Genomic DNA, 60,948 nt, shown 5'->3' on the forward strand with positions numbered 1-60,948 from the left:
TTGTGCATGACACAAGTCATTTTTCCAACAATTGTTTACAGACAGATTATTTCACATGTAATTAACTGTATCACAATTCCAGTGGGTCAGAAGTGTACATACACTAAGTTGACTGTGCCAAAAAACAGCATGGAACATTCCAGAAAATGATGTCATGGCTTTAGAAGCTTCTGATTGGCTAATTGACATCATTTGAGTCAATTGGAGGTGTACCTTTGGATGTATTTCAAGGCCTACCTTCAAACTCAGTACTTCTTTGCTTGACATGATGGGAAAATCAAAAGAAATCAGCCAGGACCTCAGAAAAACACTGTAGACCTCCACAAGTCTGGTTCATCCTTGGGAGCAATTTCCAAACACCTGAAGGTACCACGTTCATCTGTACAAACAATAGTATGCAAGTGTAAACACCATGGGACCACACAGCCGTCATACCGCTCAGGAAGAAGACGCGTTCTGTCTCCTAGAGATGAAAGTACTTTGGTGCGAAAAGTGCAAATCAATCCCAGAAAAACAACAAAGGACCTTGTGAAGATGCTGGAGGAAACAGGTACAAAAGTATCTATATCAACAGGAAAACGAGTCCTATATCGTCATAATCTGAAAGGCCGCTCAGCAAGGAAGAAGCCACTGCTCCAAAACCTCCATTAAAAAGCCAGACTACGGTTTGCAACTGCACATGGGGACAAAGATTGTACTTTTTTGGAGAAATGTCCTCTGGTCTGATGAAACAAAAATAGAACTGTTTGGCCATAATGACCATCGTTATGTTTGGAGGAAAAAGGGGGAGGCTTGCAAGCCGAAGAACACCATCCCAACCATGAATCACGGGGGTGGCAGCATCATGTTGTGGGGCTGCTTTGCTGCAGGAGGGACTGGTGCACTTCACAAAATATATGGCCTCATGAGGTAGGGAAATTATGTGTATATATTAAAGCAACATCTCAAGACATCAGTCAGGAAGTTAAAGCTTGGTCGCAAATGGGTCTTCCAAATTAACAATGACCCCAAGCATACTTCCAAAGTTATGGTTTAAGGACAACAAAGTCATAGTATTGGAGTGGCCATCACAAAGCCCTGACCTCAATCCTATAGAAAATGTGTGGGCAGAACTGAAAAAGCGTGTGTGAGCAAGGAGGCCTACAAACCTGACTAGGTTACACCAGCTCCGTCAGGAGGAATGGGCCAAAATTCACCCAACTTATTGTGGGAAGCTACCCAAAACGTTTGACCCAAGGTAAACAATTTAAAGGCAATGCTACCAAATACTAATTGAGTGTATGTAAACTTCTGACCCACTGGGAATGTGATGAAAGAAATTAAAGCTGAAATAAAACATTATTTCTACTATTATTCTGACGTTTTAACTGACCTAAGACAGGGAATTTTTAATCGTATTAAATGTCAGGAATTTTGAAAAACTGAGTTTAAATGTATTTGGCTAAGGTGTATGTAAACTTCCGACTTCAACTGTTGTATACTGGGAATAGGTTGGCATTTCAAGAGCAGACATTGTCATTCTATTTAAACTATGGCCAATATGTGCTATGCTGTGCAAAAGGGATGGAATGTTTGGTTGTGATGAGGTGAATCGATGGTGATGAGATGGATCGATGGTGATGAGATGGATCGATGGTGATGAGATGGATCGATGGTGATGAGGTGAATCGATGGTGATGAGATGGATCGATGGTGATGAGATGGATCGATGGTGATGAGATGGATCGATGGTGATGAGATGGATCGATGGAGATGAGATGGATCGATGGTGATGAGATGGATCGATGGAGATGAGATGGATCGATGGAGATGAGATGGATCGATGGTGATGAGATGGATCGATTGAGATGAGATGGATCGATGGTGATGAGATGGATCGATGGAGATGAGATGGATCGATGGAGATGAGATGGATCGATGAAGATGAGATGGATTGATGGTGATGAGATGGATCGATGGTGATGAGATGGATCGATGGAGATGAGATGGATCGATGTAGATGAGATGGATCGATGGTGATGAGATGGATCGATGGTGATGAGATGGATCGATGGAGTGTGGCTGCTTGCTGTGGCTGATCATTTTCCCCATCGGTGTCAGATTAGTGTCAGATCCGTGTCAGATCATGAGTGCTGCTAGGCCATGTATTCCCATGTGTTCTATTGGTAATGGGGAGGATTAGCCCTGTAGTTGCACTGGCTCTGAGAGAGACTCTGGTTTGGCATCCAGCCTGGTAATAGCAGAACATTTTCTCATGAAGAATTGTGCCTTATTATATTGGATCGTTACCAGATGGACCAAGATGGACCTAGCTCAGTTCAGTTCCGACGCCCACCTGCCCAGCACCCCGGCTGGGGTGAGAAGGTCACCATCTACCCCCTCACATCATATCAACCCCCTGGTTGAGTTCAGTAGGGCACACCGTAGAAAAATAATATATATGTTTTGAAATGGAAAAAGCCCAAGTAGTCCCTCCCTGATTTAGTCCCTGTTATTTCCGGTACCTAATGAAAATGACCCTGGTTCGTCAGGTATAGGTTCTGCAGGTGGACCTCAGAAAGGTGAGTCACATTTCCTGGGAAAGCATTTAATGCAGTTCAGTGTGAGACATCAGGCTACGACAGGATGTGGAATTCTGTCCAAGTCAACTATTACAAGATTACAAGACTGAGCCTGAAAAGTGCTTCCATAAGCATGTAATTATGAGATTGTGGGATAATTCATGGTCCTACAGAGAGCAATGGTTAAACAGAGAGAGAGAGGAGGTGGGGCCAGCAGTGCGGAGATTGAAACACTGGTAGGCTAGGATGTGATGACAGGGTATAAGTAACAAATTGCATGCTTCAAGATGAGAGAAAGACAGGGAGAGAGAAAGAGAAAGAGAGAGAGAGATAGGTTTACTGTCTGTCCACTAGGGTACAGGGAGATGGTGGTCCCATCCACCAAATTGAGAGGAGTTACCCAGGGGAGGGATTCAGGGGGAATGCTGATTTGGTTCAGAACACAGCTAACATATTACATATAACTAATCAAAACAGGAGTCCTTAGGGTGGTGAACCATTCCTGATACGCACAGGAAACTGTTGAGTGTGAAAAACCCAGCAGCGTTGCAGTTCTTGACACAAACCAGTGTGCCTTGCACCTGCTGCCATACCCCATTCAAAGGCATTCAATCTTTTGTCTTTCCCATTCACTCTCTGAATGGCACACATACGTAATCCATGTCTAAACTGTCTCAAGGCTGAACAATCCTTCCTTACCATGTCTCCTCTCCTTCAACTACAATGATTGAAGTGGCTCTAACAAATAAGGGATCATAGCTTTCACCTGGATTTACCTGGTCAGTCTGTCATGGAAAGAGCATGTGTTCTTAATGTTTTGTATACTCAGTGTATATCCTCACATCAGAATTCACTAACTACAAGGAAGAGAGCTTATCCATTCTAGAAGAGGAGATCCATGATTTCCGGACCCAGGGAAATGTTCTGATCTGTGTTGATCTTAATGGTAGGACTGGAGAAGAACCAGATACCTTTAGCACACAGGGAGACAAACACATAACTACAAACCTCAGCATTCCTCTGATCAAAACAACAACAGAAACGGGAACCAACTACTGCAGCTCTATCGAACGCTGGGTCTGTATGTAGTCAATGGAAGGCTACAAGGAGACTCTTTTGGGAGGTATGCATACATACAACTCACCTCTTGGCAGTAGTACTGTAGATGATGTCATCACAGACTTAGATCCAGTACTCACAGTCAGCCCACTAACACCACTATCAGACCATAGAAAAATTACAGCATATCTAAACAGGGAGAAGAGCACAGTAAATTACACAAGACCAATCAGTCCTATAGATAGACTAAGAATAGTATGGAGAAGTACCAGAAAGCAATTGGCAATCAAAAAATGTAATCCCTCCTAGACAACTTTCTGGCCCACACATATCATTAAAATAATGGCAGTGTAAATTTGGCTGTACAAAACAAACTTTTTTAAATTTATTTATTTTTTTACAAATTGGCATCCTTATCTTATGATGGCAAATCTATAACAAGAAAACGTAGGAATCTATCCAACCAAAAACATAGAAAACCAGACAACCAGGATATGCGCCTTCAGTATTGGGCAACCCTAAAAGAATCCAAACAGACTCTAGGAACAAAGAATGGACAACACAAGAGACACCATTTTAATGACATTGAGGATTCAAACAACTTCTGGGAAAATTGGAACTCCCTAAACAAACCCCACAAAGAAGAATGAATTGGCAATCCTAAAAAGTGACCTATATAACACTCACTTTAAAGAACTGGTGTATATAGAAATATTAAGATGAATTTGGAACCAAAATAAATATCTGAAAAACGGCAAATTCTTGAATTAGCCAATAAAGACAATGTCCTGAGCAAAATTCAAATTGGATTCCTACCAAATGATCAAACATCAGACCACATTTACACCCTACACACCCTAATTGATCAAACCTTTTTTAATCAAAACTAAAACAAAATCCTGTTTTTTGGATTTCCAAAATGCCTTCGATTCAATTTGACATGAAGGCATTTTTGTCAAATGTATTGAAAGTGGTGGAGATGGAAAACCATATGATGTCATCAAATGAATGTATACAAATACAAATGTGCAGTCAAAATTGGAAATAAACATCCACATTTATTTTCCCAAGGCTGTGGAGTGAAACAGGGGAACAATGTGAGCTCAAGTCTATTTAATATATACATGAATGGATTTTCAAAAACACTAGAACAATCAACATCTACCGGGCTCACTATTAACAACACAGAAATACAATGCCTCCTGTATGCAGACGACCTGGTACTGCTGTCCCCCCAAAAAAGAGGGGCTACAGCAACAATGACATCATCTGCAACAGTTCTGTTAGACCTGGGCCCTACCAATCAATAAAAAACTAACTTTATTCCAGAAACGATCTCTATGTCAGTGAAACCGAGATACATTTTTACTGGGCTCCACTGACACAGAACAAACACTTACACATATTTGGGACAAAAAAAATAAGCTCCACAGGGAACTCTAACCTGGCTGTGAATGAACTGAAAGACAAATCAAGGAGGCTTTCTATGCCATTAAAATATCTATCGAATTAGACATACATGATTAATATCCAAAAAAGAGCCACTAAGTTTTATAATAATTTAAAAACTCTTACCATTACAAAGCCCTCAACTGCCAAGAGGTAACCATAGAGAAGATTCCCCTCAGACAGCTGGTCCTAAGGCTCAATTCACTAACCACTACAAACCCAACAAACCCTCAGGACAACACTCAGAAAATATGGCCCAAGCAAAAATAAAAATATATCACCAATTGGAAAGACACAACACAAAATCGAAGTAAACTTCAATGCTATTTGGCTCTTAACAGACAGTACAAGGTGACAGGCTATCTGACTACTTTGACTGATACTGACTACTGTATGTACAGACTCATAATATAATCATAATCTTAAATACATACTTGGTGAAAAAACTAAATGCTGTGTTTTGGCAGCCACATTTGCGGCCTCCTGACAAAACCTGAGGGACAGCTAGAGACAAATACAGTGTGATTATTCATATTTGCCTATTATTACTAACAGTCTAGTATATTCCTGTCTTTGACCATGGTTGTTATATGTTTACTTTGACAATGTACGTGTTTTACTTTCCATGTCAAGAAAGTATATGAGAGAGAGACAGATGGGGATAGAGAGAGAGAGAGAGAGAGAGAGAGAGAGAGAGAGAGCGAGAGAGAGAGAGAGAGAGAGAGAGAGAGAGAGAGAGAGGTGATTGCAGATTGACTTTGCAAACACGAGTTGAAACGTGGCCCATGACCTGTGGATCACTTTCTGTTTCTTGTAAGGGCGTTTCTTACAGCGTGTTTGTGGTAGTTACGGTAATAAATAAAGCTAGGTGGTCTTACAGCATCACTGCTACTCAGGAGGAGAATATGTAATCAGGGATAATTACAGAGAGGAAGTTTTACAAGCCTTGTATTATTGTGTCAATGACGCAAGCTCCGTTCTGAGATTCACAGACATGATTTCCCTATGCGTCTCCCTCATGGAACGCACCACTCTGTACAACTCTGGTACTGTCAGGTTTAGAACCACTCTGTCCTAATACCAAAATGAGCTGTCATCCCCAAACTACAAATATCAAGCGTTCCCAATGCTCTTTGAGGAAAGCATAACTTCCCCATGGTACTTGCACCACAATTTTAATGACAGCTCATTTTGGTATTATGTTAACATGTAGCCGCTGACTGGAACAGACCCAATAGCCTGGAAGAGAGGGAATCCGGCAGAGAGTAGAGCTTGTATTAGACTCAATATAACATTTTATTACTGGCTAATACATCTGTTGTTACTGACGTCCTGTTTCCTGTGAAGTTATAGCTGTGGCCTTGTGCTCAAAGCATTTAATTACTAATGATTAAAGCACAATTTATTGACAAGTCAAAAACATATTATACTAATTATTAAAGAAAAGTCATTCTATATATTCAATCAGTGATCTAATCATAGTAGACACGATGTATTTCATTATCCAAGGCAAATCATTTGAGACACAATTTGTCCTGAAAGTGATTACATAGAATCTAGCAAATATATAAAAACATGAACTTATTTATATTTATAGAATCACTATTTATATACATACTCTGACTTTTTCTGTTAATCTAAACATTATGATGTGGACAACATATTCATCTGTTGAGAGAACTCCTCATCTTAGCTGTCAAATGCGGTTCTTGTGCGATTTGAACTAGTCTCATTCTATCATACAAAAACGCATACATACACAAACACATCCACAGTGGTCAATATTTGGCAAACCAGTTGCACTGTCTGAGGAATCATTCCATAGCCTTCTCAATATAGCTGCATTAAATACAGCAAATACATTGTTGCCTTCTAAACAAAACTAGTGTCTGTTGGTGTTGTTTCTGAAGTGGGGGCACAGAGAGACCTTCCAACCCCTCAGAGGTGTACAGAGCCCCCCTGACCAGCGGGCTCAGTTCAGTATTTTTTAGGCTGTTCTTCTGCCCAGTCCTCCTGCCCAGAACGTCCATTCTTCCCTTCCTTTCCCGTCCTCCTCTTGGGCCCCTGGAGTGTGGAGCCCTGGCCCTGGGCCTGCCTGACCTCCAGCTCTGACTTCCCATTCCCAGAGTCATTGTTCTGCCTGGAGTAGCGTTTACACTTGCAGGAGGTAACCACGGTGATCTTATAGGTCCTGGACCTTCCGTCCTGACACTGCAGGCTGATGCGCTGGGTCCGTGTCCGGTCGATGACGCAGCGCCACTCCTGGCCCTCCCTGCGGCTCCAGAACTTTCCGGTGTACCCGGGACCGGAGCCGATCCAGTTGGGCAGTAGGTGGGACGGAAGACACTCCCCAGCACAAACCAGCTCCTTGACCGGGTTCAGGCTGGTGCACTGACCATCTGAGATGTACTTGGTGGAACGCAGCTCTCTGCAGCCCACCTGGCTCTGTGCCTGACCCTGCTCTGTGATTGAGAGGGGAGGAGAGAGTGTTACATTCTGTCAGGTACATATTGCATGGCATTATCTATATGACATTGCAAATCGTTGAAATTGATTTAGTTTGGAGTTTGCGCTTTTGGATTATTCCATTTGCTGCTCATAAAGATTCGTTTTGACAGGAACTGCGGCATGATCAGGGGCATCTGAAAGACAGCATGAGTTGACAAGAGGTCCACCACAATTCCAAATTCTTGAACTTTCTCCCATTCAAACAGAAGTCTATGATTTATATTTAATTTTCATTTAGTCCCATTCATGTCTATATGGAAAATGTGCCTATATAAGGAATGAATTATTCCAAATGTCAGGATCGGTGAGTACAATGAATCTATATGAATCGTCGAATCAATACATTTGATATGCGCATAAAAATGCAATTCACCTTTTCGCGCAGCGCTGGTCAAACGCCTTCCTCCGTTGCGTGCTTGATTCATTGATACATTACTACTCGGTGTATCCTGGACCGTACTGATCAACTGAGCGTTTAACTTTTCCGTGGCGCTGTTCTTGGCAGCTTGACAGTTACTTATAAGAAGGCAGAAGAGCGCGAGCTGGAACACACTCGTGGTAAGAAGCATCCCTGCAACTCTCCGTTGGCACTCCGCAGGCAGATAGACACAGGTAGGTAGGTAGGTAGGTAGGTAGGTAGGTAGGTAGGTAGGTAGGTAGGTAGGTAGTAGGTAGTTGTGTCGTTATGATGTTACTTGTCGTTCAGTCGCTTATATACCTGCCCCTTGTCTTGGCACGACACCGCGCGCATGTAGTGCGTACATTTTATGAATCAACTAGGCGTTTTCACGCATAGCCTACGCCCACTGAAGCAAAGGGTAATGCGTTTTTTTTGTGAGTACTCCTCCAATGTAGAGCCTTCCTACCAGTCAGTCAACACAGACAAGTAATATATATTTCTGCCAATATAGTTTGATGAATGTTGCTTTCCCTTATGGATAGGACACTGTCACTGGATAAAACACGATCGAGACCTTTATAACGGCTTGTTATAGACAGTTCATTTTGGTTTGTTGACCAGTTAACTGTGTAAATAATTGATTCATGATTACATTATTGTAAATTATAAGTAGACAATAAAAGAGTTTTCCAAAAAGTTTGTATGTGCCACATGCCAGAGGTATATCCTCTGATAGTCTATTTCATGATGATTTGTAAGTTCAAGTTCATATTTTATTCCATGTCTGAACGGATTGATTTGGTTTAGCAAGGGAGGTCAGCTGGAGACTCTGCAGTCACGCCAGCTGAGTGCTTAGCTCTGGTCCAGGGCGATAGTGAGTGATCCCAGAGTGAACTCACTAATGCCCTGGACCAGAGCTATTGAACACTGTAGATCTCATGTTGTGTTCTCGGATCCAGTGATCTCTCCATCTCTGCAGGACAGGTGCTTCAGGTGATCTCACCAACACGATGTATGATGCATTACCCAAATTAGAGAACAATAGAAAGGTTCCAATCTCCTCCTTCATCCCTCCATCTATCCCTTCATCCCTCCATCTATCCATCTATCCCTTCATCTATCCCTTCATCCCTCCATCTATCCCTTCATCCCTTCATCTATCCCTTCATCCCTCTATCTATCCCTTCATCTACCCCTTCATCCCTCCATCTATCCCTTCATCTACCCCTTCATCCCTCCATCTATCCCTTCATCCCTCCATCTATCCCTTCATCCCTCCATATATCCCTTCATCTACCCCTTCATCCCTCCATCTATCCCTTCATCCCTCCTTCTATTCCTTCATCCCTCCATCTATCCCTTCATCCCTCCATCCTTCCATCTATCCCTTCATCCCTCCATCTATCCCTTCATCCTTCCATCTATCCCTTCATCCCTCCATCTAACCCTTCATCCCTCCATCTATCCCTTCATCTATCCCTTCATCCCTCCTTCTATCCCTTCATCCCTCCATCTATCCCTTCATCCCTCCATCTATCCCTTCATCCCTCCTTCTATCCCTTCATCCCTTCATCCCTCCATCTAACCCTTCATCTATCCCTTCATCCCTCCTTCTATCCCTTCATCCCTTCATCCCTCCATCTATCCCTTCATCCCTCCATCTATCCCTTCATTCTGCCAACTCTGTGCCCCTAAGAACCAGGGTTATCTTTCACTCCTTTCACAGGGATCCTTGACAATGAATTCCCCCAATGTCTCCTCAGCTATGTCAAATCAAAATCAAATCAAATGTATTTATATAGCCCTTCGTACATCAGCTGATATCTCAAAGTGCTGTACAGAAACCCAGCCTAAAACCCCAAACAGCAAGCAATGCTATGTTCCCTCCTTTGATAGCAGTGAAAATAAATCCACTGTAAAACTGTCCAGGCTCATTCCATATTGTTAAGCAGGTAGATTTTCTTTGCTGGGATGGGGTGGATGGGGAAACGGTGTATTGGGTGGATGGTGAAACAGGATGATTGGGGTGGATGGATAAACAGAGGGATGGGGTGGATGGGGAAACGGTGTATTGGGTGGATGGGGAAACAGGAAGATTCGGGTGGATGGATAAACAGAGGGATGGGGTGGATGGGGAAACGGTGTATTGGGTGGATGGGGAAACAGGAAGATTGGGGTGGATGGGGAAACAGGAAGATTGGGGTGGATGAAGAAACCGGATGATTGGGGTGGATGGATAAACATGGTGGATGGGGTGGATGGGGAAACAGGAAGATTGGGGTGGATGGGGAAACAGGAAGATTGGGGTGGATGGAGAAACAGGAAGATTGGGGTGGATGGAGAAACATGGTGGATGGAGAAACAGGGTGGATGGAGAAACAGGGTGGATGGGGTGGATGGAGAAACGTGATGATTGGGGTGGATGGAGAAACAGGGTGGATGAGGTGGATGGAGAAACATGGGGGATGGGGTGGATGGGGAAACAGCGGGGATCAAATCAAACTTTATTTATCACATGCACCGAATACATCAAGTGTAGACCTTACCGTGAATTGTTTACTTACAAGCCCTTAACCAACAGTGCAGTTCGAGAAAGAGTTAAAAAAATATTTACCAAATAAACTAAAGTAAAAAAATTAAAAATAAATAACACAATAAAATAACAATAACGAGACTATATACAGGGGGTACCGGTACCAAGTCAATGTGCGGGGGTACAGGTTAGTCGAGGTCATTTGTACATATAGATAGGGGTGAACTGAATATGCATAGATAATTACAGTTTTTCTCAGTCACTTTGGTGCATTTTTCACATCATCCCTAACATGTGCAAAATAATAAGTGCATTTCTCAGAACAATTTGTACAAACTGCAATATACAATAGATATGTTTCTAAAGCTAGTCAGTCACTAAAAAGCCTTAGTACATCTCTCAAAAGTAAATATTCATGCCAATGATCATGTCAGTGTCATCAGAATGATAAGTCATTGAGTCATTGTTCACAAACAAGGTCATCAAAATGTTTAGGCATGTTGTCAATGTAACTGTGTACTCTGACAGTATTACCTGATGTAAACTTAGGCTACAGTTTGGATGACAGTTACTGTATTGAAAATGCACACGGCTGCACTTCTATGGCATATATCAATTTCAACAGTACTATTTACATATTACTGTATGTGGGTTACTGATTGAAAGAGACTGGACAACCCAGGGGGCACAAAGGGAAAAAAACTAAATTAGAAAGAAACACAGGAAACCACCCCTAAGGCACAACTTTGCCCGCAGCACTGTTGTGCTGTCTCTACACATCCAGACGTTCCTGTCTGTCGACCCACATATTCTCATCCACATCACACCGGATATTTTCCCTTCCAATGCAACGTGGAAAGAATATTTTGGAATGTCTTATCCATCCTCTGCAGGTGTCTACTGTGATGTCCTCTCATGCTGCATCCATTGCAGCCAGCAGGGTCATCTGTGTGTGTGGCTGACGATCGTACATCTTCCACCTACATGCTGAAAAGAACTCCTAAATTGGGTTAAGGAATGGTGAATAAGGTGGGAGGAATTCTATGAGCATCCTCGGGTGGGTCACAAACCATTGCCTTATGATGTTTGATTTGAGGTAATCTTGCAGTCCTATGTGGGGAAATGCAGTGATGCATCGCACACTTTCACATTGACAAAAACTATGCGAACACACATTTTACTGTAAAACATACAGGTTGGTGCATGTAAGGTGCAGTATGTATTCTGTATAGAGTATATTTCTGTCTGCTGTGAAATACAAATGGACTACTGTAATATGAAGCATTGTAGGAAGTATACAGTATACTGCTTATATACAGTAACAGTGCACTGTACACTGTTCTCTCTTCGAAACATTTGAACTATTGAGGACACGGTTGATCTCCCAATATTCGGCTGCACCCTTCGACCTGCCTCAGCCATTGTAAGGCCATGATTGACAACATGGTCTACAATAGTGGCCCTTATGTCATCAGATATGCGCCTTTGTCCTCTTCTGCCTCTTCCTCTGTTTTGCCTTCCACCACGCATCCTTGGTCCTCTTCTTCCTCCTCTTGGCTGTTGACCCTGTTCGTTTCCTGGTCCATCCATTATTGGAAAATTGCAACTCTGTGTTGTGGTCTGTCTATATATGCTTGCCAATTGATTCTTCATGAGATGCACCTTTGAGAAATTTAGACAACTGGTTGATTGTTGGTTGAACTAACACTTTACATTCCTTCATGAGTGAGGGTCAATTTCACCTGCACGATTCATCAATTCACGTTTTTGTACAAAAGGTCGATTAGAAATGTGTAAACCTATGCTTGACAGTTTATGACAAATAGTTCAACAATTTTGCATGTAATGGCTTACGCAAGGAACTAATGCCTAGATGTTTTGAGGGGTAAGACTATTCAACAGAGAACCATCTACTATATTTTGATCAACATGACCTAAGCAATTGATAATGTGGAAAAAAGCTGACACTTGTACATTATCAATTGCAATTTGTTCAAAGGAATAAGAAATTGCTTTAATGATGTGCACAAGTGACTAGATGATTTGTAATTTGTACAAGTAGTATCAAGAATTGCACTTTTGATCTAAGAAATGCACCAAAGCGACTGAGAAAAACTGTAAGGTGGGAGGAATTCTATGAGCATCCTCGGGTGGGTCACAAACCATTGCCTTATGATGTTTGATCGATGGAAACTCACATTATCACAAATGACCACATACTTTGGCAAATCCTCTCTAAACAGTCCCCTCTCATCATCAGGGATGAGAGCCCTGTAGAGAGTCTCTAAAAAGTTGAGTAGATGCTGGGTGTTGTATGGCCCTATAAGGGGGATATGGGTTAGGACACCATGCTCCAAAATAGCAGCACACATGGTGATATTTCCTCGCCGTTGGCCTGGCAAATCCACAGTAGCTCTGTGACCGATGATATTCCGACCCCGCCTTCTGCATTTGGTCAGGTTGAAGCCAGCCTCATCCACGTATACAAAGTTGTGAGAGGGTTCACTTGATTCCAACTCCATTATACGCTATATCCCAGAACACACAGTTGAATTTGTTTTGGTAAGGAAGAGTGACATAAAATGTACATATATTGCATGTTCCTTCCACAGCAATGGAAATGTGTGCAGTTTATGCTTACTGTACTATGTATCACTATAAAATGTTGCTGTAAAGTAGTTACATAGATATACGTTTTACCTGTACATACTGGTACCGTAGCTCCTTAACTCTGTCCTCATTCCTTTGGAATGGTACACGGTACAGCTGTTTCATACTCATCTGGTTTCTATGCAGCAGCCTGTCGATGGTTGAGATGCTAACCGTATGGATGTTTTCAAAGACATCGTTGTCTTCTATAATGGTCCTTTGTATTTCCCTGAGTCTCATGGCATTGTTTGCTAGGACCATGATGCAAATAGCCTCCTCCTGTTGAGGTGTGAAAAGGCGTCCTCAGCCACCGGTTTGAGGTAATCTTGCAGGCCTATGTGGGGAAAAATGCAGTGATGCATCGCACACTTTCACATAGACAAAAACTATGCGAACACACATTTTACTGTAAAACATTCAGGTGGGTGCATGTAAGGTGCAGTATGTATCTGTATACAACCAAGAGGCGGCCGCCAACAAAAAAAGGTAAACAATGGAGTAATTGGGAGATGTAGCCGTATTTGTTTATCAAGGACTTTTGTCTTTATGACTGGCTGATACATGAATAAGAATTGAAGGTCACTGTATACACTGTGAGAATTTGTCATTAGAATGAGCTCTGTTTCATGCTCACTCTCTGTAGAGAAAAGGTCTGACTGCATATTGTATAGAACTATCGCTGTAGCAAAAAGACCATCACGCTTCAGTACCCTTTGAACATTGCCAACAGAGTGCATTAGCTATATTACCAGTTATCATCAATGCATGGATGGTATTAAAGGGGAAAGCTGCCATCTAGTGTCCAAACAAATATGGGCATATCCCCATAACAACAATGGACAATGAAGGATCATTATTAAGGCACTCTTTATTGACGTAATTGAAAATGTAAAACTGTCAACCAACACAAAAGCCACTTCGGTGTAAAGGGTTTGCCTGCGTTAATGTCAGATCATTATTGGATCCTCATTCTACTCTGTGACATGGAATGGTATTGATACATCACTGGTAAGACATCTGTGTAAACAAAGGGAACATAAAAATAAAGATAATATAATGTTCAAATTATAGCAGGAATACACAACTTAACAATAACGCATAAAGAAGCCCTTAATATTGTGTTTTCTACCCATGGCCATACCTACATAATAATAATATGACATGTATTGTTCAATAAGGTGGTCCCATTTCAACATGAGAGTGCATTTTTTTAAATTACTACAGTGAGGGATGAAATTGTTATTTCAAGACATTAATTAAAGAATATTCAAGGCTTACATTTTAAATAAGAGAAGGAATTGCGCAAACAAAAAAAGAAAAGAACACCACAGCTAATCCAAATACAACTCAATGGCTGCATTTACACAGGCAGCACAATAGTGATCATTTGCCCAATTATTGGCCAAAGATCTGATCTCACTTGTTAAAAGACCCGTTATTGGCAAAATATCAGAATTGGTCTGCCTGTATAAACACAGCCAATAGACTGTACATCATATGCACACCCTGTATACTTCAGCCTCCCCTAGCCAAATAGACCTCATTGGGTCCATAGTAACAATCCTTCCTTAGACACCAGTCCAGCTGCCTGTTGGGTAAAGCATTCATCCCCACTAACCCCTTTCTCTCTAATCTGGACATCATGGCCAATCAGTAGTACTGCTGATTTAAAAAAAAATCATTCTCCTTTAACCAGGGACTGATTCAGACCTCAGACATCAGGTGAATGGAATCAATTCAGTTTAATATTCAATAAAACATTATTATTAATATCACTGAACTCTGGCCAATCAGTAACATTCATCAATGAATCAATACTACCCAGTAGAAAAGAACACCAGCAGTCCATCTCATTCCTGGTTGCAGGATGGTGGTCCCTCTGAGGATGTGGAGGGACAGTTCAGCTGGTCTGGCGCTGAGGGACCGGGACACCCTGATGACACCATGCGCTCCTCTGCCTTCAAACACAGCTCTGCCAGGAAGCTGGCTGTCTCCTTCACCATGTCACTCTCCTCATCTGGGCCCAGGATAAAGAGGAGAGGGGTAAAACAGTCTAAAGTTGACCTTAGAGGGCGAAACAAAGCCACAAGTATGTAACAAGCTACAGTAGTAAAGTAGGTTATAGAGGCCGGTATACCGAATCCAGATTAAGCCAATTCCTTGGTTAAAAAGCATGTCTGAAGCACTATAGTACACTGTAGCATAGCTGCAGTAGGTACTATATTGTATGTGTTTTCAACAGATAGGAGTGTGTAGTTTACCATTGAGCTCCCTCAGCCTCGGGGCATCCTTCTCCTGCAGTCCTTTACAGATCTGCTTATGGGTGAACCAGTGGAGTCGCTGACACATCAGGCCACAGTACGTCACCTGTAGTAGTAGTAGAAATAGGAAGCATTTATTCATCATTTTATAGGCATTCATAATGGTGTATTCATGGACGTTATCATTAAGTGTAACCAAAGTAATAAAGAGGGAAATGATTGAAAGAAACCCTGTGCTTGTGGTCGGAGCTGGTTTTCGTACCATTTTGCAGAGGGAGCATCGCTTCTCGGCCCCCCTCTCTCCACACGTAGCACAGAACTCAGCGTCTATGAAGGCCATCTTACCCGTGAGAGCCTGGGTGAGCACCGAGAATGCTGTTGGGTCGTTACCCTGGAGACAAGAGAAGCAGTGGAACATTGAACAGTAAACATTTCCATACAGAAAGTTATTTTTACTAAGATCAATTGTCAATAAAATCAGAATTCATTGAACATGATCATGAACTCCTTAAAAAGGTACAATGCAGCCATTTTTATCTCAATACCAAATCATTTCTGGGTAACAATTAAGTACCTTACTGTGATTGTTTTTTTGTTTTTTTTAAAGTTTCTTAGCAAAAATCTATTTCTCAAGCGATAATTTTGCTAGGATTGTTTAGGAGTTTTTTGCAATAACTTTTGTTATTGACCAAATACTTATTCTCCACCATAATTTGCAAATAAATTCATGTGATTTTCTGGATTTTTTTTCTCTCATTTTGTCTGTCATAGTTGTAGTGTACCTATGAAAATTACAGGCCTCTCTCATATTTTTAAGTGGGAGAACTTTCACAATTGGTGGCTGACTAAATACTTTTTTGCTCCACTGTACATAAGTATTCAGACCCTTTGCTATGAGACTCAAATTGAGCTCAGGTGCATCCTGTTTCCATTGATCATCCTTGAGATGTTTCTACAACTTGATTGGAGTCCCCTGTGGTAAATTCAATTGATTGGACATGATTTGGAAAGGCAAACACCTGTCTATATAAGGTCCAACAGTTGACAGTGGATGTCAGAGCAAAAGCCAAGCCATGAGGTCGAAGGAACTGTTCGTAGAGCTCCGAGGCAGGATTGTGTCGAGGCACAGATCTGGGGAAGGGTACCAAAACATTTCTGCAGCATTGAAGGTCCTCAAGAACACATTGGCTTCCATCATTCTTAAATGGAAGAAGTTTGGAACCACCAATGTTTGGAACCGCCAGGCCAAACTGAGCAACCGGGAGAGAAGGGCCATGGTCATAGAGGTGACCAAGAACCTGATGGTCACTCTGATAGAGCTCTAGAGTTCCTCTGTGGATATGGGAGAACCTTCCAGAAGGACAACCAACTTTGCAGCATTCCACCAATCAGGCATTTATGGTAGAGTGGCCAGACGGCAGCCACTCCTCAGAAAAAGTCACATGACAGCCTGCTTGGAGTTTGCCTAAAGGCACCTAAAGACTCTCAGACCACGAGAAACAAGATTCTCTGGTCTGATGAAACCAAGATTGAACTCCTTGGCCTGAATTCCAAGTGTCACGTCTGGAGGAAACCTGGCACCATCCATATGGTGAAGCATGGTGGTGGCAGCATCATGCTGTGGGGATGTTTTTCAGCTCAGGGACTGGGAGATCGAGGCAAAGATGAATGGAGCAAAGTACAGAGAGATCCTTGATGAAAACCTGCTCTAGAGGTCCCAGCACCTCAGACTGTGACAAAGGTTGACCTTCCAACATGACAACAATCCTAAGCACACAGCCAAGACAACGCAGGAGTGGCTTTGGGACACATCTCTTTAAGGTCCTCGAGTGGCACAACCAGAGCCCGGACTTAAACCTAATCGAACATCTCTGGAGAGACCTGAAAATAGGTGTGCAGCAACACTCCCCATCCAACCTGACAGAGCTTGAGAGGATCTGCAGAGAAGACTGGGAGAAACTCCCCAAATACAGGTGTGCCAAGCTTGTAGCGTCATACCCAAGAAGACTCGAGGCTGTAATTGCTGTCAAAGGTGCTTCAACAAAGTACTGAGTAAAGGGTCTGAATACTTATGTAAATGTAATATTGCAGTTTATTATTTTTAATAAATTTGCACAATTTGTGTGTGGATTGATGAGTGAAAAAAACTATTTAATCAATTTTAGAATAAGGCTGTAACCTAACAAAATGTGGAAAAAGTCTAGGGGTCTGAATACTTTCCGAAGGCACTGTATGTAACCTTCAAACTAACTGTTATTGGCAGAGAGCTTTGAAACTTTATTTGTTGTTGGTCTATTGAAGTAACTGTCCAGTGTTTCCAGATTTCTATGAAATATGACCTATAATTAATTTCAATATAGAGTGAAATAGTTTTCCTTACAAAAAAATGATAATTAAGTATGTTAAAAATAAACTTTTCTGTGTTGGAATGGTGTGGGCGTACTTGAACTACAGAATGGTGTGGCCGTATACCGGTATTTAAAAATATTAATGTGAGTAGACCACTGATTGGTCAGCTCATTGATATATTCTCAATCAATTTTGAAACGGTCTGTTTGAGATTCACGTTTGAGGTGGATTTTTTAAAAGTATTTAAAAAAAAATCCTATTCATGTTTTGGCCACAAATACGAGTACAGGATTAGTCAACAACATCATTTGTGTATAAAGTTCACAGAATCTGAACTTTAAGATTTTCACTGGACAGTTACTTTACCTTGGCGTTTTAATGTAAGCTTTAATGTAAGCTTTTAATGTAAGCTTGTGGGATCAGGTGGCTTTGCAAGGCTAACTTTAACTTATGCCACCTGGTGATGTCACCAGGCAGGCCAAAACTCCACCCATGCAAAACGTGCTGAACTTTCAGGCGGTCTTTTCAAACAGCTCTTACACTAAAAGGGTATTATCGTAATTTTCAAAAATTCCCAGTATTATTCCAACCTCATAAGTGTGGAAATGTACAGTATATAAAACACAGGAAATCACGTTTTGGACTGCACTGCCCCTTTAATATGTAAATGTAACATTTAAAAAATGTTGCCTAACCCAATCAATCTTCAATTGGTTAATTTCCCGAGAGGACTAATTAAGTGAGTCCATAACTGAGTCCATAGGAGGAGCCTTACATTGGATAAGACCTAAGTCAAAGGAAAGTTTGAATCAATGAATGACAGGAAGCTCACTCACAATCTCCACTGGTGCGATGCTCCTGACCAGCTGCTGTAGTAGTGCGGCTTCACAGTAGGGAAACTTCCTGATGCAGTCTCTAATGAACTTCTCCTGGTACTGAGGAAAACCATCTCCATCCCTCCCCTTCAACAGGCTGAGAGAAGAGACACAAATTAAAACAATGTAAAGAACTGTCTATACAGTTTACATACAATATTCATGCAATATACAGCACTACAAATAAACTATGAAACACAATTAGTACCCAATGGTTATTCTCGGAATTTTGTGCAATAACAGAAAAATGTATTGGACAGTTACCGGTTAGAATGCCAGCAATGCAATCAATCAATCAATCAATCACATCCACCACTGTCAAGAAAAACAAGATGATGTACTGGGAGTGACACACACACCTCTTGATGAGCACATCTAGCTTGTCATCACGGTCCAGAAGGAAAGCCATGCATTTCTGCAGCACATAGCTAATGTAGTGCATCTTCATGGCCAGGACTTCATTCATATCCTGCTGCTTCACACACTGCTCACACAGCAGATCCATGACATGGTAACACTTCTCTAATGCTCCCACATCCACCAGCAGAGGGTTCTCCCTGACCAGCATCACCAGCTAAGAAAGGGGGAGGTGTGGAGGAAAGTGTTATAGAGAATATTAGAAAGAGAGACGAAGAAAGAGTTAGAAAGAGAGATTTAGAAATAGAGAGAGAGAGAGGGAGAGAGAGAAAGAGAGAGAGGACGAAGAAGAGTACGCTAATATCTAATGACCCCACAATTTGAAAAGAAGGAAGAAAAAGAAAGAAAGAAAGAAAGAAAGAAAGAAAGAAAGAAAGAAAAAGAAAGAAAGAAGGAAAGAAAGAAAGAAAGAAAGAAAGAAAGAAAAAGAAAGAAAGAAAGAAAGAAAGAAAGAAAGAAAGAAAGAAAGAAAGAAAGAAAGAAAGAAAGAAAGAAAGAAAGAAAGAAAGAAAGAAAGAAAGAAAGAAAGAAAGAAAGAAAGAGAGGGGCCTGGTTGCTCCTCACCACACGCGCCATTCCATCATATCCCAGTATTCCTAGTTTGCTGTTTATTATATACTGTAAAACTATAACACTATGTATCCTGTTGAACTCCCATAGCGAAGGCTACTCTGTGAGGCCGGGGCCATGAGGGATAGGGGATACAGCTCATGTTCTAGAGAAGAGATTCCACACATCAAACAAAAAGACACTTTCCAATGCCATGTTTCAACAAACTGAATTCCTATGATTTAAAGAATCAGTATCCATCACAGAGACACAGTGGCAGAAACTATAGATTAAGTACTGACTGGTCACTTTGCAATGCTACTGAATAAACACACGCTCCTATGACTTCATAACTATCTCGGAAAAACACAAAGTTGCAATCTCATCTAACCGACGTATGAGAGCCACAAGGTGTGTGCAGTTGGTTAGACTAGCCAAAACAGTTTGGCCTTTTCTTGTACATTGGTGCACTGCCCCGACCGTAACATGACTTTAAGGAAGCATTTCGTTGGACGGTGTATTCCATGTATATCCTGTACATACGACTAATAAAGCTTCAAACTTTAACCATGCCTTTAGTCAGCAGGCTGATATAGCAGAGGTCTGAGAGTGTTACAGGGGCACCCCTCTCTGTGTCCTGCGTTCACATCCAGACAGATAGATCCATTTAGACAGATCTAAAACGGGCAGCGGCACCACGGGCGTGTGACTGCAGCCTGCAGCGGGTGAGGGTTGATCATGCAGAGAATGGAATTCAAAAGGACACTAGGCTATCCAAGCCATAGTTGAATTACAAAAGAATAGGGGGACTTGGGGGGAAGGTGGTGGCAGCTGGGTATTCAATAACAAATAAGCCTTCCATCCTACCCCCCAACAAAATGCTAATATCAAGTGTGCACCCATCCCCACTTTCATTATTGCCAAAGATATCAATGTGCACTAAATCGGGGATATGGTGCCATTTCAGGGAAGCAGCCTTAGACTACTGGAGAAACTTAGTAAACCAAAGCCTATTGGGTTCCAGGAAACTATACTGGCCATCTAAAGTGTCTTAACAACACGATCAAGACACTCCACTTCCCGAGAGTCAGATGATCTAATATATACATACCATTTGTATGTCTCTGGGGCAGTTTGAAGGAAGTTGATGGTCATTTCTACCTGCTGCTCCTGTAGATCTGAAGTCATAGCACTAACGCTAGACAGAAATGGCTTCAGAAACTATCTTCAACTTCTTTCCAAGTGCACGCAGAGACATACAAATATTATCCATGAGTTCATATGACTCTGGTCTCTTTAATGCATTTTAATTCTCTATTTTACATAAACACTTGCACTAAAAGCAATCTCATAGAGTGTGCAGTGCACAGAGGTTTAAGGAAAAGATTGTTTTTTTAAAGTTAGATAGGAACCATTTAGAATTCAATTTAGAATATAACATCTCCACCTTGACAGGGTTGAGGTTGGAGGTCATGATGATCTTGTGAAGAGGTCCAGCCAGTTTGGGAGGCAGTTTGGCTTCTCGCTCCAGCCCCTGGGGTCTAGTGTAGTACTCGAGCCGCGCTCGAGAGAAGAAGTTGTTGATCACTGTCACACAGTCATGCTGGCCTGAGAGGTGGGGCAATCGTCATCATCAAAATTATCATCACCATCATCATCTTAATTTCCATAATCATCATAATAAACCCAAAAGTTTGGGACAATGGGACTGATATCAGGGCTGTGGTTAATTTGGTTTTCAATTCAGCCTATTCAGAAAAAGTCACAAAAAAGCTGGGTATTTGCAGGAAAAGACTGTGTGAAAGAAGTTTAAGGCGATCACTTCTTTACCCACGAAAGCAGCCATCTGAGCAGCCGTGCGACCTACTGAATTGACCAGGTCTGTCTCTGCACCCGCATCCAGCATCATGGAGGTTATGTCTGTCTTTCCTGGGATAGGGCAAGATATGGCAAAGTCCAATTTATTTGATTCCATTTTAAGTTTATTAAGTTTATTAAATTCTTATATGGTGCTTATAAATTATTATTTATGGATTATGAAGTCCTTTTGTATGTACCCTTCAAATAAAATATGGCCAGTATCAAAATATTGTCTAAATTACAGTATATGCTGTATGAAAAAGGATGCCTGCCCTGGACTAACCTGAGAGTCCAGCAAACATGAGGGCTGTGTATCCATAATCATGTTCATTACAATTGACATCTGCCCCGTGCTGGAGCAGCAGACTACACATGTCTGCCTGGCCCTTGTATGCTGCGTGCATTAGGGGAGTCATTCCATACTGAGGGGAGACAGAAAGGATCATACTATCATTTAGGGTACTGATTCTACTGGCATTCACCTGGTAGCCTACTTGTAACAGCTTATTTTAATGAATACTAAAAAACAAACATGTAAATCATTGGTTATGACTGTTTAATTACCATAGTAAATACCTGGTACTTTTTGCACTGTAAAATAAAGTGCTATGGAAGTAAGGCAGGAAGAGACAGTTACTGTTACATGTTTATCCACATAATACTCAAATGTGACAATTATGTCAGCGCTATACTGTATAGAGTTATAAGGCCAGGCTGAGACTGAGTGCGCATATACTGTCAAGATCTGCTGCTCCATCTGATTTTGACAGACTGAACACACTTGTGCCACTTTTTTTTTTTTTTTACATCCTGCTCCCACACACACACACACACACACACCCTCACACATAACACACACACACACACACCCACACACATAACACACACATACACACCCACACACATAACACACATACATACACATACACACATATACACACAGACGTGGTCTGAAGTAGTCTGTGGGTTACATCTAGTGGCTGGAGTACTACATCCTGCACTCAAGAGTCTCAGCCATATGTCTACATAACAATGGAAAACATATGCTGCAGGCCTTCACCCACAGAATGTTATATATGTCTCCATGGCTACACCATCCCAATAACATCACTATTTACTTTGTGTCACTAACGCCCTATAGGTTTGTCAGACTATGTCAAAACTATTAGTGGTCATGCGTAGAGGATTTTTGTGAAATAGACTTTTAAGTGACATTTATGCGTTTTACTGTTCTAAACATCTCAGGGATATCGTGGCTAGTGTATGAATTGCTGTAAGCTAACTTGTACACTGATATATTGGGGAAGAGCATTAGCATTAACTAATGACACAAACAACACAGGTAACTTTGTCAGAGTTTTCAACAACAATACTCAATGGCCCCTATCCATACAGTACCTCATCCATACAGTACCTCATCCATACAGTACCTCATCCATACAGTACCTCATCCAGACAGTTGACTCTGACATCCTTGGATCCCAGCAGCCGTGCAACCTCCTGCACATCACCTGGTTCACACAGAATAGAAATTTTAGATATAAAATGAAACATGCAATACCTCTTATTAACAATATATCATGCAATTGGTATAAATGATCTGCGCAATTTCACTTTATCTCCCCATAGGTACAATGAGGTTTTTGCAAGACACTGTGAATGTGAAAAACAGGTGCCCTCCAGCAGTTTGGTATAAAATGTTTTAATTTGTCACAATGTGTGTTGGTGATGTATGGGAAGTATTGGAATTATTACTATAACATTATTACATCAAAAATGTAGCCTACTGATAATGCATTAATGCCTGTAGAATTTGTTTGATCATATTTTCAGATTCAGAGTGTTTAATAGTCACATGTACAGGGTTGCAGGTGTGATTACAGGGTACAGTGAAAGTCTTAGGCTTCGAGCTCCAACATGCAGGACTAAGTGAAACAAAATAATGAAAATGGTCATGAAAAACAACACTGTAAATAGAAATAGCACTATATACATCAAAACAACTGTGGCAGTGATGACTAAACAAATGTCAATTGGGGTGGAGGCAGAATGTTGAGGGAGTGAAGTGGAATGACCATAACGGGAACATGACCATTGAGTGAAATAAAAACTATAACAATTGTATTTTCTAAAAGTAATATAAAAAAGTAATACAACAAGTAATATTTGTGTGACATTACTGTAACAAAATGCATTGAACAAAGGAAAATAACAGAAAAGTGTTTACAAAGTCAGCCAAAAAAAGAAATAAGAAACTTACCTGCAGCAATAACCTGTAATATTTCTCGCTCAGCTGCTGAAAGATCTCCTTTCTTGGGAGCAGCCATTCTGTCTGTTGTTAAAATTGTATTTATAATTTCTCAATTCACAAGTGTTGACGAACAATATCTTGCTGTGGATGTGTGTTTATCCCAAAATCGTTACACCACTTGGCAGGCACAGGCGTGACGAGAGTAAAAGGTGATGGCCTTGACCAAATGTATAATACATATGTAATTGAAGGGAAGTTAAACCATCATTGGACCACACCACTAAGTGAAGAAAATAGGTGACAGATTGTCCACTCACTAACTTAAAATGCATAAATGTGTTCTTATTCCTCTTTACAATTTGAATAGCTTGTAATAAATGTATTTGGAGGAGAAATATCCTATATGTTAATGTTATAGTTTGTATATTTAATTATGTCTGGATTCCCCCTATACGGAGGTCTTTGGTTTAATCCGGCTGTATTTCAAGTGTCTGGCCACTCTAAGCGGTTTTGATAAGTGACTGTTCTTGCCTGTCGTCGTTCATCTCAACTTGTTGTAGTCATCCACTGCAAGGTAAGTCCCTCAAATATTTCACATTATGAAATGTAATATTTAAGCCTAAATGTTCAACTTTATGAGCTTTGGTGACAAGTTTAGACCTAGTTCTCTTAAAATGTTTGTTTGGCGTAAGAAATGATTTACATAAATACATTTTTGACAAATATATATTAACCTTGGCTAAAGTAACAACGTGGATAGCTGTAATTGCCATTGCCAAGCTGGTTCTGCCCACGGTGCGGTGGGTTACAGGTGCGCGGTGCTCGCAATGCCGGTTTTGGAGATGCCAACCGCCACTAGCTATGTATCATTTAAACAAGCTTTATAAACATTATTTGTGACATGATAGTGTCCACAGGCCTCCAAAGACATAATAGCCAACTGGAGAACGAGACTGGCATATTTGGGTATATTTGGAATTCGATAGTCTGTAATAACACGCAGTTCTGTCAGCACGTGCACAGATGATCAGTGATCCAAGAATAACGATCGAGGTGACCGCTCAGCACCGGCTGCCGCTGAACTCTTTGGAGGGCATTAAAGCGGCTATAGGAGAGGATCTTCATTTCAGCCAGTTTGCTACAGCAGGAAAATAATCCTGCAGCAACGGGAAATGTGAATTATTATGTTGATAATGATTAATGAACATTTGTGTAGTTGATACCCATAATATTTTGGGGGATAGAAATGTAAATGTAAAATTACTTTTTTTTCTTATGGCTAACTTCCGACATTTGAAAAGACAGTTTATGAGCTCGCATTGACTAAGGCTTTTCAAAAAGCTTTATGTCAAGAAACTTAAATGCAGTGTTGCAGTAAAATCATCTAAAGCAAATTTGGTGATAGACAAAGAAAGTGAGGCATTGATGATGTCAACATTGTTTTATATTTATACATCTCTTGTGATGCGGTTCTCAGCAGCACTGATGGATGTGTTGACATGACAACTGCATCAGAGTTTTGAGTGACCCTTCCCCGCCTTTTGTTCCATGCTGCCTGAAGACCTAGCTAGCCAGTAACTTGTTAATACCAGATGCAGATAAAAGTGGAGACATAAGTACAGTATCTTTGTCATAAATGAATAGTGTAAACTTTCTTTATAATTGCTGACACCCTACAGTCAAATTTGGCACCAGTAGAGTTGCGATCTAGTTAAATAAATCACACCCCTCTGCAAACACGCATTCTCCATTATTGGTTACAAGGCTGTACATATTTAAATTAGGTAAGAGTATATCATGTTTCCATTGGTGTATTAAAATGAGTTGGGGTGATGTCACCCTATCCCTTAATAATTCCGCCTCCTGAATACAAGTGTTTGACATGGGGTAGGGGACCAGTAACTTTATGATCAAACTTTATCAATGTGAAAGCAATAGTAATTTCTCATACTTTGGTCATCATACTTTGATCTGGTTTCATCCAAATATCATAAAATCATGTTTTCCATGAAATGTGGACTGTTCATGGCCTTTCAATTTCAATGTGGAAATTATACGTTTTACACTGGAAGTTTGACATTTCCTGTGTTGCAGGAAAGTTCTCCTGCAACAAGGTGATATAATTAAGATCCTACACCTGTATTGTTGTCCACTATAATGAGAGCTGATGGCCAGATACAAGGAGATCAAATTAAGATCCTACACCTGTATTGTTGTCCACTATAATGAGAGCTGATGGCCAGATACAAGGTGATCAAATTAAGATCCTACACCTGTATTGTTGTCCACTATAATGAGAGCTGATGGCCAGATACAAGGGGATCAAATTAAGATCCTACACCTGTATTGTTGTCCACTATAATGAGAGCTGATGGCCAGATACAAGGTGATCAGATTAAGATCCTACACCTGTATTGTTGTCCACTATAATGAGAGCTGATGGCCAGATACAAGGTGATCAAATTAAGATCCTACACCTGTATTGTTGTCCACTATAATGAGAGCTGATGGCCAGATACAAGGTGATCAAATTAAGATCCTACACCTGTATTGTTATCCACTATAATGAGAGCTGATGGCCAGATAGGGCGCAGGCATTCATTCATTCATGGAAGTGAAGTCTCTTTCGCTCACACAAAAAGAGGTGCGTTCTTTTATACTGTAGTCTTGAAACGTGAAACTAGTCGCGTTTTGTTGTCACCCTCTCGTACGAGCACACACTTTCTGTAATTCTTATCAGCCAGACTGAACTCCACCGAGGCTGTCTCCCCTTAACCATTCTCTGGCCACTGTTGCCTGCTTCCAGGAATTGGATTTATTTTGAGCATTGAATGTCAGTTGGACAGACCTACAAAGCCTGTGTTTGTGCATCTGTGCGTGTTGGTGACAGGCAGCCTGCTGTATGTGTGTTTGTGTGTGTTGGTGGCTGGGGAAGGGGTCTGTGTAGCATGGCACTGGTATGTGACAATGCACATGGCTTGACATGTGAAATCATGAGGGGAGTTGTTGTTGAGAATACTGGTTGTGATTGACCATATAAAGCTGTGGTTATGAACCTGGTCAGAGATGTTACACAAGTGCAGCCTTCCACATCAAACTGGTTCTCTGTCATGGAGTCTATGGAGTTCAGAAGAAGTCCACTAACAGAGGAAGAGTCTCTCGTGACCGACCATTATGTTGAGATTTGGCTCTAGGTGCCTAAATGAACAGAGGAGTAATATTGTGAAAAGGGGGTTGATTTTCCCCCTTTTCTTGTGATCAGACAGTGTAATAGGCCTTTTCACAGACGATCTGGTTGTGAAAAGGAACATTATTCAGATTGATTGTCTCATCACAGAAATGGCAGATTTTCTTCTCCTTTTCACAATTTTACCTGAGAGGTGACGCATAACTCTATCTCCTCCTTAGCAGAGGTCTGTGTGGAGGTTAACATCAGGTGAGTCCTGTTTACAACATCTTCTACACTGATAATTGCTGTGGGATCACTACCATCATCCCCCAGGGCAGACTACCGGTTCTTAGCCCAGCTCACTGTGCTCTCCCTGGGGGCAAAAATACTAAATCTGTGGGTATTGTCAGGTGCTTTTTAGAGGTCTCAGAGGTACAGAGTACACAGTGTGCACAGAGCTATAGGGAGACAAGACGCTCACTCTAACCTAACTAACCCTAACCACCAAATATGATTTGTTGGTAACACTTGCACCTGCAGCTAAAATAATGCTTTATAGATTATAATAAGCATTTATGAGACTTTATAATGTCTTAACACTTAAACTGCCGGGCCTTGCTTCCGCCCTTATTACGCCAATGAGAAGCCATTTTGACTGCAACATTCTAAGTCTAATAAATACATTTCATATGCTGTCAGAAAAATAGTAAGTGTTTTGGAAACCTCATAATTGTCTCTTTATGATACAATATAGAAATCCTAGTGGTTAGAGCATTGGGCCAGTAACCGAAAGGTTGCTACTAAATTGAATCCCTGAGCTGACAAGGTAAAAAATCTGTCGTTCTGACAAGGCAGTTAATCCACAATTCCCCGGTAGGCCGTCATTGTAAATGATGAGGATTTGAAAGTCACTTTTTTTGCACTCCAGGGAAAAAAGTCCTCTTAAACTGCTTAATACACACATTATGTTCATATCAAAATTCTAACAACATACCTGTGTTAAATTGATGTAGAAAAAGTCAAGGACGGAGGGTGGCATGACAAATGTGACCGACCGCCTTGATTCTAGAGGTTGACCCATTAATCGAAATGGCCGATTAATTAGGGCCGATTTCAAGTTTTCATAACAATCGGTAATTTTGGACGCCGATTTAAAAAAATATTTATATATATATATTTTTTACACCTTTATTTAATCTTTATTTAACTAGGCAAGTCAGTTATTTTCAATGACGGCCTAGGAACAGTGTGTTAACTGCCTTGTTCAGGGGCAGAACGACAGATTTTTGCCTTGTCAGCTCAGATTCAATCTTGCAACCTTACGTTTAACTAGGCCAACGCTCTGACCACCTGCGTCATGAGGAGCCCGCCAGTTACGCAAATGCAGTAAGAAGCCAAGGTAAGTTGCTAGCTGGCATTAAACTTAATCGATCATTATCACTAGTTATAACTACACGTGGTTGATGATATTACTAGTTTATCTAGCATGTCCTGCGTTGCATATAATCGATGTGCAGTGCACATTCACGAAAAAGGACTGTCGTTGCTCCAACTTGTACCTAACCATAAACATCAATGCCTTTCTTAAAATCAATACACAGAAGTATATATTTTTAACCCTGCATATTTAGCTAAAAGAAATCCAGGTTAGCAGGCAATATTAACCAGGTGAAATTGTGTAATTTCTCTTGCGTTCATTGCACGCAGAATCAGGGTATATGCAGCAGTTTGGGCAGCCGGGCTCATTGCGAACTAATTTTCCAGAATTTCACGTAATTATGACATAACAGTGTAGGTTGTGCAATGTAACAAGAATATTTTGACTTAGGGATTTCACCCGTTAGATAAAATACAGAACGGTTCCGTATTTCACTGAAATAATAAATGTTTTGTTTTCAAAATAATCGTTTCTGGATTCGACCATAATAATGACCAAAGGCTCATATTTCTGTGTGTTATTATGTTATAATTAAGTCTATGATTTGATAGAGCAGTTTGGCTGAGTGATGGTAGGCAGCAGCAGGCTCGTAAGCATTCATTCAAACAGCACTTTCGTGCATTTTGCCAGCAGCTCTTTGCAAGCACAGCGCTGTTTATGACTTCAAGCCTATCAGCCTAATGGCTGGTGTAACCGATGTGAAATGGCTAGCTAGTTATCTGGGTGTGCGCTAATAGCGTTTCAAACGTCACTCGCTCTGAGACTTGGAGTAGTTATTCCCCTTGCCCTGCAAGGGCCGCAGCTTTTGTGGAGCGATGGGTAACGCTGCTTCAAGTGTGGCTGTTGTCGATGTGTTCCTGGTTCGAGCCCATGTAGGAGCGAGGAGAGGGACGGAAGCTATAGTGTTACACTGGCAATACTATAGTGCCTATAAGAACATCCAATAGTCAAAGGTATATGAAATACAAATGGTATAGAGAGAAATAGTCCTATAAATACTATATTAACTACAACCTAAAACCTCTTACCTTGGAATACTGACATCTCATGTTAAAAGGAACCACCAACTTTCTAATGTTCTTATGTTCTGAGCAAGGAACTCAAACGTTAGCTTTTTTACATGGCACATATTGCACTTTTTCTTCTCCGACACTTTGTTTTTGCAATATTTAAACCAAATTGAACATTTCATGAATTATTTTGATGTATTATATTAAGTTAAAATAAGTGTTCATTCAGTATTGTTGTAATTGTCATTATTACAAATCAATGTAAAAAAAAAAAAAAAAGTATCGGTATCGGCGTTGAAAAATCATAATCGGTCGACCTCTAATCACGACGTAACACATGTGTGCCGTACAGAATCCGTCTGCCAGGGGTAGCGCTTCTCTCTCAGATGAATCTGCAGGTAGCTAACCATCCAGGTTAGCTATGTAACATTAGGCTATAACTAGCAAAGTAAATGGCTCTGAGATACGAATAATAAGATCATACACGTAACGTTAGCTAGCGAGTCATGTTATTCAACTGTTAATATGCACCTGCAACAAAGAGAGCTCAGATGTGAATGCCTTTAGAATTTGGAATCAGGATATTTTCTACCTGTGGCCTGCAGTGTTTATATTTGTTGGCTTTATGTAGGCTACTTTTACATATTGGTAATGGCAATAGAAGTTACTAGATTTGTATCATTTTAATTTAGATGGCATTTTGATTAACCACGTGACATTTCATTCATAATAGTCTTCATATCTCAAAAGTAATGAAACTGTTCCACGAAAATGTGCATATGAGTATCATAACTTGCACGCAGATCAGTAGAAATGGTACGATAACTTGGCACTACAATTGAAAAAGGTTGCCGACCGCTGGTGTAGCCTATACTGGCAACTTCAGGAGCTTAATGGCAGAATCTGTGAAGGCCAGCAGCAGCGGGAGGAGGAGGGTTGGAACAGGTTTTTTCTTCTGGTTAGGCTGTATTGATATCTGGCTCCCTCTTTAGTCATTTGTCTTCATTTTTAATTGCAGTGCTTAAAGCATCAGACAAGCTCAGTAGCCTACATATAGCTGATTTTATTCAAACATATGGTGTGTTAAAATACAAGTTTAAACATTTTGACTAATCGATTGGTTGAAACCAAGATTATCAGAAGATTATAAGAACATCTGGATCTAGGACCAGGTTACTACAGTATGCTCTTTGGAATCTCCTCCAGACAACATGTTTTGGTGTGGTACAGTAGATTATAAGATTCTTTAATCCCTTTGACCCTCTAGTACTGGCCTGTCTCACCGTCTGTCCCAAGGAGGACTGTGCGCTCAAAGACCCTTCGGTGTCCAATTGTTAGTCTCTCTCATTGGATCAGATGCAGTTAGCTTGTACCAACCGTGCATGTGTATCCCTGTGGTCATTCATGTCCTTTTTGTAATAAGAGAGACGGAGACTTGTGCTGTGTGGACGAGGACAAGTGTGAGTGTGCATACAACCTGTCAAGTTTTAGAACACCTACTCATTCAAGGATTTTCATTTATTTTTACTATTTTCTACATTGTAGAATAATAATGAAGACATCAAAACTATGAAATAAATGATATGGAATCATGTAGTAACCAAAAAACTAAAATTAGCCGTCATTTGCCTTGATGACAGCTCTTGGCATTCTCTCAACCAGATTCATGAGGAATGCTTTTCCAACGGTCTTGACGGAGTTCCCACATATGCTGAGCACTTGTTGGCTGATTTTCCTTCACACTGTGGTCCAACTAATCCCAAACCATCTCAATTGGGTGGACGTCGGGTGATTGTGGAGGCCAGGTCATCTGATATAGCACACCATCACTCCTTCTTGGTCAAATAGCCCTTACACAGCCTGGAGGTGTGTTTTTGGTCATTTTCCTGTTGAAAAATAAGTGATATTTCATAGTTTTTATGTCTTCACTATTATTCTAAAATGTAGAAAGAGTAAAAATAAAAACCTTTGAATGAGGTGTGTCCAAACCTTTGACAGGTGTATAGTACAGGGCACATTAAGTGAATTCTTTCTCTAACTCACTGTCACTGCTAAGAGGGAATCACAGCTGGTAAGCATAGAGCTTTCAACTGACATCTGAAGATTTGCTGAAGGTTTGAGATTTAATGAAGTGCTTAACTATTATTGAATTTGTTTGTCAACTATTAGTAAACTGTCACAGTACATTTTTGGGCATATTAACACATGTATAAATAACTTTACCATAGTAAATGTACGACATATTTATTAAGATATAGCCTAGAAATGATGTTGCGGACCGTTAAATATGGCATGTTGACAGAAACAAAGACATTCTGTCATTAAATGGAATGGTAGTGTTGTGTGTTCACCATGTTGTATATGGCCTGCTCATTTCCCATTTCTGGATGTGTTTTCCTCAGGACTTTTATGAATACCGGTAAGCAGCAGAAGCCAGTGCTAACAGGCCAGCGGTTCAAGACCAGGAAAAGGGGTGAGTTGCGTTACGACCACAGACGGCTGTCTACGTGCGATGTCAATGCCTAATGTTTACCACGTACAATATGTTGGCAAGACAACATGCATGGTGTTAAATTGCAATACCAATATGTTGTCAAGACAACAGACCGTGTTAAGTTGCAATACCAGATAATTGAACCAGTATTTGAGACTCTAAAATGTCTTGATTATTTTTGAAGTTGTCAATGCAGACTTGTAGCTCATATCTCTTCTATGAAGATCTGCTTCTTGGTAAGGGACCAGCAAAGGGATATCAGGGTTCTCCTTTACGTTCCTCCTCTTCTCCTGTCTTCTCTCCTCTTCTGTCCTCTTCTCTCTCCTCTCCACACAAACACAGACTATAAACACTCTTCTAGGGTTCTGTTTCATCTCTCTGTTGTGGCTTGACATTCCCTCTTACACAACACCTACTGCAATGACTGGCTCCCAGTCATTAAGATGTTGAAGTTTCTAGAATGTCACAGAATCGGTGTGTGACCAAGTCACACCTAGTCTCAGCGTGAGTGGAGCATGTCACTGTTGCTGACAGCAGTGGCAGGACACAAGGCAGAGATGAACTAGCCTTGTCCCAGATCTGTTTGTGGTGTTTTGGCAACTTCCAGGCATGACATCACAAACAAATCTAGGACCAGGCTATAGCTGAACTTCCTCCCAGTACAGTGGGTGTTGTTATGAACATTACTCACCGAGCAGAAGGACATGTAGTGTTGTAGGAACATTTCGTTCATACTCCGTGAGGCCCCTTGTTGATTCTCTTGATCCGTGTGTTGATACCCAGAGAGCTATTAATGAAGAGGACATTGTTTGGACAATGTGTTCTTTGTGAAAAACACAGAGGATTAATCAGGGAGGCTAACCCTCCACCAGGCCAAGTAGCAGCTAGTGTCCCATCACGGCAGTGTCCCTTGTCTTCATCACACATTGACTGGGGAACTGAACAGCTGTCTGTGACGCTTCCAAATGTACCGCTGTAGCTATACAATATGTATTGACTTTTAGCCCTAGAGATCATTCACTAGCATACATACGGCAGCGCTTCCTAACTGGCGGCCCGCGGGACATTTTATTTGGACCCCAATCTGTCTGAGCAAAAATAAATGAAGCAAGTATTTTTTGTTGTTGGACATAAAAGACTGTAAAAACAGTTATTTAAAGTTTGGAAATTTGTTCCAAAGTATTCCCACGCATAATAGAGAGATTTTATACAAATGTAAACTAGATTTGACATGATTTAGTCAAATATTATATCTGTTTGGGCTTCTTACGGTCAATTTGAAATCTACAAATGATTTTTGTTCCGGTCCCCTGACCATCAGCTCTAGTTGAGGATCCCTGACATATGGTATATATTATGCATGGTTCACCATACCTTCTTTTCTGATGTTATCTGTGTTAGGGTTTGATAGACATTAGTGTACCTACAGTACAACACTGTCCTCCTCTGCCTTGTCCCTCCCCACCCAGATGAAAAGGAGAAGTTTGAGCCCACAGTTTTCAGAGACACAATTGTTCTGGGCCTCAACGAAGCAGGAGGAGACCTCGATGCTGTAGCTAAGTTCTTGGACGTTACCGGTTCCCGACTCGACTACCGTCGCTATGCCGACACCCTCTTCGACATCCTCATCGCGGGGAGCATGCTCGGTGAGTGGAGGAGTGTAGTGAATTTAGCAGGCAGCGCAACCGGGACTCAAACCCAGGTCCCAGGACTGTCCGTCCACCTTCTTAGCCATTAAGAGGTCTGCACCGCTTGATGATGTCGCTAGGTGTTATATTAAGGTAGCTACAGCGTTATGGTTATCTGCACGGTGTCAGCTCAGTGGTGGAACATCATGGTCCTTTGTATCAGTACTGTGCACAGTGTTACTGTCCCCCAGTGTCCATCCATGAACCAGCTGATCGCAGTAACCGGGCTGTCCATTCAGGCAAGGACAAATTTACAAACAGATCACAGCTGGCTTTGTCAGATTATCAGGGTCATTTCCCATTATCAAAGACATCCGTGAGAGACTGTTCTTCAGTAGACTGCAGGCACCAGCATGAACCCTAATGGGTACCATATCGCTGGATCAGAAAGGAGAACTTTGTTAGAACATAAGGCAGGAAAGGAAAATTGTACACTCTCTGTACTAGGCTTTAGAAACGTAATTCATGCCCAAATAAATACACACTATCTTTCTTGCACACACACATTCACACACGCTCATTCACATCCTGACATGTTTAATCTGTGTAGATTTAGTTGCTGTCTGTCTCTATCCAGCTCATACACACGTGCACACACGCATGCAAACACACGCAGGACTCTCTGCCAGGCCTGTGTCAGTCTCTGCATGTCAATCCCCATTAGAGATAACAGGTTTACCCTGGTCCTATAGTCTTATAATAAGACCCTGGCAGGGAGAGACCGAGCAGCACAGAGGGAGACCAGGTATACAGATGTAGGCTCTTAATTTGATTTATTTCGTAACAGCTAAATAATCCTGCAGCAACAGGATTTGACCGTTTTTTGCTTGATCGGTAATGTTGCTTGATCGGTTCTAAGGCTATTAGCTGGCCAAAAGAGGCTACAAGAAAAGTGGAACACTTAATATAACTGTGTTAGTGTGGGTTTTCAATAAATTAATCACAAAGCTCATCTGCATTTCCTGGGATGAAGAAAAATTCTCAGCAAAAGGAGTGATCAGATTAAGATCCTACATCTGAACCTGGTAATCCACCAAAATAAACCATCCTCTCAGGGAACCAGATTAGCCTTAAATTTAGCATGGAGGATTAGCTCCTGGTTCACACTTCACACACATGCACTCGTGAAGGCAACAAATGCAGGAAATTCAGACACACACAAAACAGTTTAGTTTGATTGTATTGTTAATCCACAACAGTCCTTAAAAATGGATTCAAAGTCAACAACGATTGTTGGAGCAACGACATTTTTTTTCCCGCAAATGCCACCGCATCGATTATATGCACGCTAGATAAACTAGTAATATCATCAACCATGTGTAGTTAACTAGTGATTATGATTGATTGTTTTTTATAAGATAAGTTTAATGCTAGCTTGCAACTTACCTTGGCTTCTTTCTGCATTCGCGTAACAGGCAGGCTCCTCATGGAGTGCAATGTGATGCAGGTGGTTAGAGCGTTGGACTAGCGTTAGTTAACTGTAAGGTTGCAAGATTGAATCCCGGAGCTGACAAGGTAAAAATCTGTCGTTCTGCCCCTGAACAAGGCAAGACACTGTTCCTAGGACGTCATTGAAAATAAGAATGTGTTCTTAACTGACTTGCCTAGTTAAATAAAGGTGTAAAAAAACAACAATTTAAATCGGCCAAATCGGTGTCCAAAAATACTGATTTCGATTGTTATGAAAACTTGAAATCGGCCCTAATTAATCGGCCATTCCGATTAATTGGCCGACCTCTAGTTTGGACTCTAAGCCCTCATATACTGTATCCTCAAACAAGAACGGATTAAAACATTGAATCAGGCTGCATCAAGAGTCATCCATTTACAACTAGATGACAGACATGTTATACATACATGATGTTTTAGTCAGATTTAGCAGACGGTCTTATCCAGAGCGACTTACATACAATCAGTGTATTCCACTAAACTAGGTAAAAAACACCTTACACAATCATTACAAGTAAAACTTAGCCGTTAAGACCAGGGATGGGGAAAGGCCCATGTAAACAGAATTGAACCTTTAACCCTGGTGGCTTTCCCTTTTTGTCTCTCAGCTCCCGGTGGTACGCGTATTGATGAGGGGGACAAGGCCAAGGTGACGGAACATTGTGTGTTTACCACCGAGGAGAACCATGCTAACCTCCGCCGCTATGCTCAGGTTGGTACACACGCACACACACACAGACGGACACACATGAATGAATGCACACACACACACTCTCTGTCTCACGATTGACTTTGTCACATCCTCAAACGTTAGCCAACATTTCCTACCAAGGCCTGGGGGTGGAGGGGATTTTGGGCTTGAGACACCTGCAGTAAAGTGGTATTAGACCTGCTAATACCCACCAAACCCCTGGGAGTATCCAGTTTGTCAACACTCCACCATGATATCCTTTTAATATAATCCTCCTCCATTAAACTCACTCACTCCTGCTTGTCTGTCTTTCTTTTGCTCGCTCGGCGTCTCTCTCTGGCCATCTCTCTGGCCATCTCTCTCTCGCCGTCTCTCTCTCTCTGGCCATCTCTCTCTCTCTGGCCATCTCTCTCTCTCTGGCCATCTCTCTCTCTCGCCGTCTCTCTCTCTCTGGCCATCTCTCTCTCTGGCCATCTCTCTCTCTCTGGCCATCTCTCTCTCTCGCCGTCTCTCTCTCTCTGGCCGTCTCTCTCTTGCCGTCTCTCTCTCGCCGTCTCTCTCTCTCTGGCCGTCTCTCTCTCTGGCCGTCTCTCTCTCGCCGTCTCTCTCTCTTGCCGTCTCTCTCTTGCCGTCTCTCTCTGCCGTCTCTCTCTGGCCATCTCTCTCTCTCTCCATCTCTCTCTCTCGCCGTCTCTCTCTCTCTGGCCGTCTCTCTCTCTCTGGCCGTCTCTCTCTTGCCGTCTCTCTCACGCCGTCTCTCGCCTGCCCGCCGTCTCTCTCTCTCTGGCCATCTCTCTGGCCGTCTCTCTCTCTGGCCGTCTCTCTCTCTCTGGCCGTCTCTCTCTCTCTGGCCGTCTCTCTCTCTGGCCGTCTCTCTCTCGCCGTCTCTCTCTCTCTCTTGGTCTCTCTCCGTCTCTCTCTCTCTCTGGCCGTCTCTCTCTCTCTGGCCGCCGTCTCTCTCTGGCCGTCTCTCTCTCGCCGTCTCTCGCCAGCCTGCCGTCTCTCTCTTTCTCTTTCTTTTCAAGGGCTTTATTAGCATGGGAAACATGTTAACATTACCAAAGCAAGTGAAGTAGATAAACAAAGGTGAAATGAATAATAATGTACAGTAAACATTACACTCACAGAAGTTCTAAAATAATAAAGACATTTACAATGTCATATTATGACTATATGCAGTGTTATAACAATGTGCAAATAGTTAAAGTACAAAAGTGAATAAATAAACATAAATATGGGTTGTATTTACAGTGGTGTTTGTTCTTCACTGGTTGACCTTTTCTCGTGGCAACAGGTCGCAAATCTTGCTGTTGTGACGGCACACTGTGGTATTTCACCTTTTCGAAATGGGAATTTATCAAAATTGGGCTTGTTTTCTAATTCTTTGTGGATCTGTGTAATCTGAGTGAAATGTGTCTCTATGCTCATACATTTGGCAGGAGGTTAGGAAGTGCAGCTCAGTTTCCACCTCATTTTGTAGGCAGTGTGCACAGCCTGTCTTCTCTTGAGAGCCATGTCTGCCTACTGTGGCCTTTCTCAATAGCAAGGCTATGCTCACAGAGTCTGTACATAGTCAACGTTTTCCTTAAGTTTGGGTCAGTCACAGTGGTCAGGTATTCTGCCACTGTGTACTCTCTGTTTAGGGCCAAATATCATTCTAGTTTGCTCTGTCTTTTTGTTAATTCTTTCCAATGTGTCAAGTAATTATCTTTTTGTTTTCTCATGATTTGGTTGGGTCTAGTTGTGTTGCTGTCCTCTCGCTGTCTCGCTCTCTCTCGCTGTCTCCCTCCCAGCCCTCTGTCTGTGACTGAATCTCATGTCCCTCTGTGCGTCTTTGTGTTTCTCTAGGTTTTTAACAAGCTTATCAGGAGGTACAAGTACCTGCAGAATGCCTTTGAGGAGGAAATCAAAAAGGTAAAGTATTCACAGGAAATACTCTCATGTGAAGTCCCTAACTGATCTACTTCAGTTTTTCATTCTCCTAAGTACTTCTGGTGATGTCATATCTTAAGGTGTTTAGGCATTTTGTATCTATTTTCTTTAGTTTACATAATTGTCTTGATTGATTAATTGATTTTATTGTGTGTAGCTTTTGCTGTTCCTGAAAGCATTCAGTGAATCAGAGCAAACCAAACTGGCTATGTTGACTGGTATCCTATTGGCTAATGGCACTCTGCCCCCGCCCATCCTCACCAGCCTCTTCAGCGACAATGTTGTCAAGGAAGGTGAGTGTGTGTAGGGGGGGTTTGATTTCTTGAGGCATATATTTATAGCTTCTTCCAAGTTGTTCTCTTATTCTTGGTATATTGCAGGTATCTCTGCGTCCTTTGCGGTGAAACTGTTCAAGGCATGGATATCTGAGAAAGATGCCAATGCAGTCACCTCAGCCCTGAGGAAGGCTAACCTGGATAAGAAACTCCTGGTAAGAAACCCTTTAGGCAGTTAGCCTAGAGCAGTAATTTCCAACCTGATGTTAAAAAAAGACTTGGTGGTCCTCAAGAGCGTTTGACAGTGATTTGGTAGTCCCCCGAAATGGAAAAGGTTGGGAACCACTTGCCTAGAGGTTAGAGAGCCTCTTTTATTGTGCTCCTATTCTATTTCAGCCACAAGAGGGAGCTTTTGTGTCAGTTTTTAGGGTTGAAGATCAATGGAAGTTGTTTGAGCCTCGACTTGTTGTTTCTCTAGGAGCTGTTTCCTGCCAGCAAGCAGAACGTGGAGCATTTCTCCAAGTACTTCAATGAGGCAGGGCTAAAGGAACTGTCAGACTTCATGCGTGTGCAGCAGTCTCAGGGAACACGCAAGGAGCTGCAGAAAGAACTGCAGGAGCGCCTCTCTCAGGACTGCCCCATACGAGAGGTACAGTACCAGATGCCATGTCCTGCCGTTGTACTCTTGAACAAGCGCCAATATAGCTGCATTGCGCCTCACCCTGTGTTTCCAACCCTTCATTGGAGTGTGTTTATCTCTGGGTTGGGTTATATAAGCAAAAATAATACATTCCATTCTCCACAAGATAATGGACAGTGAAGAGTTATTATTCTGTGGTTCTAGATGGTGGTGTATGTGAAGGAGGAGATGAAGAGGAGTGCTCTCCAGGAGCAGGCTGTGATTGGTCTGCTGTGGAACATTCTCATGAATGCTGTGGAGTGGAACAAGAAGGAGGAGTTGGTCACCGAGCAAGCCCTCAAACACCTTAAAGTATGTTATCATAACATCAACCATTAATAACATAAATCACTCCTAACCTAACCACTCTATAACAACATGAGAGCTGGTCACTGGAGGCTCTCAAATACCTCGAACACTGACATCAACCAGGAATGAATGACTTTGTTTATGGGGTGTGTATCCTCTCCCCTCCAGCACTATGCCCCCCTGCTAGCAGCGTTCAGCACCCAGGGCCAGTCAGAGCTGGTGCTGCTGCTGAGGATCCAGGAGTACTGCTATGACAATATCCACTTCATGAAGTCCTTCTCCAAGATAGTGGTGCTCTTCTACAAAGGTCAGTATTATCTTATACAGAACACTGTTTCACACAATTTCTCTGTAGAAAAAGAAAGGGTCTCTCTTTCATTTGTCTTAGTAGTCAGGTTGCAGTCAATTGCATTTCAATTTAGGAAGTAAACTGAAATTTCAATATCAGAGCGCATTCGGATTTTGTTACGTTACACCCTTATTCTAAAATGGATTAAATGGATTTTGTTCATCAATCTACACACAATACCCCATAATGACAAAGTGAAAACAGGTTTTTAGACATTTTTGCAAATGTAGAAAACATTTTTTTAAATGTATTTACATAAGTATTCAGACCCTTTGCTATGAGACTTGAAATTGAGTTCAGGTGTATCCTGTTTCCATTAATCATCCTTGAGATGTTTCTACTACTTGATTGGAGTCCACCTGTGGTAAATTCAATTGATTGGATTCAATTGATTGGACATGATTTGGAAAGGCACACACCTGTCTATATGAGGTCCCACAGTTAACCTGTCAGAGCAAAAACCAAGCCATGAAGTCAAAGGAATTGTTCGTAGAGCTCCGACAGGAGTGTCGGCACAATTCTGGGGATGGGTACCAAAACATTTCTGCGGCTTTGAAGGTCCCCAAGAACACAGTGGCCTCCATTCTTTAATGGAAGAAGTTTGGAACCACCAAGACTCTTCCTAGAGCTGGCCGCCTGGCCAAACTGAGCACTTGGGGGAGAAGGGCCTTGGTCAGGGAGGTGACTAAGAACCCAATGGTCACTCTGGCAGAGCTCTAGAGTTCCTCTGTGGAGATAATTGTCCTTCTGGAAGATTCTCCCATCTCTGCGGTACTCCACCAATCAGGCCTTTATGATTAAGTGGCCAGGCGGAAGCAACCCTTCGTAAAAGGCACATGACAGCCCGCTTGGAGTTTGAAACAAGATGGTCTGATGAAACCAACATTCAATTCTTTGGCCTGAAAGCCAAGTGTCTGGAGGAAACCTGGAACCATCCCTACGGTAAAGCATGCTGGTGGAGGCATCATGCTGTGGGGATGTTTTCAGCGGCAGGGATTGGGAGACTAGTCAGGATCGGCAAAGTACAGAGATCCTTGATGAAAACCTGCTTCAGAGCACTCAGGACCTCAGGCTGGGGCGAAGGTTCACCTTCCAACAGGACATCGACCCTAAGCACACAGCCAAGACAACGCAGGAGTAGCTTTGGGACAAGTCTCTGAATGTCCTTTTATCCCAGAGTCTGGTCTTGAACCCAATCTAACATCTCTGGAGAGACCTGAAAATAGCTGTGCAGCAACGCTCCCCATCCAACCTGACAGAGCTTGAGAGGATCTGCAGAGAAGAATGGGAGAAACTCCCAATACAGGTGTGCCAAGATTGTAGCATCATACCAAAGAACCGAGGCTGTAATAGCTGCCGAAAGTGCTTCAACAAAGTACTGAGTAAAGGGTCTGAATACTTATGTAAATATGATATTTCCATTTTTTTTATACACTGTAACTTCTCCTTGTGGTGCTATGCTAATTGTGCCTGTTCTCTCTCCTCTCTCCACCCAGCTGACGTTTTGAGTGAGGAGGCCATTCTGAGGTGGTACAAAGACACTCACACCACCAAAGGGAAAGGTGTCTTTGTCGAGCAAATGAAGAAGTTTGTTGAGTGGCTGCAAAATGCAGAAGAAGGTAACGTTTACATTTAAATACAGGTTAAAGGTTACAGTTACAGGTAACCTAATCAATAACTGAATAGAAAACCATTGCATTTTCAGAAAATTATTGTTGAATCAATGAAACTGGACTATTAACATTCAATAGACTTCCTGTGTTGGGCTGTAATGTGCTCTAAACTGTAATTCCTGTTTTCACCAGTAAGAGGAGCTGTTTAGTAGTTCTCCTTGTTTATTTTCCCCTGTAGAGTCTGAGTCTGAGGGAGAGGAGGACTAGAAGACCGACTCAGCAAGGAGTTTGTCTGTAACTCTAAAGTCTGCTGCATCCTGTGGCCTGTATGCCAGTCAGTCCCCATGTTGCATAGTACGTGTTTCAGCTTGTCTTTAAAGCATTCATGCTACCTATTTTTTGAAGATTTGCTAGGCTTTATCATATTAGTGGGGTTCCTGAGACATCCAAGATAAGGCATTGTGAGAAGTATGAGAATGTGTGCAACATTACTGCAATAAAGACTACCTGGAACGCACCTATCCATAATGTTCGACCAACCAGGGGTCAGACTCCTCAACCTCCTGCTCCAGGAAATCAAAGCACAACCCCCAGCAATAAACCCCTGGACCTCTGGAACCCCTGGAACTTCATGAGGACAGGAGACTAGATTGCCAATCTCTGATATTTTGAATTAAAGCTTGGGCCTTTAATACAGACTCCCTTCACTAATGTTGTTCAGGCATAGAGGAAGTCCAGACCTCAATCTGCAGTAGATTGTCATACTTGTTTTATGGATACTCAACTTTGTATGTAACTTGGCAATGCTTTTATCATTTTATGAATAAAGTGTTTTTATATGTATTCGCTTGTTTTGTTTCTGTATTGTGATCTTAAATCAGTAGGTTAGTAAAGAAGGGTTCTGTTCATGTGTCTGGTTGATAGAGGCCAAGGAAGTTGGTTTTAACAAACGGATTAGTTAGGTAGTCAGAGCTGAATGAGAAAGTGGGTGACTGAATGCTATTATTGGGAGGAGATGAGAGGTGAAGTTCACGCAGTCATTGTGTAACATAACCTTCATGCACCTGCTTCTGCACCTGAACAGGCCAGGTAAAGGAATGCCATTGACACTATTGTGACCTCTGTCCATTCCCTATTCAGTGTACTACTTTTGACCAGGGCCCATGGGGAAGAGGTTGCCATTTTAGACTCCAAATCTAGGGAGTTAATGAGCAACAGGGAGCTCCACTGTAGCTAGAGAATTACATCAGTGCCATACTGCTGCATCTACTGTCCGTGGATGTTTCTCAGAGCAGTATGTTGCCTCTAATATTCACTAGAGACAGAACCTGATTTCAGAATGTTTTTCCTTTACAATCCAGAGACAGAGTCCACACTCTTTGGGGTTGTCAGTTAATTGGTGCATTTAGGTCAAATGAATGCCTGAACAGCTTTCCCTGACATAGATATTGTGTGTTTGCGTTCCTGCCTGTGCGTTTTTCATTTGAGGATCTCTGGGTCTCCCCCTACCCCAACCTGTCTGTCGTTTTCCTGTCTGTTTAGGTGAGCAAGGAAATCCCAGCCATGCAGGGCTTCACTGACCCACAGAGGACGCTTAATTATTAATGAACTAGGCCTGCCTATGTCTGTAATGTGATGCTGGTCTTACATGCACATTCAATGGTAACCTCAACTAATTAGTCAGCTCCAGTTCTCATAAGGATATTTGGATATAGTGTATCATGTGTCCTCATGAATATTGATACAATGATCTTGTAATTTTTGTGTAGGCTATTTATCTGGAACGCATAGTCAACCTGCAGCTGCTGGAGCAGTCTGGCGGCCAGGACGTTCTGAAACGCGCACCCGCTCCAACGCCGCTCCGCAATTATTTGCATATCAATGACAAACGTTCTCCTTTAACCAATCAGCTTCCAGTGGAAGCTCCATCTCAACCTCCATTCTAGGCATGTCATCTCGCGACCAGACTTTGTAGTGGTGAAATTCGTAACCGTCTTGTTTAGGGTATTTTAATTTTGTTTTTACAAGGAATTACTTTATCTTATTATTCGTTTAGACTATTAAAAAAAAATCGCCAGGATGGGCTGCCTCGGATTCACCTGCTCCAAGCACTCCCTCTGTGCGCTCAATATCCTCTATGTTGTGAGTATACGGTTCAAGAATTTACCATATGGAGCATTATTATTCCACTGTAACAGGTTTTGGTTGTTGGGTTGGGTAGACTGACTATATGCTGCTTTTTATGCGGTCTGTACGGGTGTGTAAGAATTTATTTTGCCGTGCAGCCTATTGAAAACAATACATTGGGTCAGACCGGGCTCCCATGCTATTAATTATTCAAACTGAGCCGTTGTCTGGAATAAGATCTGCGTCTCCAGTTTGCCGAAGGCAACCTCGGCACGTCAAAATATTATAATTTATATTCACTATTTAGGTTAATGAATATTCAGAATAGCCTATATTATTTCCTGTTCATTTCCTATCTCTCCTGAGTCCTCTGACACTTTCCAATGTAAGTGTTCATCCTGTCTTTGCTCAGCTCAAACCATTCCTGATATATCTTATTGAGTGATAGTTACTGAAAACAACATAGTGTGTGTGTCTGTAGACTCCATAGCATTCCTGTCCAAATCCTCAACACAGGGCCTCCAATGTTTTGCAGTCTGAGAAATACAGGAGTGGTGGTGGCATCAAAACAGACTACAGTGGTGACCTAGATTTAAGATGAATGTATGTTTGCAGGCAAATAAATGCTGTCATGGTGGAAAATGATGTTCCGCTTTTGACTGTCACTTCTTCTGCCTCTAAAAGCATGTAGTCTGAGGTGTAGCCTGTGTCTGCTTCAATGTCCTCCTGACCAGTTTTACCATTGCAATTACATCACTCACTTTGTTTTATTACAAAAGCCTATCTGATTTGTGGTCAACATCCACTCTCTCTCTCTCTCCCTCTTTCTCTCCTCTCTCTCTCTCTCTCTCTCTCTCTCTCTCTCTCTCTGTCTCTCTCTCTCTCTCTCTCTCTCTCTCTCCCTCTCTCTCTCTCTCTCTCTCTCTCTCTCTCTCTCTCTCTCTCTCTGTCTCTCTCTGTCTCTCTCTCTCTCTCTCTCTCTCTCCCTCTCTCTCTCTCTCTCTCTCTCTCTCTCTCTCTCTCTCTCTCTCCCTGTCTCTCTCTCCCTGTCTCTCCCCCTCTCTCTCTCTCTCTCTCTCTCTCTCTCTCTCTCTCTCTCTCTCTCTCTCTCTCTCTCTCTCTCTCTCTCTCTCTCTCTCTCTCTCTCTCTCTCTCTCTCTCTCTCTCTCTCTCTCTCTCTCTCTCTCTCTCTGTCTCTCTCTCTCTCTCTGTCTCTCTCTGTCTCTCTCTCTCTGTCTCTCTCTCTCTCACACACAGACCATGTTTGACTGTGGAGAGTTCATACTTCATATAATGACCCATAGAGATCTATCACTTAGGGTCTTGGCTCTCTGTCCGTCCGTCCCTCCATTTCTAGATGGTGAGTCTGCTGATGATCGGCATCGCTGCATGGGGGAAGTGGTTCGGCCTGGTGTCAAGCTTCCAGGTGGTGGGCGGAGTCATCGGAGTGGGGGTGTTCCTGTTCTTGGTGGCGTTGGTCGGCCTCATCGGGGCCGTGAAGCACCACCAGGTCCTACTCTTCTTCGTATCCCAACCTTCCACCAAGGCAGACTTGACCTGACCCTAGACCCACTATATTTGGGGTCTAGAATTTGAATTATGGCTTGAGTATAGGTTTGGGGTTGGTTTTCAAGTCCATTAGATTGAGGCCTTGGGAAGGCTACGTGTTAAATTCAAGAGAACTGAAGTTTCAATTAAGCTTTTCAAATAGCTTCCGCAGATTGTCTGAATGAGACAATCCTCTACACGTCGTGCTTTACCCTCACCCATAGTGCTTTATTTCAATAGGACTCATAGCCCCTTGTTGTTTATCCATGACTTGTTTTCCAGGTTGTGCTGTTCTCTTCCCCCTGCCCTTCTGTATGTTGTTGGGAAATTCCTGCTGATCTTCCATTCATGCATGGCATGCACACGCAATGATATCTGTGAGACCAGGTCCGGCATGGTATTACACATTGTAGTCAGCCTGCATAGATACTCCTGACCCCTGACCCCTGCTGCTGTCTTTGTCATTATTACAGTACTATTATTATATTATTACATTACGTTATTACAGTATTACACAGTCATTAATAGTGTATTTCACACTCAAAATAATGAACCTCTGCCTTCGGAAGTGTGACGAACTGGGTTCAAAACTACAAACGCTCTGTGTTGAGTGTTGTTCCTTGACAGTGGAGCCCAGTATATGATCATCCTCTTCATGGTGTTCATCGTCCAGTTCTCCGTCTCCAGCGCCTGTCTGGCCATCAACAAGGACCAGCAGGTAGGAACCCAAACTGCTGTCAATCACAACAACCTTCTGCTAGGCGCTAGAGGAACAAAACCAACTTTTCAGACAAAACCCAGAAACCTTGTGATGAAATAGTAGATGGATACAAGACAACCTGTACTCCAGAACCATGATACAGTGTGTCTATAAGGATGTGAGCTGCATTTTGTGGCGAAATCTTAGAGCTAAAGGACCTCCTGTGTCTCTTCTCAGGCTTTTTAGTGTTCTGCACTGTGGTGTGTTCCGGTTCCATGCCGTATGGATTATATTTTTAGTGTTCTGCACTGTGGTGTGTTCCGGTTCCATGCCGTATGGATTATATTTTTAGTGTTCTGCACTGTGGTGTGTTCCGGTTCCATGCCGTATGGATTATATTTTTAGTGTTCTGCACTGTGGTGTGTTCCGGTTCCATGCCGTATGGATTATATTTTTAGTGTTCTGCACTGTGGTGTGTTCCGGTTCCATGCCGTATGGATTATATTTTTAGTGTTCTGCACTGTGGTGTGTTCCGGTTCCATGCCGTATGGATTATATTTTTAGTGTTCTGCACTGTGGTGTGTTCCGGTTCCGTATGGATTATATTTTTAGTGTTCTCCATCCGGTTCCCGTATGGATTATATTTTTAGTGTTCTGCACTGTGGTGTGTTCCGGTTCCATGCCGTATGGATTATATTTTTAGTGTTCTGCACTGTGGTGTGTTCCGGTTCCATGCCGTATGGATTATATTTTAGTGTTCTGCACTGTGTGTGTTGTTCCATGCCGTATGGATTATATTTTTAGTGTTCTGCACTGTGGTGTGTTCCGGTTCCATGCCGTATGGATTATATTTTTAGTGTTCTGCACTGTGGTGTGTTCCGGTTCCATGCCGTATGGATTATATTTTTAGTGTTCTGCACTGTGGTGTGTTCCGGTTCCATGCCGTATGGATTATATTTTTAGTGTTCTCCACTGTGGTGTGTTCCGGTTCCATGCCGTATGGATTATATTTTTAGTGTTCTCCACTGTGGTGTGTTCCGGTTCCATGCCGTATGGATTATATTTTTAGTGTTCTCCACTGTGGTGTGTTCCGGTTCCATGCCGTATGGATTATATTTTTAGTGTTCTCCACTGTGGTGTGTTCCGGTTCCATGCCGTATGGATTATATTTTTAGTGTTCTACTGTGTTCTCCACTGGATTATATTTTTGTGTGTGTTCCGGTTCCATGCCGTATGGATTATATTTTTAGTGTTCTCCACTGTGGTGTGTTCCGGTTCCATGCCGTATGGATTATATTTTTGGATTATATTTTATATTTTTGTGTTCTCCACTGTGGTGTGTTCCGGTTCCATGCCGTATGGATTATATATTTTTAGTGTTCTCCACTGTGGTGTGTTCCGGTTCCATGCCGTATGGATTATATTTTTAGTGTTCTCCACTGTGGTGTGTTCCGGTTCCATGCCGTATGGATTATATTTTTAGTGTTCTCCACTGTGGTGTGTTCCGGTTCCATGCCGTATGGATTATATTTTTAGTGTTCTCCACTGTGGTGTGTTCCGGTTCCATGCCGTATGGATTATATTTTTAGTGTTCTCCACTGTGGTGTGTTCCGGTTCCATGCCGTATGGATTATATTTTTAGTGTTCTCCACTGTGGTGTGTTCCGGTTCCATGCCGTATGGATTATATTTTTAGTGTTCTCCACTGTGGTGTGTTCCGGTTCCATGCCGTATGGATTATATTTTGTTACTGTGGTGTGTTCGGTTCCACGTATGGATTATATTTTTAGTGTTCTCCACTGTGGTGTGTTCCGGTTCCATGCCGTATGGATTATATTTTTAGTGTTCTCCACTGTGGTGTGTTCCGGTTCCATGCCGTATGGATTCTATTTTAGAAGTAGATCACTATATTATCCAGACTGACCTCCATCCGGTTCTAGAACAGCTGACTACCTTCCAGATGTCTGGTCCTGTGCATACAGGCATTGTAATACACTCATACACACAGATATAACTGCATCTATGGTGGTCAGTGCCTGCGGTTGTACCCCTGTTTTAGGAACACCTGTTGGAGGTGGGATGGAACAACTCTCACACCACCCAGAGAGACGTAGAGAAGAGTCTCAACTGCTGTGGCTTCTACTACGTAGACAACAACGGAACCTGCGATGCTGTGAGCGTGACCGAGTGAACCCTCTGTTGCACTGGATCTACTGTCACATGTCCCGAGCTCTGTTTGTGCATGCCAAGATGTATAATTACAATGAAAGAACAAGTTTTTACGCATACAGTTTCTGATGATATTAGTTGCTGTGTATTCAGTATTGTGGCTGTGAAGCAGTTTTCCTGACTAAATGTTTCTTTGTCCCTCTACAGGCCTGTTTCCCCAACCACTCCTGTTCACCGTGTGCTGAGCAGATCCAGGAGCATGCAGGAGAGGTGCTGCGCTTTGTGGGGGGGATAGGCCTCTTCTTCAGCTTCACTGAGGTGAGATTGCCCTTTATATACAGTCAGGGGAGTGTTCTGCTGTATCAATCAAGCAATCAATCAATTTAACTTATATAGTATTTTAAAATAGTGCTTTTGTCTTTACAGTAAACTAGCCTATTTTGAGGTGCAGTTCATGAAATCTAATAGGTAATGAAAATGTAGCTATGTACAGTATGTAATCTATTTGTAGGTGAGCAGCATAAAACTGGGCCCAGTAATGCTTGTTATTTTGACCTCTGAATGTTTTATTTGTCCTTTTTCAGATCCTGGGGGTGTGGCTAACGTACCGGTACAGGAACCAGAAGGACCCTCGAGCGAATCCCAGTGCCTTCCTGTAACCGTTGGCAACTGCTGGCTTTGTACCCCGCTCTTGGAGTGGCCAACTTTCCTCCTGGAGAGCTACTGGTTGTGCAGGCTTTTGCTTCAGCCCTACTCTAACTGTGACACTAAAACAACTGATTCTTAACAAATTAGCTGCTCATTGGAGCCTTGTTCAGCTGAATCAGTTGTGTTAGTTAAAGCAGGGCCGGAGTAAAAGCCTGCACACCAAGTAGCTCTCCAGGTGGAGGAGGGCTAGCCGCCTGTTTTAGGGGCTGTGTTTGTAAATAAGCGAGTGACTTGTGTGTGTTTTCACCAGCTGAGCAAAGCGGTAGCTCTTTGTGTGGTGTTACATGATGTGATTGTTTTTCCAGAATGTGGTGTGTGTCTGGAAAATAACTGGGTCATGTTCATTAGGCACCAAACGGAAGACGGAGGAACAAGCTTCACTTGTCGAATAGGAAACGCTCCTTTACACTTTCCGTTGCTAAATGTTTTCCGTGGTGTGCCCTAATGAACACAACCCTGTGTATATTAAAGATGCTGCATGAGCCTATTACCCTAATAGGACACCTTAAACCACTCCCAATCAGAACCATATCCTGTATACACTGAGTGTACAAAACATTAAGAACACCTTCCTAATATTGAGTTGCAGCCTCAATTCGTCAGGGCATGGACTCTACAAGGTGTCGAAAGCATTCCACAGGGATGCTGGTCCATGTTGACTTCAATGCTTCTCACAGTTGTGTCAAGTTGGCTGGATGCCCTTTGGGTGGTGGACCATTGTTGATATACATGGAAAACTGTTGAACATGAAAAACCCAGCAGTGTTGCTTGCAGTTCTTGACACAAATCAGTGCGCCTGGCACCTGCTACCTTACCTGTTCAAAGGAAGGCACATCAATCTTTTGTCTTGCAAATTCACCCTCAATGTCTCAATTGTTTCAAGGCTTAAAAACACTTATTTACCCCCCCCCACCACCCACCCCCACCGTTCATCTACACTGATTGAAGTGGATTTAACAAGTGACATCAATAACAGATCATAGCTTTCACCTGGATTCACCTGGTCAGTCTTTGTCATGGAAAGAGCAGGTGTCCTTAATGTTTTGTGCACTCCTTGTCTATCCTCTCATATACAGAGGCTCAGGCTTTTGCTTCTGGTGACAAATCTCGAGAAATGAACATTTTCAGATACCACATTTGATATTTGACACACCCTTGATGGGCAAGCGTTCAGTATGCTCAGACCTGTATTAAAGTGAACTGTGATGTTGTGACTACTGAATGACTCCTGTATTACAGATAGCTGACATGATGAAGAACAGTTAGCATTATTTTGTGCGCATGTCGACTGAAGATGTCATTGAATATTTGTACTTTTGATTTGAATCCATCAGTAACTGAAGGACTGTAGGATGCCGTTGATAATTGTATGCTGTAACTTCATAACTACAACTATTTAAGCAGCTTGTTGTTGCCTTTACTTTAAGTCATTATGTTACACAGCATTTGCATTTTTTTGTGTTCTGAATGTTTATTTCTGACACAAATAACCTGAAAATTCCTAATGATTTGAAATCAGAAAAAACAAGGGATACTTCAAGGGATTTTGGCAACGATGCCTGTTATCTACTTCCCCAGACTCAAATGAATATGTGGAGACCATTTTTATGTCTCTGTGTCCGTTATGAAGGAAGTTAGAGGTTGTTTTGTGAGCCATTTCAAACTAGCATTAGCGCAACGACTAGAAGTCTTTGGGTATCTACCAGCATGCTAGCAGACACCCATAGACTTCCAGTCATTGAGCTAGCGCTAGTTAGCAACTTCCTTCCAACTGCACGCAGACACATAAAAAGGGTATCCATGAATTCATCTGATTCTGGAGAAGTGGATAAAAGGCCTCATTGCCAAACTCCTAAAGTGTCCCTTTAAGAGTCAATTGCTCATGCTGTCTGAATATCAGTATGAAATGCTTGGGAAGACTGACATGTGAAAGAAGAGATGAGCTTTGTTCTGCTGATAGTGTTACAAAGCCTGGCAGTCGATTGTGTGTGTGTGCGTGCGTGTACATAGGTGCGTGTGCTCATGCGTGTGGGTCTGTGCAAGTGTGCGTGTATGTCTGTTGTATCAGTTACCTTGGCTTGTGCCTTTTGCATGTCTCCTATACTAGTGTATACTTCTGCTTCCACCTCCCTGGTGGTTCTGTGAACTACAACATACCTGAGCCTTTGTACAAGAAATCTCAATTAAATAGAAAGGTCAAAAAATATATATTTCATACACTGTTTCTGTTCTTTAGTTTTCCTTTCAACAATAAGTAACTCCATTCCCACCAATGCCCAGTCAAGTTGACCAATTAGATTTTTTTTTCCTGAAAGTTCACTGGGTTTGTTGGGCTCAGTTTCCACAGAAACCAGTGGCATTCAATGACGTTGCAAAATGTAGAGCTCAGCTCACAGCAGTAGCCTAACCCTTTCCAAGAAACTCTCAAATCTCTACAGAAGTGGAATGACAAAATAATGCTTTTATTTGCTAAATGACATATTAGATTCCCATGAACTTATTGCATTGCAATATTATAGTACTACATGACATTACTAAGAATCATGTGTGGGTGTGTCATTCCCTCACTGGCCCCGCCCATTCAGGATGTGACCAGGATGTCAGCACTCACTCCCTAACTACACAAACACAAACACACGGATTCATTCACACCCACTGTGTGTTTTTTTTCCAATGGCCCTTTTAACCTGAGTCATTGTCATGAAGGGTGGAAGGACTGAATTACATTTTCCAATGAGACACAAATAATTTCATAATTGCACTATATTTAATAAAAAGACATCTCAGATGTACAGCAATACATTACAAAGACAGAGAAGTTCAGGAAAAATAACAGAATTTAAAAAACGTTTTGTGAAAGTGAAGACTAGTTCTTTCCAGTGCTTAGGTTTACATGGTGACAGTATGCCACTGGCTGACTCCTAGGCTCCAGAGAACGTTCAGACAATGTTCGGAGAACCTCTGAAGTCGCAGGCCAAAGGTCATGGGGTTACATGATGAGTCAGTGCTTACAACTCAGTCTTCAGCAGCTTCTTGGCCTTCTGCATGTTGCTCAGTACTACAGGGAGAAGGGAAATGAAGAGTATGTCACTCAGGAGCAGGTTGTTTCTCACAACGGCAACATTTTCTAATCTCTGAATGAATTATAAAACAATCTGAATACACTTAGTAATACCTTACATTAATAAAAACGTAGACATGTGTATAAATGCTTAAACATTTACAATCTATGAAATACAGATTTATTAAATGTATGTAAACCGTTAGTATGCAATGAAACAGTCAAAAGGGAGATAAGATCAAGTTGTACTCACAGAGTTTGATGTCAGAAGGCTCATAGGCGTACATACGGTTGGAGTAGCGCCCTGTGATGTCAGCTCTCACTGTCATAGAGGGATCTGAGGAGAGAGCGATAACTATTGGTTAAAATCTGTTGCTTTTGTTTGATGCCATCATAAACTAAATAATGACATTCCTTCTCATGTAATGCTGCTGGGAAAATGTGACATTTTCACTCACCGACAAAGATGATTCTAGGGACATACTGGCCATCAGGGGAAAGGTGCTTGTCTGTGGTTTCATACTGATAACAGGGAAAGAAACACATATCAATGATTTGCTTCTTAATACTAAAAGTCAGGTCAACAAAAAATAAATAACAGTGTCCTAAAATACTCATATAAATCAAACCATAGAATCATCAAATCTAATAGATCAAAAGGGAAGAAATCTAGGTATTGATTCTGACAATGTTTTCCAAAGACTTCATTTACAACTCACCACCAGATTGAGGACGATGAGGTCTTCATCAGCCACCTTCTGGATGTCCTTGTCTTCAGCGAAGACCTTCTTCATGGCTGGATTCATGGAAGACATCATGAAAGACGTTATAAAAAGTGATACATTGACTTAAGAGATGTCCATACATGGCAGCAGGATGTAAGAGGTGTATACCACCTTGGCAAACAGAGCCATGTTTGTTCTACTACGAGTTTGATAATGGCTGTTTAAACAAGTCCTGGTTTCTAATACAACCGAATGATGCATCACGATTTGGGAGAATAGCAGGATGCAAATAATACTCATAAAAGCCAAGGGAGGGACATTGACCTGTGGTCTGTTCAGGAAGGTGCAACAGAGTGGCAGCTTATTTGCTATAGGTCAGGGGTTAGAGGTTAAAGGTCAGGGTCTTACATGCACTGTGAGGACAGTCCTCCAGGTGGAAGATGACCATCAGAGGCTTGTTCCTATGGAGACAAATTAGTTCTGGTTACAGAATAAAAATAGAATATAAATCCTTGAAATGTATTTGTTTTGTTAAGTGTATTTATCAGCCATCTAGATCTGTTACATCAATGTGAAATAACACCTTGTTCCCTATTTTCAACTTCATAAAAAGTAGGGTGCCGTTTCGTATGTAGCCATAAACGTTTGTTCACTCACTGTGCCCTGGCCCAGTACAGAGCCTCCTCATAGGTCTGAGCCCAGATTAGTTGATCACCCCAGCCTATAGGAGACAGTCAGGAAGAACAGTGTCAGTGCAACAGTTTCAGTACAACATTAAAGAACATTCAGGTAGAGATATATTGTTTAGAACAGACATGCCTCTACTGACATGTAGAACAAGGAAGCGCATGTCAGCTCTTTTCATTAGATATCTCCGACCACACTGATCTTACAGAGCTTTGAGAATGAGGAAAAGGAGAATGTGTACTCATTCATTCATTCCTTAACAACACTATACACTGTGATAAGCTTTGGAAATAGTAAGGGGAGAGTGTTACCTCTGGAGAGAGTCTGAGGAATCCTCTTCCCCCTCTTGGCGATGTTCTTCTCAGGCTTAGCCAGAGATGAAGACACGGCTATGGCCACCAGGACCAACAGCACCGACAGCAGACCTCGGATCATGATTACTACCTTTCTGGAAGGAAACAGAGTTCAATAAGCATCTCAGAGTAGGTAGGAGGTAGGATCAGGTCCCCACTGCCCAAATCATTTTAATCATTATAATCTACAAGTCAAAAGTTTTATTTATTTATTTAATTGGGCAAGTCAGTTAAGAACAAATTCTTATTTTCAATGACGGCCTAGGAACAGTGGGTTAAATGCCTGTTCAGGGGCAGAACGACAGATTGGTACCTTGTCAGCTCGGGGGTTTGAACTTGCAACCTTCCGGTTACTAGTCCAACGCTCTAACCACTAGGATACCCTGCCGCCCAAAAGTGATCCTATATCAGCACTCCTATTCTGAATCATTGTGAATATGGGCCCAGATAACACAAAACTGCACAGAGAGTCTACTTCTATTTGCATACTATTATAACTCAACAGTATAGCTGAGGGAAAACAATATGAAGATCCATGCAGAATTACAAATAATTGCACATCTATTCAGATTTGTTCAAGTTGTTGAAGACTGAAAGACAGAAAAAGTTCACAGCATTTCAAGGCACATTTACCAGACAAAGGATCAGATGGATGGATTAGGGATGGTGAAGAGAGATGTGTGGTTAGAGAATAAGGCTTCCATTGTGGTGGAGGGAGAGATCCATTTCCTACCTGTTCTCTGTGGCACCTTTGTGTGTCTCCTGTGTTCTGCAGCTCCTCGTTCTGCTGTGTCCCTTCTCTCTCACCTGGACCTGCTCTTATACACCGGCCCTAAGCTCTCATGCTGACCCCTCCCACCAACCCTCACCTCTCCCTCTCTCCTCCCACAGCTCTGATTGAATGTGTGTCTACTGTGTAGGTAAGCAGCTCTGATTGAATGTGTGTGGACTGCGGAGGTAGGCAGCGTAATGGATTCTAGAACTTTCACTTTCTCTCCCTTCCATCGCTATCGGACACAGGCTTTTAAAGACATATTAAGCCTGGTTAAAATGTTTGCCCTGAGTTGGATATGATAGTGTTGTCATGTACGTTTTCATGGAGTTTTACACAAAGAATGTGTAACGGAACTGTTGAATCATAATAGTTGGCTCAGATCCAAGGACAAGTCAGCATTAAATCGAGGAATCTGATATACCGGGGCTACTAGTCAGTTCATGATTGGTTCAGGTCAGATCCGTGAGATTGACATCATTCTCAATAAATTAACTTTCCTAAAGTAAACAAAAACCTTTAATAGGTTTGAAGGGGGAAGTTCATCCATTTTTACGTGGCCTTATTTTCACTCTTTCTGTGCTTGTAGTTGATCCCCCAAACCATTTTGTTTTGGTTAGAGAAAATTGGCTGTCACATTTTGTTATAACTATAATGCAGTAGGAAAATATGAAAATGTGTCTAAAGCATGTTAGAAAACATTCTAAAACATCACAATCCCATTCTGAATGATGTCTCTGCACAATTTTATTTTTCAAAGATGTTCTGCTGTGCCATAAATTCATGTTTGAATGATGCAAATATGGATTTATGGGACAGTGGGGGAAAAGATCGGACGTAATATGAATCTGATTACATCAGAATCTCATTCTGAATGATGTCTCTGCTCAAATTGTGAAAAAAAATGTCTGCTGTCCCATAAATCCATATTTGCATCTCGTTGTAAACACAATCATGCAAACATGGATTTAGGGCACAGTGGAACCTCTTATTGTGCAGAGACATCATTCAGAATGGGATTATGATGTAATATGAGTTGGTGTGGAGTGTTTTAGAATGGGTTTTAGACACATTCTCTAAACTAATTGTAGTCAATGTCAAGTGATGACAGTTTAGGGCATCAGAAGCACAGAAAGATTGAATGTGTGAACCTCCCCTTTGGTGTTTGTACTTTTAGTGTAATATTGGATCAACTGTTTGTAGTGATGTAAAGGGTCATTGTGCACCAACATGGTGTTCTGATCACGTTTCAGGTAAGACCCAGATGCAGACAGTGTTGAAGTAACAAAAGTTTATTACTAGAACAGGGACAGGCAAAACGACAGGTCAAGGGCAGGGAGAGGTCAGTAATCCTGATCAGAGTCAAAGGGTACAGAACAGTCTCAGTGTCAGGGCAGGCAGAGGTCAGTAATCCAGATCAGAGTCAAAAGGTACAGAACAGTCTCAGTGTCAGGGCAGGCAGAGGTCAGTAATCCAGATCAGAGTCAAAAGGTACAGAACAGTCTCAGGGTCAGGGCAGGGAGAGGTCAGTAATCCAGATCAGAGTCAAAAGGTACAGAACAGTCTCAGGGTCAGGGCAGGCAGAGGTCAGTAATCCAGCTCAGAGTCAAAAGGTACAGAACAGTCTCAGGGTCAGGGCAGGGAGAAGTCAGTAATCCAGATCAGAGTCAAAAGGTACAGAACAGTCTCAGGGTCAGGGCAGGCAGAGGTCAGTAATCCAGATCAGAGTCAAAAGGTACAGAACAGTCTCAGGGTCAGGGCATGCAGAGGTCAGTAATCCTGATCAGAGTCAAAGGGTACAGAACAGTCTCAGGGTCAGGGCAAGGAGAGGTCAGTAATCCAGCTCAGAGTCAAAAGGTACAGAACAGTCTCAGTGTCAGGGCAGGCAGAGGTCAGTAATCCAGCTCAGAGTCAAAAGGTATAGAACAGTCTCAGGGTCAGGGCAAGGAGAGGTCAGTAATCCAGCTCAGAGTCAAAAGGTACAGAACAGTCTCAGGGTCAGGGCAGGCAGAGGTCAGTAATCCAGATCAGAGTCAAAAGGTACAGAACAGTCTCAGTGTCAGGGCAGGGAGAGGTCAGTAATCCAGATCAGAGTCAAAAGGTACAGAACAGTCTCAGTGTCAGGGCAGGGAGAGGTCAGTAATCCAGATCAGAGTCAAAAGGTACAGAACAGTCTCAGGGTCAGGGCAGATAGAGGTCAGTAATCCAGATCAGAGTCAAAAGGTACAGAACAGTCTCAGGGTCAGGGCAGTGAGAGGTCAGTAATCCAGATCAGAGTCAAAAGGTACAGAACAGTCTCAGGGTCAGGGCAGGGAGAGGTCAGTAATCCAGATCAGAGTCAAAAGGTACAGAACAGTCTCAGGGTCAGGGCAGGGAGAGGTCAGTAATCCAGCTCAGAGTCAAAAGGTACAGAACAGTCTCAGTGTCAGGGCAGGCAGAGGTCAGTAATCCAGATCAGAGTCAAAGGTACAGAACAGTCTCAGTGTCAGGGCAGGGAGAGGTCAGTAATCCAGATCAGAGTCAAAAGGTACAGAACAGTCTCAGGGTCAGGGCAGGCAGAGGTCAGTAATCCAGCTCAGAGTCAAAAGGTACAGAACAGTCTCAGGGTCAGGGCAGGGAGAGGTCAGTAATCCAGCTCAGAGTCAAAAGGTACAGAACAGTCTCAGGGTCAGGGCAGGGAGAGGTCAGTAATCCAGATCAGAGTCAAAAGGTACAGAACAGTCTCAGGGTCAGGGCAGGGAGAGGTCAGTAATCCAGCTCAGAGTCAAAAGGTACAGAACAGTCTCAGTGTCAGGGCAGGGAGAGGTCAGTAATCCAGCTCAGAGTCAAAAGGTACAGAACAGTCTCAGGGTCAGGGCATGCAGAGGTCAGTAATCCTGATCAGAGTCAAAGGGTACAGAACAGTCTCAGGGTCAGGGCAGGGAGAGGTCAGTAATCCTGCTCAGAGTCAAAAGGTACAGAACAGTCTCAGTGTCAGGGCAGGCAGAGGTCAGTAATCCAGCTCAGAGTCAAAAGGTATAGAACAGTCTCAGGGTCAGGGCATGCAGAGGTCAGTAATCTAGATCAGAGTCAAAAGGTACAGAACAGTCTCAGGGTCAGGGCAGGCAGAGGTCAGTAATCCAGATCAGAGTCAAAAGGTACAGAACAGTCTCAGTGTCAGGGCAGGCAGAGGTCAGTAATCCAGATCAGAGTCAAAAGGTACAGAACAGTCTCAGGGTCAGGGCATGCAGAGGTCAGTAATCCAGATCAGAGTCAAAAGGTACAGAACAGTCTCAGTGTCAGGGCAGGCAGAGGTCAGTAATCCAGCTCAGAGTCAAAAGGTACAGAACAGTCTCAGGGTCAGGGCAGGCAGAGGTCAGTAATCCAGATCAGAGTCAAAAGGTACAGAACAGTCTCAGTGTCAGGGCAGGCAGAGGTCAGGAATCCAGATCAGAGTCAAAAGGTACAGAACAGTCTCAGGGTCAGGGCAGATAAGAGGTCAGTAATCCAGATCAGAGTCAAAAGGTACAGAACAGTCTCAGGGTCAGGGCAGGGAGAGGTCAGTAATCCAGATCAGAGTCAAAAGGTACAGAACAGTCTCAGTGTCAGGGCAGGGAGAGGTCAGTAATCCAGATCAGAGTCAAAAGGTACAGAACAGTCTCAGTGTCAGGGCAGGGAGAGGTCAGTAATCCAGATCAGAGTCAAAAGGTACAGAACAGTCTCAGGGTCAGGGCAGGGAGAGGTCAGTAATCCAGCTCAGAGTCAAAAGGTACAGAACAGTCTCAGTGTCAGGGCAGGCAGAGGTCAGTAATCCAGATCAGAGTCAAAAGGTACAGAACAGTCTCAGTGTCAGGGCAGGGAGAGGTCAGTAATCCAGATCAGAGTCAAAAGGTACAGAACAGTCTCTGGGTCAGGGCAGGCAGAGGTCAGTAATCCAGATCAGAGTCAAAAGGTACAGAACAGTCTCAGGGTCAGGGCATGCAGAGGTCAGTAATCCTGATCAGAGTCAAAGGGTACAGAACAGTCTCAGGGTCAGGGCAAGGAGAGGTCAGTAATCCAGCTCAGAGTCAAAAGGTACAGAACAGTCTCAGTGTCAGGGCAGGCAGAGGTCAGTAATCCAGCTCAGTCAAAAGGTATAGAACAGTCTCAGGGTCAGGGCAAGGAGAGGTCAGTAATCCAGCTCAGAGTCAAAAGGTACAGAACAGTCTCAGGGTCAGGGCAGGCAGAGGTCAGTAATCCAGATCAGAGTCAAAAGGTACAGAACAGTCTCAGTGTCAGGGCAGGGAGAGGTCAGTAATCCAGATCAGAGTCAAAAGGTATAGAACAGTCTCAGTCAGGGCATGCAGAGGTCAGTAATCCAGATCAGAGTCAAAAGGTACAGAACAGTCTCAGTGTCAGGGCAGGGAGAGGTCAGTAATCCAGATCAGAGTCAAAAGGTACAGAACAGTCTCAGGGTCAGGGCAGATAGAGGTCAGTAATCCAGATCAGAGTCAAAAGGTACAGAACAGTCTCAGGGTCAGGGCAGGAGAGGTCAGTAATCCAGATCAGAGTCAAAAGGTACAGAACAGTCTCAGGGTCAGGGCAGGGAGAGGTCAGTAATCCAGATCAGAGTCAAAAGGTACAGAACAGTCTCAGTGTCAGGGCAGGGAGAGGTCAGTAATCCAGATCAGAGTCAAAAGGTACAGAACAGTCTCAGGGTCAGGGCAGGGAGAGGTCAGTAATCCAGCTCAGAGTCAAAAGGTACAGAACAGTCTCAGTGTCAGGGCAGGCAGAGGTCAGTAATCCAGATCAGAGTCAAAAGGTACAGAACAGTCTCAGTGTCAGGGCAGGGAGAGGTCAGTAATCCAGATCAGAGTCAAAAGGTACAGAACAGTCTCAGGGTCAGGGCAGGCAGAGGTCAGTAATCCAGCTCAGAGTCAAAAGGTACAGAACAGTCTCAGGGTCAGGGCAGGGAGAGGTCAGTAATCCAGCTCAGAGTCAAAAGGTACAGAACAGTCTCAGGGTCAGGGCAGGGAGAGGTCAGTAATCCAGATCAGAGTCAAAAGGTACAGAACAGTCTCAGGGTCAGGGCAGGGAGAGGTCAGTAATCCAGCTCAGAGTCAAAAGGTACAGAACAGTGTCAGGGTCAGGGCAGGGAGAGGTCAGTAATCCAGATCAGAGTCAAAGGTACAGAACAGTCTCAGGGTCAGGGCAGGCAGAGGTCAGTAATCCAGCTCAGAGTCAAAAGGTACAGAACAGTCTCAGGGTCAGGGCATGCAGAGGTCAGTAATCCAGATCAGAGTCAAAAGGTACAGAACAGTCTCAGGGTCAGGGCAGGCAGAGGTCAGTAATCCAGATCAGAGTCAAAAGGTACAGAACAGTCTCAGTGTCAGGGCAGGCAGAGGTCAGTAATCCAGATCAGAGTCAAAAGGTACAGAACAGTCTCAGTGTCAGGGCAGGGAGAGGTCAGTAATCCAGCTCAGAGTGAAAAGGTACAGAACAGTCTCAGTGTCAGGGCAGGCAGAGGTCAGTAATCCAGCTCAGAGTCAAAAGGTACAGAACAGTCTCAGGGTCAGGGCATGCAGAGGTCAGTAATCCAGATCAGAGTCAAAAGGTACAGAACAGTCTCAGTGTCAGGGCAGGCAGAGGTCAGTAATCCAGCTCAGAGTCAAAAGGTACAGAACAGTCTCAGGGTCAGGGCAGGCAGAGGTCAGTAATCCAGATCAGAGTCAAAAGGTACAGAACAGTCTCAGTGTCAGGGCAGGGAGAGGTCAGGAATCCAGATCAGAGTCAAAAGGTACAGAACAGTCTCAGGGTCAGGGCAGATAGAGGTCAGTAATCCAGATCAGAGTCAAAAGGTACAGAACAGTCTCAGGGTCAGGGCAGGGAGAGGTCAGTAATCCAGATCAGAGTCAAAAGGTACAGAACAGTCTCAGTGTCAGGGCAGGGAGAGGTCAGTAATCCAGATCAGAGTCAAAAGGTACAGAACAGTCTCAGGGTCAGGGCAGGGAGAGGTCAGTAATCCAGATCAGAGTCAAAAGGTACAGAACAGTCTCAGTGTCAGGGCAGGGAGAGGTCAGTAATCCAGATCAGAGTCAAAAGGTACAGAACAGTCTCAGTGTCAGGGCAGGCAGAGGTCAGTAATCCAGATCAGAGTCAAAAGGTACAGAACAGTCTCAGTGTCAGGGCAGGGAGAGGTCAGTAATCCAGATCAGAGTCAAAAGGTACAGAACAGTCTCTGGGTCAGGGCAGGCAGAGGTCAGTAATCCAGCTCAGAGTCAAAAGGTACAGAACAGTCTCAGGGTCAGGGCAGGGAGAGGTCAGTAATCCAGCTCAGAGTCAAAAGGTACAGAACAGTCTCAGGGTCAGGGCAGGGAGAGGTCAGTAATCCAGATCAGAGTCAAAAGGTACAGAACAGTCTCAGGGTCAGGGCAGGGAGAGGTCAGTAATCCAGCTCAGAGTCAAAAGGTACAGAACAGTGTCAGGGTCAGGGCAGGGAGAGGTCAGTAATCCAGATCAGAGTCAAAGGTACAGAACAGTCTCAGGGTCAGGGCAGGCAGAGGTCAGTAATCCAGCTCAGAGTCAAAAGGTACAGAACAGTCTCAGGGTCAGGGCAGGGAGAGGTCAGTAATCCAGATCAGAGTCAAAAGGTACAGAACAGTCTCAGGGTCAGGGCAGGGAGAGGTCAGTAATCCAGCTCAGAGTCAAAAGGTACAGAACAGTGTCAGGGTCAGGGCAGGGAGAGGTCAGTAATCCAGATCAGAGTCAAAGGTACAGAACAGTCTCAGGGTCAGGGCAGGCAGAGGTCAGTAATCCAGCTCAGAGTCAAAAGGTACAGAACAGTCTCAGGGTCAGGGCAGGGAGAGGTCAGTAAATCCAGATCAGAGTCAAAAGGTACAGAACAGTCTCAGGGTCAGGGCAGGGAGAGGTCAGTAATCCAGATCAGAGTCAAAAGGTACAGAACAGTCTCAGGGTCAGGGCAGGCAGAGGTCAGTAATCCAGGGTGTTGTTTTATTTTTTTATTTCACCATAATTTAACCAGGTAGGCCAGATGAGAACAAGTTCTCATTTACAACTGCGACCTGGCCAAGATAAAGCAAAGCAGTTCGACACAAACAACAACACAGAGTTACACATGGAATAAACAAACATACAGTCAATAATACAGTAGAAAAATCTATATACAGCATGTGCAAATAAGGTAGGATAAGAGAGGTAAAGCAATAAAGAGGCCATGGTGGCGAAGTCATTACAATATAGCAATTAACACCGGAGTGATAAAATGTGCAGATGAACCTTTTGAGGATCTGAGGACTCATGCCAA

General features: G+C 42.6%; 5 protein-coding genes across 6 annotated transcripts; 2 read left to right on the plus strand and 3 right to left on the minus strand.

Moving 5' to 3' along the window:
• Nucleotides 1–4,033: 4,033 nt before the first annotated feature.
• Nucleotides 4,034–8,239, minus strand: LOC115129044 (sclerostin domain-containing protein 1-like). The gene is made up of 2 exons (XM_029659189.2): nt 7,951–8,239; nt 4,034–7,531 (listed from the first exon to the last, which is right to left on the minus strand). Exons 1-2 carry the CDS (start codon nt 8,144–8,146, stop codon nt 7,047–7,049), a joined length of 681 nt encoding a protein of 226 aa, XP_029515049.1. The 5' UTR covers nt 8,147–8,239; the 3' UTR covers nt 4,034–7,046.
• A 5,837-nt stretch (nt 8,240–14,076) lies between these two features.
• Nucleotides 14,077–23,927, minus strand: LOC115129045 (ankyrin repeat and MYND domain-containing protein 2-like). The gene is made up of 10 exons (XM_065017088.1): nt 23,731–23,927; nt 22,917–22,981; nt 21,754–21,892; nt 21,408–21,539; nt 21,058–21,221; nt 19,004–19,218; nt 18,606–18,741; nt 15,683–15,811; nt 15,421–15,526; nt 14,077–15,176 (listed from the first exon to the last, which is right to left on the minus strand). Exons 1-10 carry the CDS (start codon nt 23,795–23,797, stop codon nt 15,010–15,012), a joined length of 1,320 nt encoding a protein of 439 aa, XP_064873160.1. The 5' UTR covers nt 23,798–23,927; the 3' UTR covers nt 14,077–15,009.
• Nucleotides 23,928–24,214: 287 nt separating this feature from the next.
• LOC115128578 (eIF5-mimic protein 1) lies at nt 24,215–41,660 on the plus strand. The gene is made up of 12 exons (XM_029658524.2): nt 24,215–24,295; nt 31,741–31,811; nt 33,302–33,478; nt 35,578–35,681; nt 37,509–37,574; nt 37,750–37,885; nt 37,973–38,082; nt 38,346–38,516; nt 38,712–38,858; nt 39,024–39,162; nt 40,701–40,823; nt 41,056–41,660. The coding sequence occupies exons 2-12, from the start codon at nt 31,748–31,750 to the stop codon at nt 41,082–41,084; spliced, it is 1,266 nt and encodes a 421-aa protein (XP_029514384.1). The 5' UTR covers nt 24,215–24,295; nt 31,741–31,747; the 3' UTR covers nt 41,085–41,660.
• A 997-nt stretch (nt 41,661–42,657) lies between these two features.
• On the plus strand, nt 42,658–50,283 carry LOC115129046 (tetraspanin-13-like). The gene is made up of 6 exons (XM_029659192.2): nt 42,658–42,959; nt 44,302–44,469; nt 45,130–45,210; nt 47,251–47,364; nt 47,568–47,678; nt 47,945–50,283. The coding sequence occupies exons 1-6, from the start codon at nt 42,897–42,899 to the stop codon at nt 48,017–48,019; spliced, it is 612 nt and encodes a 203-aa protein (XP_029515052.1). The 5' UTR covers nt 42,658–42,896; the 3' UTR covers nt 48,020–50,283.
• Nucleotides 50,284–50,509: 226 nt separating this feature from the next.
• Nucleotides 50,510–53,735, minus strand: LOC115128579 (anterior gradient protein 2 homolog). 2 transcript variants are annotated; one of them, XM_029658525.2, is made up of 8 exons: nt 53,628–53,735; nt 52,853–52,989; nt 52,512–52,575; nt 52,263–52,315; nt 51,849–51,925; nt 51,588–51,651; nt 51,383–51,466; nt 50,510–51,126 (listed from the first exon to the last, which is right to left on the minus strand). In XM_029658525.2, exons 2-8 carry the CDS (start codon nt 52,974–52,976, stop codon nt 51,077–51,079), a joined length of 516 nt encoding a protein of 171 aa, XP_029514385.1. In that variant the 5' UTR covers nt 52,977–52,989; nt 53,628–53,735; the 3' UTR covers nt 50,510–51,076. The 2 variants fall into 2 exon arrangements, with proteins under 2 accessions (XP_029514385.1, XP_029514386.1); XM_029658526.2 differs by having other exon boundaries at nt 52,853–52,985; nt 53,628–53,723.
• Between the last annotated feature and the right edge of the window lie 7,213 nt (nt 53,736–60,948).

The sequence above is a fragment of the Oncorhynchus nerka genome, linkage group LG4 (assembly GCF_034236695.1).
Source record: "Oncorhynchus nerka isolate Pitt River linkage group LG4, Oner_Uvic_2.0, whole genome shotgun sequence".
Lineage (NCBI taxonomy): Eukaryota > Metazoa > Chordata > Actinopteri > Salmoniformes > Salmonidae > Oncorhynchus > Oncorhynchus nerka.

Coding starts and splice junctions, on each gene's coding strand:
- LOC115129044 (XM_029659189.2), bottom strand. CDS start 8,146: ATGCTTCTTACCACGAGTGTGTTCCAGCTCGCGCTCTTCTGCCTTCTT. Junction 7,532..7,950: donor GACCAGCGCTGCGCGAAAAG/GTGAATTGCATT, acceptor TCTCAATCACAG/AGCAGGGTCAGGCACAGAGC.
- LOC115129045 (XM_065017088.1), bottom strand. CDS start 23,797: ATGGCTGCTCCCAAGAAAGGAGATCTTTCAGCAGCTGAGCGAGAAATA. Junction 21,893..22,916: donor GAGTCAACTGTCTGGATGAG/GTACTGTATGGA, acceptor GTCTCCCCTCAG/TATGGAATGACTCCCCTAAT. Junction 19,219..21,057: donor CCAACCTCAACCCTGTCAAG/GTGGAGATGTTA, acceptor CCCCTTTCTTAG/CTGGTGATGCTGGTCAGGGA.
- LOC115128578 (XM_029658524.2), top strand. CDS start 31,748: ATGAATACCGGTAAGCAGCAGAAGCCAGTGCTAACAGGCCAGCGGTTC. Junction 33,479..35,577: donor CATCGCGGGGAGCATGCTCG/GTGAGTGGAGGA, acceptor TTTGTCTCTCAG/CTCCCGGTGGTACGCGTATT. Junction 38,859..39,023: donor AAGCCCTCAAACACCTTAAA/GTATGTTATCAT, acceptor TCTCCCCTCCAG/CACTATGCCCCCCTGCTAGC.
- LOC115129046 (XM_029659192.2), top strand. CDS start 42,897: ATGGGCTGCCTCGGATTCACCTGCTCCAAGCACTCCCTCTGTGCGCTC. Junction 45,211..47,250: donor CCATCAACAAGGACCAGCAG/GTAGGAACCCAA, acceptor CCCCTGTTTTAG/GAACACCTGTTGGAGGTGGG. Junction 47,365..47,567: donor ACAACGGAACCTGCGATGCT/GTGAGCGTGACC, acceptor GTCCCTCTACAG/GCCTGTTTCCCCAACCACTC.
- LOC115128579 (XM_029658525.2), bottom strand. CDS start 52,976: ATGATCCGAGGTCTGCTGTCGGTGCTGTTGGTCCTGGTGGCCATAGCC. Junction 51,652..51,848: donor TCATCGTCCTCAATCTGGTG/GTGAGTTGTAAA, acceptor CCCTGTTATCAG/TATGAAACCACAGACAAGCA. Junction 51,127..51,382: donor GCCTTCTGACATCAAACTCT/GTGAGTACAACT, acceptor TTCTCCCTGTAG/TACTGAGCAACATGCAGAAG.